This window comes from Mugil cephalus, chromosome 16 (assembly GCF_022458985.1).
Source record: "Mugil cephalus isolate CIBA_MC_2020 chromosome 16, CIBA_Mcephalus_1.1, whole genome shotgun sequence".
NCBI classification, from domain to species: Eukaryota; Metazoa; Chordata; class Actinopteri; order Mugiliformes; family Mugilidae; genus Mugil; species Mugil cephalus.
Genome location: NC_061785.1, coordinates 8,879,827 through 8,950,739, shown reverse-complemented (window position 1 = coordinate 8,950,739; position 70,913 = coordinate 8,879,827). Strand labels below are relative to the sequence as shown.

General features: G+C 39.7%; 5 protein-coding genes and 2 non-coding genes across 8 annotated transcripts in view; 6 read left to right on the top strand and 1 right to left on the bottom strand.

Annotated features, from left to right (window-relative positions):
- LOC125022071 (alpha-N-acetylgalactosaminide alpha-2,6-sialyltransferase 1-like) overlaps positions 1 to 2,494 on the top strand; it is an 8,998-nt gene extending 6,504 nt beyond the window's left edge. The window contains exons 8-9 of the mRNA XM_047608365.1: positions 137 to 236; positions 1,297 to 2,494. Coding sequence (XP_047464321.1) covers positions 137 to 236; positions 1,297 to 1,500 — 304 coding nt within the window. The 3' untranslated portion in view covers positions 1,501 to 2,494. The remainder of the gene's footprint in view (positions 1 to 136; positions 237 to 1,296) is intronic.
- Positions 2,495 to 11,540: 9,046 nt separating this feature from the next.
- On the top strand, positions 11,541 to 20,465 carry LOC125022113 (alpha-N-acetylgalactosaminide alpha-2,6-sialyltransferase 1-like). The gene is made up of 9 exons (XM_047608426.1): positions 11,541 to 11,697; positions 11,831 to 12,143; positions 12,330 to 12,492; positions 12,935 to 13,097; positions 17,302 to 17,440; positions 17,519 to 17,622; positions 17,861 to 17,944; positions 18,175 to 18,274; positions 19,319 to 20,465. The coding sequence occupies exons 1-9, from the start codon at positions 11,597 to 11,599 to the stop codon at positions 19,520 to 19,522; spliced, it is 1,371 nt and encodes a 456-aa protein (XP_047464382.1). The 5' UTR covers positions 11,541 to 11,596; the 3' UTR covers positions 19,523 to 20,465.
- Positions 20,466 to 24,158: 3,693 nt separating this feature from the next.
- On the top strand, positions 24,159 to 24,272 carry LOC125023066. Its single transcript, XR_007114528.1, has one exon. It is a non-coding gene; the product is annotated as a U5 spliceosomal RNA (small nuclear RNA).
- A 660-nt stretch (positions 24,273 to 24,932) lies between these two features.
- LOC125023064 lies at positions 24,933 to 25,046 on the top strand. Its single transcript, XR_007114525.1, has one exon. It is a non-coding gene; the product is annotated as a U5 spliceosomal RNA (small nuclear RNA).
- A 6,820-nt stretch (positions 25,047 to 31,866) lies between these two features.
- Positions 31,867 to 42,661, top strand: trim8b (tripartite motif containing 8b). The gene is made up of 5 exons (XM_047608756.1): positions 31,867 to 34,675; positions 39,701 to 39,796; positions 39,914 to 40,179; positions 40,278 to 40,393; positions 40,475 to 42,661. The coding sequence occupies exons 1-5, from the start codon at positions 34,070 to 34,072 to the stop codon at positions 41,173 to 41,175; spliced, it is 1,785 nt and encodes a 594-aa protein (XP_047464712.1). The 5' UTR covers positions 31,867 to 34,069; the 3' UTR covers positions 41,176 to 42,661.
- An 8,426-nt stretch (positions 42,662 to 51,087) lies between these two features.
- Positions 51,088 to 54,141, bottom strand: arl3b (ADP ribosylation factor like GTPase 3b). The gene is made up of 6 exons (XM_047609127.1): positions 54,025 to 54,141; positions 53,356 to 53,499; positions 53,111 to 53,227; positions 52,974 to 53,024; positions 51,979 to 52,164; positions 51,088 to 51,877 (listed from the first exon to the last, which is right to left on the bottom strand). The coding sequence occupies exons 1-6, from the start codon at positions 54,124 to 54,126 to the stop codon at positions 51,830 to 51,832; spliced, it is 648 nt and encodes a 215-aa protein (XP_047465083.1). The 5' UTR covers positions 54,127 to 54,141; the 3' UTR covers positions 51,088 to 51,829.
- Positions 53,595 to 68,716, top strand: sfxn2 (sideroflexin 2). 2 transcript variants are annotated; one of them, XM_047609125.1, is made up of 12 exons: positions 53,595 to 53,721; positions 58,361 to 58,599; positions 59,689 to 59,859; positions 59,974 to 60,072; positions 63,787 to 63,862; positions 64,022 to 64,107; positions 65,231 to 65,291; positions 65,377 to 65,443; positions 65,547 to 65,596; positions 65,683 to 65,732; positions 65,834 to 65,881; positions 68,075 to 68,716. In XM_047609125.1, the coding sequence occupies exons 2-12, from the start codon at positions 58,445 to 58,447 to the stop codon at positions 68,172 to 68,174; spliced, it is 963 nt and encodes a 320-aa protein (XP_047465081.1). In that variant the 5' UTR covers positions 53,595 to 53,721; positions 58,361 to 58,444; the 3' UTR covers positions 68,175 to 68,716. The 2 variants fall into 2 exon arrangements, with proteins under 2 accessions (XP_047465081.1, XP_047465080.1); XM_047609124.1 differs by lacking the exon at positions 53,595 to 53,721 and adding an exon at positions 54,378 to 54,838.
- The last annotated feature ends 2,197 nt before the right edge of the window (positions 68,717 to 70,913 follow it).

Genomic DNA, 70,913 nt, shown 5'->3' with positions numbered 1-70,913 from the left:
AGTCAAAATTAATTGGCTTTAAAGTCATTTTTCTGGTATAATATAATATGAGAGACGATAGACGTCTATCGTTTCAAATGACATCATCTGACTTTTGGACGTCCATGCTCATTTGCTGTGTTTTCATTCCTAACAGGTTCCTGTTGTCTCCTAATCTTAATGCTTCATTCTGGCCGATAGTCAGACCAACCAATGGGGCTTTCACTCTTTTGCTGGCTCTGCACACCTGTGACATAGTAAGTCCATATTACAAGCTATGAGTAAATCTGAGCTAACACAACATCACCCACTAGTCCTTGTGGTTTGTTTTTTTCCTTTCACAGTTTCCAGTGACGACAAAGTGGGGAAGTCACAACCAGCTTGATCACTTAGTGTTTGTTGAAGTGCACCTGTGACATTTTTAATCCTGTAACTACTATGGGATTAATGTTGTGAAGCTACAAAAAATGCTTTTAAAGTTTGACATGCTATCAAAACAACTTCTGCAAGACTGAAACTACATTTTTTAGAGGCTGGTTTAAATGGATTAGTCACAGATCATTATACTTACTTTACTTACAGTTAAGCTATGATTTGCTAAATGTAGTCCTATCTATTGTGCAGCCAAAGTACTTTGTTCCCATGATGTTTATATACAGGATTTGATAGGATTTGGCTCCACATTTAGGTGTTTGTGCCGCTCAGTGTTTACTTTCTCATCTTATCATAGTTCATGAGGTAGATTTGCAAAGAAGGCGGCTGTCTGGTGATGTGTTCACCACCCCTTCACAGCCCAATGAAGGTGTGGTAGAAAATGTGACTTTGCAAGACCACCAGGGGGGAACACTAAAGTAGAATATTAAAGTAGAATGCTAAAGTAGAAGTTGTACTAAAGTGGAATGCTTCACTTATTTGCTAGCTGTAGTAGCCGTAAAGCTTCGATCGTGAGATTGTAACATAGATGTTTACTTTGAGGTTGGGCCAAACTCATGTCAAGTAGGACTCCTGTGGTTTTTACCTGCCTGCAGTTTCTATGCTGATCATGGGAGATAAAAGGAAACCAAAGTTAGAGTCGTCATGGCAATGCTGTTTACAGTCAACCACAGATCTTGTTCTGCTGGTCCCAACAATCAAAATAAAATCCAAAGTGTCGAGGGCTTTGATGGCTGTGCAACCTGCTGCTTTCAAAATGTTGAAATGTAATCCACATTTTACAAGGAAAAACCACCCGCGCATTGAACTCATTATTACAATGAAAAGAAGTCTAAACCTTCACCTGTCCTCCATGTTTTCTTTGTCTCTGTCCGTCCTCCTCAGGTGAGTGCATACGGGTTCATGACGGAAGACTACAGCAAATACTCCAACTACTACTTTGAGAAGCAGATTAGAACCAAGGTCATTTTCTACAGCAACCACGACTATATTCTGGAGAAGAATTTGTGGAAAAGTCTTCACGACAGGAAAATACTTAAGCTATATCAGAAATCTGAATCAGGGCCAGAAAAGCTGAAGCAACGTTAATACATCAAGAATGGCAGCAATGGAATCCAGAAGTTAGGTCGTGTTTTCTTTGTTAATATATGTTCAGACAAAGCGAGGCTGTCATATCACATTTGTCACATGTGATATAACAGCCTTGTCATATCACATGTGACAAATGTGACACAATGTGACAAATTGTGTGGTTAAAGGGGTTGTGTTTTGTTTAGTTTTTGCCTGTTTGTGGTTATTCTTAACAGACCTGTTCTAGCAGGAAGTTGAAGTAGCTTCCAAAGCAAAAGCAAATTAGGAAAAATATCATCAGCAATTTAACAAAAAAAAAGTAAATGAAAATAGCATTAAAAATAAATAGGCAAAGCATTAGACATCTATTCCACAGAACCAGTTTGTATGACAAGTTATGAAGTGAAAATATAATAATAGATGTGAGGAAGTGGGAAATGCATGGCACTTTCTGAGTTTACACCTGGATGTATATCATTGTGTTGCACTTTCTGAGAGAAGTGCTGCTTAGTGAATTTTATTTTTTTTCCTTTTTTCCTTGCTGATCCTTGGTTTCCTTGTTCCTTTGTTTACTGTTGTTTGTGCCCCAGGCATTGATGTACGTATGTTATCCAAAGTATTGGTGCCTGTCTTTAGGTCAGATGAGTGTGGAGGTGGAGGTGGAGGTGGTGGAGGGGATGTATTCTAATCAGTTGAATAGAACTGTCTATATCTTTCCTTTTTATGGAAGCGGTTTTTCACTTTTTAAGTGTTATACACTTATGCACTAATCACCATTCGCATGAGTCTGCTCTTGAGAAATAAGGTGCATTGTGGTGTAGAGGGGGGAGATTATTATTTATTACAAATTACTTATTTTTTTCTAGTTTCTGATTGATGAGTTGGTGGGCTTTTATTTTTGAAGTAATATCATGGTTGTATGGCTATATGCATGGTTGTTGTAAGACTGGTAATATTTGCGTACAAAGACTTTGAAGGAATTTAATAAAGATGTTTTTGCAGAACATTTTGACATTTTTGACACAGTGACTTTTTGGATATAAAACATCAACACACGACAACAGTTTGCAAAAGTTTTATCCTGTTTGATAATTGTGGAAAGCCATGTCACGTTATGAGTGCAATGTGTTGAAGACCATTTGCTTTCTCAGACAATTAAACTCTGATTAAAAGGTTGCGCAGAATTTCAAGAAAGTACCTGAAGGCATCCAAAAGGTGTTTTTTTTTTTTGGTGAGAAAACTCATCCAAGTAGCTTCAGTTCTAAGAGACTGGTTTGAAGTTGAGCGTTAAAAAGAAAACTCTGTGGGTATAGTCCGCCAGACACTTGCTTGACTTGTTTCTGTTGGAACCAGAAACTGGTGCCAATAAAGGCATTCTGACGATATTCGATTCAATTCAATTCACCCATTGGGGATCAATAAAGTAGTATTATTATTATTAGTAGTATATAGTAGTATAGTATTATCTATAAAAAACAGGATGTGGCATCATATCAGACGGGTGTGATGATAGTTGGACCTAAATGCTGCTCCTTTGCTTTCCAGGATGGACGACTCATCGGCTGTAGATATCTTCCATCTCTGCTGCACCTCTGTTTAATATCTTATTTCTTCATTTCATTTTGAGTTTGAGTTTTCATCTTGATAATATTTAATTAGGGGCTACGGAGCTTCACCCGAGGCCCCAAGGCCCCTATTGTTATCCCACATGTTTCTTCTTCATCTTATTTTTTATTTTTTTTCGTTTCCTCCCCGTTTTCGTCCCTTAAATCTTTCGAGTTATATATCAAAACGTGTGGCTTGATCGGGATCAGTGTGCTATTATTTTTTTCTTTCTACAGTGTGACATTATTGTGAGAATATTCTACAATATTTACCCATCATCACAGTAAAATAGTCCATCCTTAGTCAATCTACTGCATTAATTCCACTCTCAACCAGTAGAAAATGCTGGACATCTGATTATGTGTGGGGGGAAATAAATAAATAAAAAATACCGTGATATAGATATTTGGTCATACCAGTCCTAGTCAGAGGCTCCAGTCTCGAGGTGTGAATGAAAGAAATTAAGACTGTATTCTAAATTGATGGGAGATTTTACAGTCTCCTCCAAAAGTATTGGAACAGTGAGGCAAATTCCCTTGTTTCTGTTGTTCACTCAAGACATTTGGGTTTAAGATCAGTAAGTTAGAGTATGAGACAAGAGTTCAGAATGTCAGCTTTTATTTCCTGGTATTTACAGGTGTGTTAAACAACTCGGGACACACCACCCTTAGTTTGAACCCACCCATTTTTCAAGTGAGCAAAACTATAGCAAAATGTGACTGACAGGCGTTTCTTGTTGACCAGGTGTTGCCTTTAAGGTTAATTGTTCAAACATTAAATAGCTCTGGATGACTAGTCTACTTTATGGCCTGAGTTGAAACCTGTAAAGTATGGAGGAGATAAATAAGAGGATAAACCAACGTGAAGACCAGAGGGCTGTCTATAGGAGAAAAGCAAGTCATTTTCAAGCTGAGAAAAGAAGGAAAATCAATCAGAGCCATTGGACAAACATTGGGCATAGCAAGAACAACAATTTGTAACGTCCTGAATAAGAAAGAAACCACTGGTGAACTGAGCAACAGACGTCGAAGGTCAGCCAAGAAAAACAACGGTAGCTGATGACAGAAATATTGCAAGAGCCGTGAAGAAAATCCCCAAAACATCAGAAAGCGACATCACCAACAACCTGATGATGGTATCACAATCCACTGTTCGAAGAAGACTCCGAGAGCAGAGATACTGAGGCCATAGCAAAAGATGCAAACCACTCATCAGTAGTAAGAATCAGAAGGCCAGATAGAAATTTGCAAAGAAGTACAGAGATGAGCCACAAAAGTTCTGGAACACAATCTTATGGACTGATGAGACCATGACTGATCTCTACCAAAGTGGTGGAAAGGCCAAAGTGTGGAGAAAGAAAGGAACTGCTCATGATCCGGAGCATACAGGCTCATCTGTGAAGCACGGTGGAGGTAGTGTCATGGCTTGGGCGTGCATGGACGCTTCTGGAACAGGCTCATTAATATTTATTGATGATGTCACTGATGATGGTAACAGCAGAATGAATTCTGAAGCCAGTTTACGGAGAAATGCAGCCAAACTAAACGGGAGGAATTTTATCATACGGCGATATGGCGATTAGTTACCGTTTAAAAGGTAACTAATCATTTCTATCATAAAATAGAAAGATGTGCACTGTTTTATTTTATTGCTCTATCAATTAAAGAGTCATCATTATTTAACTTTACCTTTGTCTAAAAACTAACACATTTTCAAACAGGTATTTTCTTTAAAAAAAAGAAAGAAAAAAAACACGTACACATGACAACAAACTGTTTACAGTCAACCACAGATCTTGTTCTGCTGGTCCCAACAATCAAAATGAAATCCACAGTGTCGAGGGCTTCGATGGCTGTGCAACCTGCTGCTTTCAATATGTTGAAATGTAATCGAAATGTAATCCACATTTTACAAGGAAAAACCACCTGCACATTGAACTCATTATTACAATGAAAAGAAGTCTAAACCTTCACCTGTCCTCCATGTTTTCTTTGTCTCTGTCCGTCCTCCTCAGGTGAGTGCATACGGGTTCATGACGGAAGACTACAGAAAATACTCCAACTACTACTATGAGAAGTACATTAGAACCAAGGTCATTTTCTACAGCAACCACAACTATATTCTGGAGAAGAATTTGTGGAAAAGTCTTCACGACAGGAAAATACTTAAGCTATATCAGAAATCTGAATCAGAGACAGAAAAGCTGAAGCAACGTTAATACATCAAGAATGGCAGCAATGGAATCTAGAAGTTAGGTCGTGTTTTCTTTGTTAACATATGTTAAGACACATGTGACAAATTCTGTGGTCATAGGGGTTGTGTTTTGTTTTGTTTTTGCCTGTTTGTGGTTTTTCTTAACAAACCTGTTCTAGCAGGAAGTTGAAGTAGCTTCCAAAGAAAAAGCAAATTAGAAAAGACATCATCAGCAATTTAACAAAAAATTAAAAAATAAATGAAATGAATAGACTAAGCACTAGACATCTTAGCCCCAGAACCAGTTTGTATGGCAAGTTGTGAAGTGAAAATATAATAATAGATGAGAGGAAGTGGGAAATGCATGATAATAGTATCAGTGGATTGTTAACCTGTTGGAGCTGGATGACTGATAATGCTGACTGTGTGAAGGTAAGAAATATTTCTGAGATCAGAACTGAGATCAGGACGTTTTATATCTTTTGAGGTCATGTTCTCTCCATTATTTTATGCCAGATCTCCGTTAAACAGTGGTGTGGTGTAGGATGTCTCTGTGAATGAGAGGAGAGAGGTGTGTTAATGAGGGAGACTCTGGTGATGACGTTTATACAGTTAATACAGATGTTTACATCAGATCGCTGATCTGTGCCTGAGAGCTCCCATGGCATCATGTCGCTGTTCCTATTAGAAAACACGGCCTTTTAACTTTTATTAATAAGGTTTTGAGCATTACATCGTTAGTCCCCATTCTTATGACTCCTCCATATGACCAGCTTGAGCTTATGCCCTATATGAGAGAGACAATTGATCATATGAGATTCTTATTGTTTTTATTGTTTGTGTCATGATTTTAATCTTGTTTCTCATTCTCCATGTTCATGTTTTATACATTCTCATGTCCATGTACAGCAATTTTACCAACCATGTTGCTTTTGAAGTGCTTTATAAATAACCCTCCTATTATCCTCAAACATTACTAACACATTTTACCCTCAAGAAAATTATTTACATAAACTTGTTGACCAAGTTTTTGTGTCAGGCACTTTGTTTATTTGTTGACTACATAAATAGCCCCTTGCTACCAGTGAGTTGACCTTATCTCTACTGTGTTTTTTTGAATGATGAACATTGATTTGGGTCAATTTGACCCCAAGGATAATAGGAGGGATAAAGACTGATTGACTGACAAATGAAATAGTGAAAGGAAAGACAGTGGGGAAATTTAAATGCAAATATGGAAAGAAAATGCTCCTTTCATTTGAGCTAAATTATTTTTAGAATGTTATAGATGTGAAAATAAACTTGCAAACAAATTTCATAGTGCTGTTCATTTTTTAGTTAGTGACATTTTTTATTATTATTGTCATTATTATTCCAGTTTCATAGCACATGTTGTCCCCACACAGTAAAAGGCAAAACATGATGAACCAAGAAAACTATATTTCATTGTCATGTTGTACGTTTTTAAAAGAAAAATGTAATGATTAAATTAAACCGTGTTGTATCTGTGTGGATATATAGTATTTCAGTGCATTCACGTAATTAATAGACTTACCTGGATTCTGATCTGAGATCGACCGATCCTGAAGCTAATAGCACCACCTGCTGCCTCTTTAGAGCTGTGACACCATCACATTTCATCAGGGACTGGACTTAAATACAGGTTGGAGGCGCTTGGACTATACAGAGGAATATTTCTGAGGGAAATATTGTACTTTTTGCACAATTTTAGATACTAGTTAAGTTACAGAATATAAGTTTAATTTAACGTTTTTTCATGCTTAACATAATTATTTTTTAACGCTATGATCAGGGGTTTAAGCCCCTTTGTCTAAGTGGCCCATTGTCACAAAAACACTTCTATCATATTTTCATTAACGTAACTGAAGTAAAACAAATGTATTAATGTATGTTTTCAGCTCACCTTTTCCACTTTTTTCTTCCATTGATCGTTGTAAAATTTTGCTGGAGCATTGATTAATTTGAATTAATTAAGTCACAATCTGCATAATGGCTACATTTAGTTTGTTATATTATACAATAATACTTCTTTTCTTTAATGATAAGCTGTTCATAAAGACATATTAATGAAATATGAAGAGTAAACTAAAAAACACACACAAAAAATGAAGTGTGTGATTATTCAAGGACCCAAAACCCCTGAATCACCTGCCACATTTGTAATAAAAGCAGGTTAGACTAATTACTGGTGGATTTTACTACTAACATTAATAATTAGTATATTAAAGGTCCGGCTCCTAACTTGAAATCTTAATAATCTTGTTTCTTCATTTCATCTTGATAATACTGAATATCAGAATTTAGAAAAATCCTGTGATATAGAGTTTTGTTCATACCACGCAGCTCTAGTCAAACACTCTGGTCTCAAGGTGTGAATGTTTGAAACATCTTGGGGACAGAAGTTAAGACTGTATTTTAAATAAATGGGAAAAGTGATGAATTTTCCGTTAATAAAAATGCCCGACATTGTTTGTAGTTTTCACTTACAACTTGACGACGTCTTGCATGTAGACTTTCTCAAGAACGGCACGGCGCAGTCTTCTCTGCCGTAATTACCTTCAGTCGGTTTCTTCTCCTCAAAATCATGTGATTTATAAAAAGTACAACCGCTGAGAGCTCTCAGGAAAAAAGGAAAGCTCGAAAAAGGAAACAGCTTTCCGTTGAAAGACGCGTTTTCAGTTTGTACGCAGCGCGAGGCACGTTTTTGAAGTTAAGCGTCGAAAATATGAAGCATTTTTTAAAACACACACACACACACACACACACACACACACACATACTAATTTCATGAACATCACACATATTTATTTTCAAAATCATCACCGCCGCCGCAGTCTGACACGTAGTAATGACGTGACAGCAGTGACGTCATTAACTGCGCGTCAAACCGCAGATGTGTATACACGTCCAACGACGATACGTGTAGTGTTCAAAAACTGTTGCTTGGTGGGTTTTACGACGACAGTAATGGTGGACTGTTGTTTCTCTTGACTTAGGTGATTGGTTCTTGCCATAATATGAATTCCAACAGTTGTCAAATAGGGCTGTCAGCTGTGCACCAACCTGAATTTTGCACAACACAACTGATGGTCCCATTAAGAAGACAAGAAATTACACAACGAGACACACCTGTGAAGTGAGAACCACTTCAGGTGACTACATCATGAAGTTCATTGAGAGACGGCCAAGGGTTTGCAGCGATATCAACAAAGAAGAACATTATTTTCTTTGATACATTTTTCCATATATCTTGCTTCGTATATTTAAATGTCTTAAGTATGTATTTTTACAGTGTACAGTGTATTTGCCCTCACAGTCTGAGGACTCACTTCTGCTCGGCCACAAGGAGGAGTCAGTGTAACACAACAACAGAACCTGCGCACAACACAGTTGGCTCCACAGCTGCTGATCCATACAGGAACAGAAAGAGTGAAGAGAACACAGGTGAACAGTTTTTGTTTGAAGGATTTATTTCTGTTCATGTACTTTTTTTTTTTAAACCTTTTTAACAACATAAACATTGCATGTTGTTCATCATCTTGACCTTTTAGTCACGACATCTTCATCATGTAAATAACGTAAAGGTTCAGACATGTCAAACCAGCGATAAAGAACTGCTGTCAGAGATGAACCATCAGGACAGGAGAAAACAAACAACTAAGCCCCTATATCACATATATAATAAATGTGTACACAATATAAAAGGTAACTAATCATATCGAGGGTTTGGAGCCAGAAGGGCGTAAGTGGCATTTTGGGCGAATATGAGTTCTATACATCAAAATAAAGGTCTTGATGAGCTCTATCCAATGGTGCCAAAAAGACCTATCTGAGATCAAATTGCATTGAATAAACCAACAAAAAAATATAGACCTAACACAAAAGTGTCAGTAATGTTTGGAGCCAGAAGGGCGTAAGTCCTGGCTCTGAAAAATGTAGGGTGTAGGACGTAGGACATGTTCATTCAGAGCCAGAAGGGCGTAAGTGTAGTTGGTGCCCTTAAACTGCATTCAAAATAGCTGACACAATTGCAGACATGGAACTGTCTGAGGCAGAAAAGATTTTCAGGATTTGTATTTCATCATAAGTGTGATCATGATAAGACATAATCATGCCTTGAAAGCCTTCCCTTGTTAGCCTAGACTAACATGGCTAACATTAATCCCGTTGTTTTGGTCTGATCTTGCAATGGGAGTATTCCTCACACGTACAGTCCCCTCTAAAGGTATTGGAACAGCAAGGCAAGGCCTTTGCAAAAGGCAAAAGCAAAGCAAGGCCCTTGCTTTTGGTTTTCACTGAAGACAATTTGGGTTCAAGATCAAAAGAAGAGTAGGAGACGAGTTCAGAATGTCAGCTTTTTATCAGCCTGTTCCAGGTTTCAACCCAGGCCAAAAAATAGACTAGTCATGCAGAGTTATTTAATGTTTGAACAGTCAACCTGACAAGAAACACCTGTCAGTCACATGTTCCGTTACTTTTGCTCACCTAAAACTGCTGTGGTGTAATACAAATGGTGATAAAAGCCGACATACTGAACTTTTCTCTCACACTCATATTTTGATCTTAAACCCAAATGTCTTCAGTGAACAACAAGGGAATTTGCCTGTTCCAATACTTTTGGGGGGAACCGTACGCACAGTTCTACAATGCTCTGACAGTGAGTGGAACTAAACAGACTAGTGAACAGAAAAGCAAATAAGACGTGACATTATTCTTTGGATGAGGTCAATGAATAGAAAAGTGAAATGAGTAAAAAGTATATAGTATAGTATTGTACTATATAACTCATGATTTACCAATCAGAAGTGTGTTTAGCAAGTTCATTGACTTTTATTGCTGTCTGTACCGTTCAGCAGATGTCCAGAATAAAAAATTGAAATTAGAAAAAAAAGAATGTTAAAGTTAAAAGAAAATTAATTACTTATTCAAGTGTTAATTATTCAATTAATTCCCCTTTTTACCAATTATTGTCTGCATTGTTCAGCAGATACGCCCAATATACCCATAGAAGACTTGAAATGTTTGGTGCCAAAAAGGCGTATTTGACGTTTTTGCCATATTTTTTGGATTTTAAAATGTTTTAGAACATGTTCATTGTATTAATATGCTATCAGTTTATTCCTTAAATACTCATTCATATAAGAAAGTTTGTGGTTGCAATGTTGTGGTTTAAGGTTAAAAAATACAGTTGATTGAAGTGTGGTCAAAATCTTGTTTTGTCTCTCCTGTAAAATTTGTCAAATGCCACTTACGCCCCTCTGGCTCCAAACCCTCAATATCTGTCATAAAATTGATTTTTATTTATATTGCCCTATCAGCTAAAAAGTAAAATTATTTAACTTCAACTTTGTCTGAAAGCTGACATGTTCCAAACCAGGTATTAAAAAAAAAACATACACATGACAACAAATCATGAGCACAATGTCAGGACAGGTAAACAAAGACGCTGTTTGGAGGCCTGTGAGGAAGGGGACATGACAACCATAACGCCCCCTAAGACTTATGAAGGTCCTACGGTGCAATGATCCACAGGTGGCAGTAGATAAACAGCAAGAAGAGCTACAACCCGTCTACAGTTTGATGATCATGTTACAGTGAAAAATATGTGAATTTAAACATTAAGAATGAATAAAGATGGAAAACAAGTCCCCCAGCACACGTTTATGATTTTTATCTTTTTACTATTTAAAAAAAAAAAAGTCAATACAGATTTTTTTGTTGTTTTTGTCTTTTTTTTTTTTGTTCTTTTTGGTGAAAGAACTCATTTACACAATCTGAGACTTCACTCTCCCACATACAGAGGGACTTCCCCAAATACTCACATGAACTTGTTGCCAGTATTCAACACAGATGTACAGCAACCGCTCTCAGTGTTGCATAAATACGTCGTCCTTTTTCTCCTGTCCCATCCCCCTACGGTACACACCAAGTTAAAGATTAATAGAAATATTCAAATTAGATACAAACATGGCATCAAAGGTACAAAGGAGAGCTGTTTTTTTTTTTGTTTTGTTCTTGAATCAAAAAGAGTTTCATTTATTACATTTTTATAAATAAAAACATCAACGTTCTAGTAATTAAATCTGTATAAAACCCACATGATAACTTCTGTGGTTGCTGTGTAATAACTCAGATACCTGTAAAACTAGGTGTGTGAGATTGACGTCTTTCTTCATGTCATATAACCCTGCCCACTTATGTTATCAAATGGATCGAGATGGATCAGAGAGAAAGACACTCCTGTCCAAATACTTGACTCTGGTTCATTCAACTAAAAAGGCTCCACTTCTCAGCGATGGCAGTCCCAGTCACCAGGACATTTTCTCTGTTAATTGTGATATCACTTGGCATTATTCTTTTTATTCTATCATGGGAAGGTTCAGAAACAAACTTCAGGTAAGTTGTGTTTTTGTATTTTGCCCAGAAATAGCACAGAGAAAGGAACATTTATATTTTTTGCATATAAATTATGAAACTACTTTCTTTTCATACATTTATAAAATGTCTTTTATGTTACGCTTTTTTTCAGCTGGACAAGTTTGTCAGGGAAAGTCACACATGTGAAGGGAAACAGGTCACCTGAAAATATCATTACGCTCTCTGGACAAAAAGGGAACTCGACTCCACGTCCTGCCGTGTTAACCACAACATCCCATGTGAAAAAAGCTGCTTCAACCAAAGGAAACCCAGTGACAACTCCAAAGAAACAACAAATGAAAACTTCTACAAATGCACCTGCAGCTGAGACACCAATGCCCGTCCTCTACAAGAAATCCTTCAAGAAGCTTCCAAAGTGGGATTTTGAGGATGTTTATAACCAGGATGGCCGTCCTGGACAGAGAGTAAGCTGAGACAAGATAGAACTGAATCTGTTTAAATGCATTAATGTAAAGAAGAATCAGCAGCTTTAGCGTCACTGCATGCATTTATTGTTTCTCTAATTGTTTGTCCACCTTTTTCTTTTTTTCCTTCTTTATCATCTGTCAAGGTTTATCTTATTTCATAATTTAAGACTTTATCATTTTTAGACCTGTCCCCAGTCTCTGCGAAACTCAAAGGATGAGAGCTTCAAGAAGGCTTTTCTTCCCAACATACGTTTGTTTCTGCACAAAGACAACATCAACATGAGCGAATGGAACCGACTTTCACATTTTAACAATCCTTTTGGTTTTATGGAGTACAAGTACGACGGTAGGTATTTATGTGTGCCTGTGACAAAGGAGTATTATGAGCTGAAACTGATGATAAAGGACATATGTCCAGGTAAATAAAGCAGATCTCATCCCGGGATGGTAAATGCTTTGCTTGTCTCCCTTGTTTCCTCCTAGATGTGCACCAAGCCATTGTATTATGTCCAATAAATAAGGCTTTTGAAGTTTGTGTAATGTGCAGAGTGGAGCTCATACTAGAAAACACCATAAACTCTGTATTCTGGCTGTAACATTTTTCGTCTTGACGCTGTCTCAAGGAAGGAAACTTTTCCCGTTTGCCGACACTGATCTCTTCATAAGGACATATCTTAATTAATATTCTCTGCCAAGTTGAGATAAGCTGATTAAACAGATAACGCCCTGATATGTAACCCATTCTACTTTTATTTACTTTCTTCTATGTGTTTTCTTTTTCTTTTTAGATGTGATGCCTTCAGTGAAGCTGATTCCAAAGCCAACAGAGCCTCTGCTCCTTCCAAAACCAGGAGGTGATGGCTGTGTGCGCTGTGCCGTGGTGGGTACCGCAGGAATCCTCAATGGATCCAAAGTTGGCGCAGAGATCGACTCTCATGATTATGTTTTCCGGTAAGAAAGAGTGTGGGAAGAAAATCTGTTGAGAGAAACAGTCAGTATCTTGTGTCATGTAAAGTGTATCAGTTAATGTGGTCTACTTTAAATATGAGGACACAGCTACAGCATTAGTCACACCCTTATTGGTATGACCAATATTTAACCATGGTGGAGGTTTGATCCCAAAAATAACAGGAAGTATTGTCTTGGAAAAGAAAGATACTTAAAGAGATGATATAATGATGTATCAATGATTCATTAAACATGTCTACATGATAGTAGTGAGTGGTTTCCTGTTCAACCAGTAAATGTACAACTGGGAGTTGAAAGTGAGCTGGAATGGGTGGTTTTTCTGCCTAGTCTTGATTTGTAACCTAAGACGTGTGTGTGGTCTAAGTGTAGTCATTAAGTGGCTTCATGGTGTCCTGATGTAGGACTTTTCTACCATTGGTACTCATAGTCACAATGTCACATCCACTGGGATTTACCCTTTTATTCACACACAGGGTTCAGTGTCTTGTTTAACCCTTTAAAGGACAAGGAGCCATATTTGGTAACTTCAGTCGACATTTTAATGAGGTCAAGAAGCATTTGGGGCTTTTATCGAAGATCAAGGCACCACTCCACACAGAAGTGGCCTAATGTTGTCTAATGTGATAATGTGATGTATTTCAAAGAGAGCCCTATAACAGGTTAAGGACGCTTCGGCATGTGGTTCACGTACAGGGGACCGAATCGTTCCACCCACTGAGTCCCAGCCACCCGTAATGTTTGAGATGGTTGGTAGCTGCATCTTGAGTCTGGTTGCTTTCTTTGATTCGTTGTGGAAACTTAAGCCTTCCATCAGTAAACAGGCAGATTCTGGGAAGAAACACGGGCACTGGATGCATTCAGTATCTTTCCGAGAAAGGAAGAAGGTGAGAGATGGTGAAGGGCTTGAAGCCTGCTGCAGGTTCATCTGTACAGAGGAAGGGCACAGCTGTCACACATTCCCACAGAGCTATACTCAACGAGGGAATACAGAGGATTACTAGACTACTTTATTATTAGTACGTTTTTTTTTTTTTTGTTTTTTTTTTTTACACTAGTGTGACTGATCTGAGGGATCAAAGTACGAAACGAAATCTGGATCTATTATTTTCATGGTTTTGTGTGCGTGTTGGTGTTTTTAAATAAAATTTGGGCTGGAAACCATAAGCTGCATCGACTAATGACTTGAGTGATTCAGACACACCTCCCATGCAGGACTAATGTGTGCATTCATTCATTCATTCATTCATTCATTCATTCTCTCTGTTACTACTTGTCCTGTGGGTGGAGGGCTAGAGCCTGTCCCAGCTGTCATTGGACAGGTCACCAGTCTGTCCCAGGGCTAAGAGAGACACAGACAACCACACTCATACCTACAACCAGTTTAAAATCAGCAGTTAACCTAACCAACATGGCTTTGGATGGTGGGAGTGCCACGCAGACACAGGGAGAGCATGCAAACTCCATGCAAACCTTTGGATATTAGTTTGCATTAGTTGGAAATTAGTTAGTATTATTGAAAATTCCTTGCAAGTCTCATGAGCGTCCACACCTTTTTCTTTCAGAAGATCTTAAACAGCAGTTTATTTGTTGGCATGATTCATCAGTTTCAGCTGAAAAACTCAACATTTGTCATTGAATACACTTCTATTGTCATTACACAACCACCCTCTTGAACTGATTGACAGACCATTCATAGACTTGCCTCATCATCACTCATTAGCTAAGGTGTGTGCATACCAAAATTTGTCTAGCGTTGTGTTTGCCTACACCAGGAACCAAGTCCATGGTGTTTAAATAACTTTTTTTTATTTATTTATTTTTAGCTTCGTTGGGCAACACAGTGACTCATTGTACGGGTTGTATCTGTCACACACCTGCAGTATCTCACCCTCTTCCTCTGTCTTTACGACTCTGTGTCAAACAAAAGCAAAATTCTCCAGAACAAATTTCTCTTGTGATAAAGTTTGAATCAAGAAATTTTCCTGTAGGATGTTTTATAGCAGACTTTAAAATTCAGTGACACGTTTAATAGTTGAGCAATTCACCTTCTCTTTGTCAATTTGATAAGAAAGGGATAGGTTTCCGTTTCAACATCATACTCACGCCTGATTATTATGCCTACCCCTCTGTAAAAACCAGCTCAAAGTCCTCGCATAAATGCTGATGTGTAGAACAAGTTTTATTGTCTCTGGATCTACTGTGGTTGAAAAGGGTTTTACGGAAACCCCATGCATTTTTCAAAATATTACATTAAGAATCACTCAGTGATCCAGCAAGGATGGCTGCGCTGTTTTATTAAAAGACACATTTTTCCATTGCCGTGCTTCATGGCCATATAAAGCCAGTACATTTGAAAGTTCTTCAGAGACAAAAACAGCTAAAACAAGGAACCTAACACAGGAAACATGCCTGAAGATACAGACTCTCAGCCATGAAGGGTACAGCTACTGCCAGATCACCAGGAAGTGCGAATGTAGTCCTTCAGCAGTTGGATCCACTCTGCAGAAACACAGATGAACCAACAGTTTGGAAGACAAACCAAGATTTGGTCGCCCAAGAGTTTCTTCAGAACTTGGCTGCAGGAGCACGGTATCCAGGTCTTAGAGTGACCAGGTCAACCCCCGGACATGAGTCTCTCTTTTGACCTCCCACCCAATAGGAGGGGTTTTACCTCATTCATTTAGAAAATTTTAGAGATGTTAAGATACTCTACTGTGCCCCGGATCATGTCGCTGTTTATTTGCATACAGATTGGGAAACTGGGATCGCCTCTGGAGACGCAGCGATCAACGTGGATGAATCAACGTGCTGATCACTTGAACATATCGGCTAGTATGATAATAAAATGGGCATCATATTACATGCTGCTCTTCAATGGCATAATGACAATATGTTTCTACTACTACCAAAAACTTACATCTGCTCCACAAAGATTACGCCACCACTACCAGTCTGCCAAAGTCCACCCATGAAATGATAATATATTGATACTGGAGACGGTTATTTGTCTCTGCCTGGAGGGTGAAACTGAACATTCTTTGACTTGTTTATAATTATAACTCGTCAGGTCCTATGACTCACAACACCAGCAAAACTTGATCAAAGATTATCTACCACATATGAACAATGAATGACTTGAATGATTGTGCTTTGTATCCATTCCTCATGTTGTTACACAAGTCAGTACTTTATGTTTGTGCAATGTCAAAAGTACATACTTGCTCACTGATGTGGATGAGAAGGTGAGTCCGGACTTTTGGCTGGTAGTGTGTGTCTGGTATGTGTTTTGTCCTTACAGAGATGGAACAGTTCACTTCTAGGCCTTGTTACCACATCTTGTGCAAGTTTTTTTTTTCTTTTTTCTTTAAAAGAGCACCTGTTATCTTTCCAAAAGTAGAGTTGACAGTTGGAGGAAAAACAGTCACAGATTTAACATTAATGGGTGTGTGTTATTCCTGTTCCTTGCGGTGGGTATGAGTTCATTTTATTTAGCATCTTAACGTTGCGAGATACGTCGCAGTCTTCTGTTTTATCAAAAAGTACACATACATTTTGCTGGAGTTTACTGATAAGATGGCCACTGAACTCTGACCTTTTGATTGACACCTCATTGAAACAATTCAGAGCTACTTTGTCCTGTCAACAGCCTTCAAAAGCCAATGAATCAGCCTTGTTTTAACGCCGTTTTCATGAAAAAAATTCATTTTTCAAACAAAAAAAAACTATTCAAAAAAATGTGTACTTTGTTCACACTATCAGTTACTCTAATAGTAAATTTGGTTATAAAATATAATTCCTCTGAGTGTCATCTTTCTGAGGAGCCCAAAATTATGACGCGTTGTACAAAAGTGTACAAAAGTTATGGCCCTTTTATTCAAAGCGTGTTACAGTTTGTTAACGGTTATGGGCCATTTTTGTAGCAAAAGTATTTGCAAATGTGTATTTCGATCCACAAATGTGTAAAAACAATTCACAAACGTGTAACCAAATCCACCATTAAAATCGTAGCAGTGATTAAAAGCACAACGCAGGCGATGCATATTATAAACATAAAACAATGTGTGTTTAAATTGTGGAAATTTAAAAAAATATAAATGAAATCAAATTGCGGGCGTTAACAATTTACATCACATCTGGTGTGTAGATCTACTGTTATGCTTGACAATCCTCTGTTTTTCGTCTGCAGGATGAATGGGGCCTTGACAAAGGGTTTTGAGGAAGACGTAGGAAACAGAACAGATGTGTACGTTCACACGGCCCACTCCATCACCACATCGCGATACTTGTTGAAGAAGTACGGCTACACGGGTGCCCCTCATGATGAGGTAATGAAACTTAAATGAAGATGGAGTGATGTTGTTTATGCTCAAAACAAAGATCATGTCTGTCTTGCTCTTTGACAGGGGATAAAGTACGTCATGATTCCTGAAGGATTGAGAGACTACCAGTGGCTGGAGGGTCTTCTGAAAGGAGAAAGTGTCCGTGCCGGCCCGTACCACAAATCACAGTAAATATCACACTGGTGTCCTGTGGTCTTTAGTTGGTGTTGAATATATATTATATCCGTAGAATTTAAAAACAGAATTACAACATCAGACTCTGTCGTTCAACAGACTTTCAGTTCAAACTCTGCCGAGCTCTTACACAATGTGCAACCTGCAACGTGTTTCCAGTCCTGCTTCAGCATTGTACAAACATAAATGAACATCTTTTTATCAAATTGCTTTCATATATTATCGCTCCAGGCCAAGAACATACTACTCAGGGCAGTACAACGAGAGCCGCTTCTACGTTCTGCACCAAGACTTCCTCCGATACGTACGAAACAGGTCAGCCTCCTCCCAAACACCATCCAAACTGTCTGTGGGAAACAGTATGCTCTTATCACTTCAACTATAATGGTGACAGATGAGTCAAGTGCCAAGTCAAAATTAATTGGCTTTAAAGTCATTTTTCTGGAATAATATAATATGAGAGACGATAGACGTCTATCGTTTCAAATGACATCATCTGACTTTTGGACGTCCATGGTCATTTGCTGTGTTTTCATTCCCACCAGGTTCCTGTTGTCTCCTAATCTTAATGCTTCATTCTGGCCGATAGTCAGACCAACCAATGGGGCTTTCACTCTTTTGCTGGCTCTGCACACCTGTGACATAGTAAGTCCATATTACAAGTTATGAGTAAATCCGAGCTAACACAGCGTCACCCACTAGTCCTTGTGGTTTGGTTTTTTCCTTTCAACAATGATAAAGTGTGGAAGTCACAACCAGCTTGATCACTTAGTGTTTGTTGAAGTGCACCTGTGACATTTTTAATCCTGTAACTACTATGGGATTAATGTCATGAAGCTACAAAAAATGTCTTTAAAATTTGACATGTTATCAAAACAACTTCTGCAAGACTGAAACTACATTTTTTAGAGGCTGGTTTAAATGGATTAGTCACAGATCATTATGATACTTACTTCACTTACAGTTTTGCTATGATTTGCTAAATGTAGTCCTATCTATTGTGCAGCCAAAGTACTTTGTTCCCATGATGTTTATATACAGGATTTGACAGGATTTGCCTCCACATTTAGGTTTTTGTGCCGCTCAGTGTTTACTTTCTCATCTTATAATAGTTAATGGGGTAGATTTGCAAAGAAGGCGGCTGTCTGGTGATGTGTTCACCACCCCTTCACAGCCCAATGAAGGTGTGGTAGAAAATGTGACACCACCAGAAGGGAACAATAAAGTGGAATGCTAAAGTAGAAGTTGTACTAAAGTGGAATGCTTCACTTATTTGCTAGCTGTAGTAGCCGTAAGGCTTCAGTCGTGAGGGTGTAACATAGATGTTTACTTTGAGGTTGGGCCAAACTCATGTCAAGTAGGACTCCTGTGGTTTTTACCTGCCTGCAGTTTCTATGCTGATCATGGGAGATAAAAGGAAACCAAAGTTGCAGTCGTCATGGCAATGCTGTTTACAGTTAACCACAGATCTTGTTCTGCTGGTCCCAACAATCAAAATGAAATCCACAGTGTCGAGAGCTTTGATGGCTGTGCAACCTGCTGCTTTCAATATGTTGAAATATAATCAAAATGTAATCCACATTTTACAAGGAAAAACCACCTGCTCATTGAACTCATTATTACAATGAAAAGAAGTCTAAACCTTCACCTGTCCTCCATGTTTTCTTTGTCTCTGTCCGTCCTCCTCAGGTGAGTGCATACGGGTTCATGACGGAAGACTACAGCAAATACTCCAACTACTACTATGAGAAGCAGATTAGAACCAGGGTCATTTTCTACAGCAACCACGACTATATTCTGGAGAAGAATTTGTGGAAAAGTCTTCACGACAGGAAAATACTTAAGCTATATCAGAAATCTGAATCAGGGACAGAAAAGCTGAAGCAACGTTAATACATCAAGAATGGCAGCAATGGAATCCAGAAGTTAGGTCGTGTTTTCTGTGTCAATATATGTTCAGACAAAGCGAGGCTGTCACATCACATTTGTCACATGTGACACAATGTGACAAATTGTGTGGTTAAAGGGGTTGTGTTTTGTTTAGTTTTTGCCTGTTTGTGGTTATTCTTAACAGACCTGTTCTAGCAGGAAGTTAAAGTAGCTTCCAAAGCAAAAGCAAATTAGGAAAAATATCATCAGCAATTTAACAAAAAAAAGTAAATGAAAATAGCATTAAAAATAAATAGGCAAAGCATTAGACATCTATTCCACAGAACCAGTTTGTATGACAAGTTATGAAGTGAAAATATAATAATAGATGTGAGGAAATGGGAAATGCACTTTCTGAGTTTACACCTGGATGTATATCATTGTGTTGCACTTTCTGAGAGAAGTGCTGCTTAGTGAATTTTATTTGTTGGTCTTTTTTCCTCGTTGATCCTTGGTTTCCTTGTTCCTTTGTTTACTGTTGTTTGTGCCCCAGGCATTGATGTACGTATGTTATCCAAAGTATTGGTGCCTGTCTTTAGGTCAGATGAGTGTGGAGGTGGAGGTGGAGGTGGTGGAGGGGATGTATTCTATTCAGTTGAATAGAACTGTCTATATCTTTCCTTTTTATGGAAGCGGTTTTTCACTTTTTAAGTGTTATACACTTATGCACTAATCACTATTCACATGAGTCTGCTCTTGAGAAATAAGGTGTGGTGTAGAGGGGGGAGATTATTATTTATTACAAATTACTTATTTTTTTCTGGTTTCTGATTGATGAGTTGGTGGGCTTTTATTTTTGAAGTAATATCATGGTTGTATGGCTATATGCATGGTTGTTGTAAGACTGGTAATATTTGCGTACAAAGACTTTGAAGGAATTTAATAAAGATGTTTTTTGACACAGTGACTTTCTGGATATAAAACGTCGACACACCTGTTTGATAATTGTGGAAAGCCCTGTCATGTTATAAGTGCAATGTGTTGAAGTGTGGCCAACACCATTTGCTTTCTCAGATAATTAAACTCTGATTAAAAGGTTGCGCAGAATTTCAAGAAAGTACCTGAAGGCATCCAAAAGGTGTTTTTTTTTTTGGTGAGAAAACTCATCCAAGTAGCTTCAGTTCTAAGAGACTGGTTTGAGGTTGAGCGTCAAAAAGAAAACTCTGTGGGTATAGTCCGCCAGACACTTGCTTGACCTGTTTCTGTTGGAACCAGAAACTGGTGCCAATAAAAGCATTGTGACGATATTCGATTCAATTCAATTTTACATCACCCATTGGGGATCAATAAAGTATTATTATTAGTAGTAGTATATAGTAGTATAGTATTATCTATAAAAAACAGGACGTTGCATCATATCAGACGGGTGTGATGATAGTCGGACCTAAATGCTGCTCCTTTCCTTTCCAGGATGGATGACTCATCGGCTGTAGATATCTTCCATATCTGCTGCAACTCTGTTTAAATTCCTTAGTTTGGACCATGTTTCCCTGAGTTTGTGGCCCACATGATCGGTTGCCTTCGATGTTTTCATGTTTTTACCCGTTCGTGACATTTATTTCCCCATTTCTGCACGATTGAAGGGAACCACTGCTACTGCTCTCGGAACCACGACGTGGTCCTTCACACATATAAACTTCACAGCTTGTGATTGTTGAAGTTCAGTCCTCATCATCTCATATGTAGGAAATTAAGCAACTGCCAACGACACTTTAGCAACATTGTTCTGAACGTGTCTTTCACAACAGAATGATGCAAAGTTCCTGGAAATGCAGGCTGATAAAATCATTCTGCGAAAGACAACACACGGGTCATCGGCTGTCGTCCATCGAGGATCTTCCGCGTACATACTTTGTCCAGCTTAGGTAGTCTCAGGGAATTGTGTCACAATTTTGATTAATCACTAGTTGTATTATAAAACAGACCCTTTTAACTTAGGAATTCAATGTTCCAGCAGTGACTGTGAAGTGCAAAACCACATACAGTTTGTTTTTACTTTATGATCACAAAAAAAAAAGAAAATATTATTTCTTTAACGGCCTTTCAAACAGTAATTCAGACTACCCTCAGCAGATTGATTGGTTTCAAGGAAACTCAGAAGACTTTTCTAAAAGCATGGGAGTCCTATTCACTTCAAACCAGGCAACAACACTGAGGCAAAAACTTCCCTTACCGCAAATGCAGAACACCTGCACAAGTACAGAGAAATGTCGTTTAGAAAAAATGCAGGGAAGAAGAAAGCAAAACAACCCATCAAGGTGTGACACAACAGGAATGATAGTTCACCAGAAATTGTGCCAACGTTCTGCCAAAACCTGTGAAAGACATTCCTTGAAAGGCAACATAGCATCAAGACAGATGGTCTGAAAGCCATCTCTGTCAAAATGGAAAAGCGTTTTTTCTGGACAGGGGAGGTGGTGTAAGATATAATCTGACATGAATTTACAGCACAGTCGGACTATACTGTATGTCCCTAAGATGTTTCACCCCCGTTCATATATGGCTTGTAGAGAACCATTCATCGGCAAACGAAGACAATTTTCTCCAGCTACAGGTGAGTGTGCGGATGTTAACAGACCAGAGTTTCGGTGAGCAGCACTGAGTGCGTTTACATGCTCTTTTCATTTGAACCAAATTATTTTTTAGAACATTATAGATATAAATATTTATTAATAGATGAAGAAAGAAAGCTTGCAAACGAATGTCATTGTCCCCACACAGTACAAGGCACAATTGTCATTGTCGTGTTGTACATTTTTTAAATAAAAATATAATCATCAACTGGCTGAGATCGACCAATCTTGAAGGTAATAGCTCCACCTGCTGCTTCTTGAGAGCCATTACATTTCATCAGGAACTGGACTTAAGTAAAGTTGGAGGCACTTGGACGATACAGAGCAACTTTTCTGAGAGCCGTTGTTACAAAAACTGAAATAAATCAAATCTACATTTTTGTATCATTTTTTTCTAATCCAGATAATACATCTGTTCATAAAGACATAATGTAATATGAAGAGTAACACAACAAAAAATATATATAAGTTTACATCATTTTTAAATTTCGTATATTAATAATTTGCATGTTAAATGTCCAGCTTCTAACTTTTAATCAATGTTTTGCATGTTAACTTAGATTTTCTATTGTTTACCTTTTTATATTGGTGAAATCATATCTTATCTCTTGCCCCATCTGCTGTACTATTAAAGCTATTACTCCCTGTGTTATTTTACACAGTATTTAATTAGTTAATATTAATAAATACATGTTTATTTTGAAAATGCCAGAGGGGGAAATTATGTCGCTGTTCTGCATCAAATCCCAATCTACTATTGATACAGTCTATGGTTCACAATGTGAACAAGATAAGTCATTAAAGTATAAATAAATACAGCAGTATTTCCAATGACAGGTTTGATTGTTCGCAGTTATTTTAGATTCACGTTATAAATTTCCCATGTTTCTTCATGTCATCTTGATGATATTTAATTACCATTATTATTTTACCTCTTGGCTGTAAATGTCTAAACCAGCAGGCAGTGCTACCACAGGGCCACGCAAACCTGTTTTACTACTAGTGTGAGATTATTCTACAATATTTACTCATCAGCACTGTAAAATAGTTCATCCTTAGTCAATCTACAGAATTTCAAAAAATACCGTGATATAGATTTTTGGTCATACAACACAGCCCTAGTCAGAGGTCCCGGTCTAAAGACAGACAGAAATTATGATTGTATTGTAAATTGATGGGAGATTTTATCCCAGTCCACCTCCTGTACTTAGATTTTTTTTTTTCCAATCTCATATAGCTGTCTCCCATTGTTCCTCTTTCAAACCACTTGTCTTCTTTAGCTGAGATGTGGACATCGTCTTTCTGAAAGGAGTGTCCTTTGTAGGTGTAAGTGGATCCCTGAATCATTTCCCGATGACCTGGCTGTTTGGGTTCCCAAAATACAAGTCTGTACATTCCTCTCTGCACTGAACAGCGCAAACCGCACTACTCTGTTTCTGCCTGGGTGTTTTGTCTTTGTTTCACTTTGTCCCCAGGCAACATTTTCCTTGACACAAACAACCAATATGACGATTTTACACAAATATTCAGAAGTTAGTCGGTACGAATGTCAGGATTTGTAGTTTCCCTTGGATACTGAAGAAACCCTTGGTGTACGCGTGTGACTGAAAGAGAGACAGCTAAAGAGGGGTGGGCGGGGTTACACGAAACTTAATATACGTCCACTATTTAAAAGTGAATCTTTAAGACAGGAATTCAAATGAAACACGTTAAAATGGGGCTTTTAAACAACACGAAGACGCCACACGAAAAACGTCGACAAACGATAAAAGTTCTAGTTTTGAACAACCCGGAAAACAACAATATCCCAGCATGCATTGCGCCGTTTAAATAAAGCCTCAACAAAGCCGAATAATCATCGTATTCGCTTTTACACTCAACCTACATGGTGTATTTCTGTTAATACGTTCACTCTCTCATCGCTGTGTTTGGTTTATTTGTTTGCTGTGGTTTTTATTTCTGTGAACCGTCAGTGAAAGAGGTATCGTCGTGAATGGGGTCTGAGGCGCTTTCTGATGAAGTTCAGTACACTCTTGTTTCTCTTCAGATCGTATAAATCTTTCGCCTTTTACTAAAGATTTCCGTGGAGAGGAACAACAAGAGTTTTTCCCAATTTTTTGATGCCCTGCGAAAGCGGGGCTTCCTTACAATGTTCAAAATAAACTTTGGTATATTAAATAATATGCAGTGTTACACGTATTGCAATCTGTCACCTGTGACGTAGCTACAAACTGTAAAACTGTCGTTTTGTATCATAGCTTTACTAAGAACACAAGACACCAGATTTGGATATATGTTTCAAACACACACAGAAAACAACTAAAACAATAAAACCATCAAAATAAGTTATTTGTTTACTACTATAAAAATGAAAACCCTTATTTCTGACGCTTCTGTGGTAGTTTAGTTACTTTCCGCTGCGTTTCTACATCATCTCGAATGACTGACGTATCAACAGTATCGATATTTTCCTTTCAGAATCAGGTTTAGATCTGGTATCTTGGGTATCGATATTTAAAGGAAAGATTTTTTTTTTTTTTTTTTTAAAGACCGGAAATACACACGATATCCCATCATGCATTGCGCCACCGCGTGGAAGGTTAATTATCTAAATAATAACGAGTTTTATGTGGAATACATTCCCAGTTATCTGTCTTTGAGTTTTTGAGCATTAATGGTGGATTGTTTACACGTCATATGCAATTTGTTGATTACATGTTTAAAACAATTTAAAACGAACCATCACTTAAGGAGATGTTGTCGAGAAAGTGGTGGTTCAGTGTGCGGTGTCGGTCGATAGTACACTCTTGTTTCTCTTCAGATCGTATAAATCTTTCGCCTTTTACTAAAGATTTCCGTGGAGAGGAACAACAAGAGTTTTTCTCAATTTTTTGATGCCCTGCGAAAGCGGGGCTTCCTGAGCTTGTGAAAAGAAAATTGATATAATATGGAATATAATTTAGAGTCGTCTGTGTTTTCTTTAAGTATTGCGTACGTGTTTCTGCTTTAATTGAATAGCTCATAGCCAGGGTTTTACAATTCTCTTAAGGGCGCTGGATGTTGTGGGTCTGTTCCTGTTGTTATTATTATTACTGACGTTGTAATCATCTTTTGGAGGTTTGAATAAAAAGTATTCAGCAAGTTAGTGGTTTAAGTACCACTGCATTACTGCACTTTATTCATCTATACCAATGATCTATACTTATCTTTTTTTTCACTTTGTGTGCTGTGTAATTATTACTGTTTTTACTATGTTACTTTTTTTTTACAACTGACTTCAAGTATAAAAATGCATTTCACTGTGCGTTGTACGATGTATACGTATGTATTATGTATAACTGTGTATGTGACAAATAAAATCTATTTTATCTTTTAAAAAGTGCATTCACATGCTGCTGCATTTTCTTTTTCCAGTCCACAGTCACCCCCCTTGTGTGGCCTTTGCCTGTTCGTGTGTCACTCAGTGGGGCAGCAAAGAAGGAGCTTGTGTATGCATCATGTAAAACGTTCATGTTAAAGACACGGTCAATAGATTTGGTTCGTTCTTGAACATCACATCTCCACCAGTTCCCCCTCATAGTCTTTTTGGCTTGTGTGCTTAATATTTCATGTGTGGCTAATAAACATTTACTGAGTGTCAACCCTTTTTTTAATACTCAGAATAAAGAAGGGGGGAAACTTTGTAGAAATGTGAATTTAGAACAATGTCGAAATAGACACGGGATCCCATAATGCATTGTGCCTCAGCGTGGAAGGTTAATTCAATAAAATATGAACAATAAAATATGTTTATTGCTCAACTATTTACACACTATGTGCATATGTGCAATTTGTTGTATGTGTGTTGTTAGATTTTTAAAATGCTCATTTATGGGGCTTCCTGAACTTTTCATAAAATTAAAAAAAAAAAAAGTTTCACAAAAGGTTATCTTGGATCTTACCACAGTGGGAAGTATTAATATCTAAACTTACGTGTTTTTTGGTCAGTCTGCAGAGACTTTGACACTACTCTCTGGTATTTGGCTTTGGGCCACACTAGAAAAAATATAATAAACACCTCTAACATTATAGTTATTAATTTATTAATAAAAGAAAAATAATTTACCAGAGTAATGAACTAGAGTAATGAATCTCGATTGTCACAGTTGTGCCAACGTAAATCATTGTCGTTCATTTATCATTCATTTGGACCTCCATTAGCATCGACTAAGGCCGCTGCTATTCTTCCTGGAATCCACAACCAACACAATTATCTTTGCGCTGCAGTACACAATTACCTAAAACACACCGTGCAACACAAACAACAACTAAAAAAAACACCTCACAACAGTCTACAAAACAAGAACAACATTCATATAGTACAGGAGCTAGTTCCAGTTAGCAGCAACAGCAGAATGTAGCTGTTAGCATAATTCATAGATGGTCAGTAATATATCTACAGACATTAGAAGTGATTCCAGTATCTTACATTTACAAGAACATCATTTGGATCTCATAAAACCATTCAGACTTTCATTAATTGTACACAGTAGCCTTAACTAAACATCAGCAGACATCGAGAACTGTTTTGCTAATGAATGAAATTGTACTTACAACATTAAAAAACACTAGAAGCTGAAGTGAATAATTTTGTTTCAGTGCAATGTTCTGCTGGGAAATCTTTGGTTCTGACATTCATGTGGAGGTTACTTTTATATGTTAGACCAGACCAGGCACCCTTACCCCATAGCCCCGTGACCCACTGCCTGCCAACAGCAACAATGCCCTGCAGGACAATCTGTCAGCGAATTAGGAACAGCAAAAATAACAACAAAATAGCCCAACATGTTGTCCAGTCCTGGTGCGTGGTGACCCAAAGACTCCAACTACCAATGTCTCGGTCCCACACACCAAAGGACACCCTCAGAAAGCCCCGTGTCCATTTCCTGATGAGTCACAACCGTCCTGGAAGCACAAGATGAAACCTACACAACATTAGGCCGCATGGTTTTAATGCTGTAGCTGTATTTAGATCCTTTCATAATCCAATATCTCACACATTTAGAAGAGCTCAAAGTCGACCTCTGCGTTGTACTCCACTGAAAAGCAGTCAAGAATATCTACTGAGCTCTAAATACGAAGCTATAAATATTTGAGATCAAACCTCTTTTTGTTAAATAAAAAAAAAAAAGTGAACGCAATCCGAGCTTTGAGGCAGGCACAGCTCCTGGTTTACATTTTCATATTTAGAACAAAATGGAAAGATTTCATCGCTTTAAATGTGAGCGACTGTCGCGGTGCCAAAGGGATGAGGTTACATTAGATCAGGCAGGACGGAGGAGAAATCCCTTCAGTGCAGCTGCTTCACCGTCGATCATAAAAACCTAATAATGATGTTATCCAATAGGGGTGGTGGTCGTGGGTATTACCACAACGATGCCAAGGATATGTCCTTTATTCCTGATATGATGTTCCCAGCTGCCGACTACAGAGATAAGTGTGTATGTCCAGGTCAGTGGATGAAAGACTGTAATTCTGGCCTTTTTATTACTGCAAACAAATCAAACGAGGGGTTTAGCTATTTGGAAACGTCATCTTAGGCTCCATAAAGTTATAACATGCATTTTTTTTTTTTTTTTACCAGCGTCCACGAGTTTAAATAAAATGTTTAATCGAGCCACGACAAGCATATAAGACTCAGATCATGAACCCGGTGTGTCTAATCTTATTTTCTGGTCATTTACATGCTCTTACAATGTTTCTTTTATCCACATTGCTGTGTGTTTATCTCTCTTTTAAACTGTAAAAAATCTACATAAGAGAACCAGCCTAATATAGAAACATTATTATGCAGGGCTACGGTGTTTTCCAGACATTAAAACTCCCCCAAAACCCCCAAAATGTATTAAAAGACATTACATTACATTGCTTTGAGTGGAAGTGAGGAACCTCAAAATATTTTATTTCTCACTCTACTCCGAGCATTTGACAGACAGAGCTGCTTTTTACTGCAAAGACGAACATCTTAAAGACAGCAAAGCTTTGTATACAGGATATGATACTGTGGTATAATTTAAAAGTGATTCAATAAAAATGTTTTTTAACTGAGATATTTATTAAAAAAATAAATAAATAAAAATGAGGATGTGTATACACCCTAAATAAACAGTTATGTATATAGGGAGTTAGAGGGGTTTCCCAGGGGTTTGTACATCTACATGTAGATGTACAATACAGTTGTTGATTTTGAAAATGGCAACCTGTACTTCTTATCTGTCTCAGATCAGAGTGGAGTTTTATGCAAAAGTTTGACTTGAAATAATTAGTCAGACATATGCAGGGGTGAAAAGCACTCTTACAATCAGGCTCATGTAGGGCTGAGCGGTAGGACCGAAAATAATGTATATCACGGTATATTTCATCTTTTTTTTTTTTTCATGCATAATCACGTGTTTACCACAACTTTTTCTACTGGTTGAGAGTAGAAGTAATGCAGTAGATTGACTGAGGATGGACTATTTTACTGTGATGATGAGTAAATATTGTAGAATACCACACTAGTGGTAAAACAGGTTTGCATGGCACTGTGTTAGTACTGCCTGCTGATGTGGAAATGAGGGGACATTTACACTTTAAGAGTTTAAGAGAAAAAAAATTAAATGTTATCTAAATGAAATGAAGAAACAGGGACATTTCAGTTTCATTTCTTTTGTTTATTCAGATTTATTTAAACTGCTATGTCTGTAATGTGAATAGCAGCGCGACAGGATACCGTCATTTTTTCCCCTCATTCATAAAAAGATAAATTAGGAACATTTTCGGGGACTCACCCTAAAAAACTCTCTTTCTATCACTTCATTTTTTGGTCCTTTCCATCTTCACATCATAACGGGGGAAAATACCAGTATTCAGTATGAACTGAACCGCCCAGCCTCACCTTTTTTTTTATAAATACTTCCATTGTATACATACTACATACAGTTTACATTTCAGGGTTACACACACACACACATATATATATTGCACTTAATGCATCGCTGTCAATCATACATCCCAAATACAGACCTACTGCGTGCATCCAATTGTTAGACTGCATATTTTGAAAAAAGAGGGATATTCTTTGCCGTTGTGCTTGAAAAATGGTGGCTTTGACAAACTGATTCCCTACTAATTACTGCTGCAGTAGTAATTAGTAATTAGCTACACATTTTGTGTCTTTTTGAGACTACTTCTTAGTAGTTTGAGTTTTTTGTTTTCTGAAAGCACTGATGAGTCTGTTAAAACAGGCTGAAGTTACTGAAGTGAAGAGTACCGGCTTGTCATTAAGAGGTGACGGTGGATCGTGAAGCCAGACCAGTTGAGAACCACTGATGTAGAGCACTGAAAAAATATAGTGTACCTGCAATTGATGTAACTGTGTGTATTGAAGGTGATGTTTCTTTAACTATTTAATCAGTATTATGCGTTTCTTAGCCAACTCACCAAATTTCCCCAACCAGCCTCCACTGCTGCTACTACTACTACTAGTACTTTTCTTTTGAGTACATTTTGCATGACATTCAGGATGCAGGGCATTTTCCAAAGCAGATTTATCAACTTCCATTACTCCAGTGTCCTCCTTTAGTGTTTGTTGCAATATCAGAGAACTGTAGTAAAAAAAAGATTTTTCCTTCAACAGTGACATAGAGAAACACACACACATGCAGTTTTTTTTTTTTTTTTCACCCCCGGAGGAGCCTGATCAGAGTCCAGGCCATTAACAAACGCAGTAAGCCCTTTAAGTGTGATTCCCGGCCCTTCCTCCCCGGTTCATCCCTCAGCTCCTCCCGGTTAAAACGTGACACACATCAGTTGTGTGACAGGTCACGTGACGGCCGTAGCGTTGATCCGGAAGGAGGGTGGGCTGGAGGGAGGAAGGGGGAGGAAAGGGGGAGGCGGGAGGGGGCGGCTGATGTTGCCGAGAAGCTGCGTGAAAGCAGCCGCAGAGAGCCCGGATGAGACCGGAAGCTCTGAGAGGAAGCTTCAAAATAAAACTCAGCAACATATCGTCTTTTTTTTTTTTTTTTTCACTCTAAATCTAAAAGCGATAGGCTTTTTTAATTATAAATTCATAAATATAAACCGGGATTCTCCCACTAAACAAACGGCAAACTCGGAAAAGATATTTTTTTTATCAACATTATTGAAAATAAATAATTATTCTATATCTGTATTAGACTTGCCCTGCACCAACTAAACCAAGTGCAACACCAGATGTGTATATACCGTGTATCTGTGTGTGACTAACATGTTAGCTATATGCGGATGATATGTCACAGAGGGGTGTTCTTGTTTCAAATGCAGTTTTAAATATTTATGTTTGTATTTATCAGACTATGCCGTCTAAAATCCTATAAAAAGTGTATTATTGTAATGTTCTGCTGTTATTATTTTTTTTTAAATCTCTTCTAAAATTGACTTTTACTCCCTCGCCTTTAATTTACCTTAATTTTTGTCTGTCACTGGCTAAAAAGCTTCGTTGTTCTTTTATTCTGTTTTCTTTGCTTGTTTTGTTTGTCTGTTTTTTTGAAGTGATTTTGTGTTTGTGTTTTTATGCCTTTTATCTTAATCTTAAACCTATTTTATGTCCCAATGTAAAGCACTTTGGCTTCCCCTGTGGTTTTTAAATGTGCTATATAAATAAAGTTGATTGATTGATTATGTGATAACTTCTATTTCCCTTCTTTTAGATACACAATTTAAAAATGGTTCAGACTTAAAACATTGGCCGTGCCATAAGCAGTATTAAACCAAGCAGGAAATCGCTATGAGTTAAAACTTTATGTTAGCTCTCTGGTAGCTAACAAGATTTTGCACTGAAACTCTATTGATAGTTATAAGACAGCTTGGCCTGTCTTTCTATCTATCTTCTGTTCCTATCAGTTAAAGTTATTTGGCAGTAAAACTATATATATCTATAAGTTAAAGCTGTCTATTAGCTCGCTGTTAGCTACTGGGTATGCTTTAGACATAGAGATAGATGGACTTTAATGATCCACAAGGGAAATTACTTTGTCACAGTAACTTAGTTACACATAAAAGAACGACTCTTAAGAACCACAAGATTAAAATAAAATAAAATAAAATAAACCCTGCCTGTAGCTATAAGGTAGCTTGGTCCATCTTTCCATCTAAATTTCTGTGCTAAATTAAAATTACATTTGGATTCTTTGAGCTCGCTAGATTTATATATTTACATATTTATTGCTAGCTAGCAACATAAAATGAATGAAATGAAAACGCCCCCGATTTTAGCGTTTTATAAATGAGGAGGGGGAAAAAAAATATGCGCGCAGACTACAACAACAGTTATTACGGTAGCGCTGGTAGTTAGCGTGTTGCGCACAGATTATAACTATTACGGTAGCCGGTCCTGACATAGCACTATGTTTAAATATGACTCAATATGTCAAAATATAGCTCTTCATTTGATCCTAATAACATCTAATTACTTTTTTCTTTATCTCCGAGTTGACTTTACTATATATCTAAATCAATATATACACTACACACTGGCGATCTATTTAGGCAGGTAGGTTTACATATCCAGCTCACTATTTAATTGTATATATTTATATATGTGTGTGTGTGTGTGTTTTTCCCCACGGAATCTCTACTGCTATAATTATCTACCCACACACATATATATTTTTTTTGTTTGTTTAATTTTTTTTGTTTTGTTTTGTTTTTTTGTTTTGTTTTGAAAGCCCGGCCGGAAGTCGTTTGTCGCGTCGTCCGTCTTGACTGTGGTGTGGTCCAGCTCGCCTGCATTCCTCCTGTCTCTAAAGCCTGGCCGATAGAGACAGAGAAAGAAAGAGGGGGGGAGAGAGAGAGAGAAAACACACATTATTATTCACAACCGTGTTGGATTTTTATGAACCACATCGGACTCACCGGGCCTCGAAATACACCCTCGTCCCAGCTTCTCTCTCGGACCTACAATACCGACAAAAAAAAAAAAAAGGCGTGTTTTTTCCTTTCCGTAAAGACGGGACTTTGCGTTGATGTGTCTGTGTAGGTCAGCTATCGAAGAGCAGCTTTGGTGAAACAGCCTTTTCCACGGCGGATATCTACCCTTTTTCTTTTCCCTTTTTTTAAAAAAAGAAAGAATTTAAAAAAAAAAATGAGGATTTGCAAGATGGCTGATGACAGCTAGTCCTAACAAGGACAGAAAACGCGACGTCCCCTTTAAGACCAGGAGGGTATATTTTGTATTTTATACCAGTTAATATATATATATATATATATATATATAAATAAACATGGCTGCTTTTATAAAATAATGAGCACAGCTTATATCAGGAGCGAAGGTCGTTGCGGTGCAAAACAAACAAACAGGAGTTTACATGTAGCTCAGCTATGTTAGAAAATGGTGAGGTGACGTCTGAGGTAATTTATTTAATCGAGATAAGGAAGTAGATAAATATGCTGTTGGCTAAAGGCTGAGGAGATGAACACGGTGGAGACCAAAGTTTAAATAAAAAAAATAAATAAATAAATTAAAAAAAAAGAGAGAGAGAGAGGCCGCAGCTCGTAGTAGTAATAATAAATAATAATAATAGTAATAATAATCTTGAAGTGAGGGGGTATTTGATAGATGAGGGGGGAAAGCAAACGACTCTGCAACAGCAGCCAACATTCCTGCGGATCCTAAAGCCTCTTCTTTGTTTTGTGCGCAGGGAGCTGGACTCGACTATTAAAAACGATTAACTATGCAGTAAACAGCCTCGAAAACGATGGCCCGGGTATTATTTTCTGTTTTAATGAGATTATAAAGGGTATTTGTTGTCGACAGAAAAGTGGCGGAGGAGAGGAAGAGAGGGGGTTAAAAAAAAAAAAAAGGAGAAGGAGGAGGAGAAGAAGAAGAAGAAGAAACGCCGAGGCCTTGTGTACAGATATGCGAGCTGGTGCCACATAGCAGGTTATTCTTCAAATTAGAAATGTCGTTTTCTTTTAACGTGATAGGTGCCCGCGTTGTTACATCATGACCAGTAAAAAAAAACTGCGTTTCTCGCCCGTCTCCGGCTTTTACGTGTGATTAAATCGCTGCTTGGTGGGGTTTAGTTATTTATGATTCAGCGGACAAAAGCACTGCGCTGTGATTATTGAGCGAATCAAGCGTCCTTGGCTCCTTGGTTATAAAAACAGATTCAGGTTTAAATTAGAAGAAGAAGGAGGAAAAAAAAAAAAAAAGCTTGTGTGTTGTGTGTATGTGTGTGTGAAGAGTAATCAGGGTGTGGACTCCCAGCAGTCCTTTCTCATGCCTTTCATGCTTCGTTTGTTGGTCTGAATTGGTCAATCATAATCCGGCGTTTAAGTGAAGGCAGCTCTCAAGGTAAGGGGGCCTGGGCAGGCAGCAGAGAGGGATCAAGTGTCTTTTTCTTTTTTTTTTCATGTGCTGCACAGAGATTGATTCACCTCCTGGTCACATTGGTAGATATTTTAATTCTGTGTGCCTTGTTTGCGTTTACCTGTAGCAGACAGGCTTTTCTGTTTTTCTTTTTTTTCTTTCTCTTTGCTTCCTGCAGGCCTGTAAACACACACAGAAACCGTGGAGGCAGGCTCGGTGTGTGATTTAGAGGAAAGGAAAGCACCGTTTACTGTAATCTGCATAACGTCAGCCCCCTGGTGCATGTGGTGAAATCACCCAAGGTGTTGTCATCCTCGCCCTATAGCGCTCTCCGGTCAGCTTTCTGGAACTTGCCTCCATGCTGCTGCAGCTATAAGCAATACTCGTCATCCGCCGGGGGTGAGACGCGCTCGCTGACGGATCTTTTCGGGGACGAGTCCGTTTTTATCTTTTTCTCAAGACCCGTTTTCGCGAGTGTCAGGTTTCCTGTGAGAGGCGCGCGGAGGCCTAGAGGTCCGGGAGAAGTGCTGTGTTGTGGGGTGGGAGGGGGGGGGGGGGGACAGTTAGTGTATGCCTGCCTGCACCATGATGGCCTCTGACATGGCTGAGACGTGGAGGAACTGTTTCGAAGAGGAGCTCATCTGCCCCATCTGCCTGCACGTGTTCTCAGACCCCATCCAGCTGCCCTGCAAGCACAACTTCTGCCGGGGCTGCATCAGCGAGGCCTGGGCCAAAGACTCCGCGCTGGCCCGCTGCCCCGAGTGCAATCACGCTTACACGCAGAAGCCCAGCCTGGAGAAGAACCACAAACTGTCCAACATAGTGGAGAAGTACAACGCCCTGAGCGTGGAGAAGGCCACCACGCCGGCGCTGCAGTGCATCCTGTGCCGCCGGGGCCCGCCGCTGCCCGCGACGAAGGTCTGCCTGCGCTGCAACGCCCCGTGCTGCCAGTCCCACGTCCAGACGCACCTGCAGCAGCCGTGCTCGGCCCTGGGGCACCTGCTGGTGGAGGCGGAGGCGGTGAAGGCCTGGACCTGCCCGCAGCACGACGAGTACAGGCTGTACCACTGCGAGGCCGAGCAGACGGCGGTGTGCCAGTACTGCTGCTTCGCCCGGTGCCACCCCAGCCACGGCCACGCGGTCAGTGACGTGGAGCTGCGACGCAACGACATAAGAGTAAGACGCCGGCAGAAACACAACACACACACAAACACACACACTCATCCGTTCACCTCTTGTTTCTGCTCAGCTCACTCTCATGTGACACAAACCGTGAGAATTCATTCCGGCCTCTCGCGTGCGGATGCGAAACATCAGTCGAGCAATCGATTAGCGAAAGTCCGCACAAAACACAAACACGCAGACAAAACAGGACATTCAGAGGATGACACAGCGAACATTTTTCTTTCGCTTTTTTTTTTTTTTTTTTTTGAGCCATTAATGAAGAAAGTAATCATTAGCCACAGCCTTAATTGCGATTCACTGGGGGATCGATACGTGTCGGCTAGCTGCGTTTTATAACGGCGTCACACACAGACCAAAGGGCATTTTCATCCATTTTGTAGCCGCGGGAGCAAACACCAAACGGGACAAAGGACGTGTTTTAAAGGCCCGAAGTGGAGATTTCTGGGTGAGAAGCTGCTCTGATGTGTCGTCGGACTGAAAATCCGTAAGGGTCCCTCTCAAAGAAACCGTTGCGTTTCCAGTCAATCTCGCGCATTTCTCAGTTTGTGATCCATTCCAGCCTCCGTTCTCATCTGTTGGAATGACAAACAATGCAGTCGAGGGTGGAACAATGAGGGGCCCTCAGAGGGCCTTATCTCCCCAGCACAGGTGCATCCGAGCTCAGGGATCGCCAGTTGTGGAGGAGGGGGGCTGGAGTGGAGTGAAGGGGAAGGGGGATTAAAGTGATTCGTCACTTGATTTTTTTTTTTTTTTTCCCCTTTCCCCAGTCCACTCAGGGTTCTTCATTAACCTCTTCTCTTCCTGGGGTTATAGAGCTCACTGTCTCCAGTTCAGCAAAAAAAAAAAAAAAAAAAAAAAAGGTCAGCGGACTGGTTTTTCCTCCCCCCCTGTGTGTGTATGTGATCAGGCAGTTCAGTCAGAGGAAGAACCATGAGGCACTTACTGACTCATACAGTCCACCCAACACCCATGTTTAGGTGTCGGTTATGCTATGACTCAGCTTTATGTATAGTTAATCAGTCACCTGGGGGCACATGAACAGGTGGGACTGGGCGGGATTAAAAACCGGGATCTCCAGAATCATTCGCATTTCCAGCTGTTGGCGAGATCAACGTTTATTATTTGATTTGACGAGTAAGATGCAGACGAGGCTTTAATGGCGTAAAATACGTACAAAAGGTTCGCGTTGGGCGTCAGACGAGCTCAGTACAGATGTTTATTATCTGCACGTACGCGCAAGAGAAACACCAACGATGCGTTTGACGTCATTCAGAAACAGTATCGCTATTACACGGCTGCAGTCTGAGCAGCATTTCCTTTATTGATCAATTAATTCCAAACGTTTTCTCTGACTAACCGTCCCGAAACTACACGAAGAAGCAGTTTGCGAATCAAACGCGGCGAAGAAAAGCGTCAGCCGTTCACGTTTGGCTGCTAAAAAGAACTGTGATAAATTAATATTCCTGCCAATTAATGTTCCCTAGCAACTGTAATTAAAGATGTAATGACAAGTTACCTTAAACCTTTTGCTGTGAAGTAAAACATATTCACGTCTTGATTAATGGCATAAAAAAATATTGATTCATTCATCAAAAAAAAATAAATACATTTGTGGTTTTTAGTTTCGGGGTTTTAAAAGAAGAACAATAAGAACTTCACAGTTTACTGAAGCTCATTGTGATGACGGATTAGTTCATTGACGAGCAATTTCCGCTCACGGTGACATTATAATATGTGTGTTTTGTAGCAGAGGTCGTCCACCAGACCTTAAAATACGTTCACCAGACCTGGACACGGACACTGGACTCTGTTAGCTCATTGCTAATATATCATATGTGATAATGTGTAAATGTGTAAATGTCAGACATTGCAGCAGAAAAACGCAAAAATGGTTTAAGTGTGTTTTCGTAATTAAGTCACATTTTATTTTTTTTTTAAAAAGGATCCATTTTAAATATTTCTGCTCATAAATCCATTCATTTCACTTCCCCGAACAGATTCGAGGCCGTTGTATAATTCGATCACCAGCTAAGATGTGTGGTCTCATCTGTGTGGCTCACCAATGTGGTTTTAAGGCACGCGGAGTGGACCCCCCACTTCCCTTTTTTCACACATACACACCACCCTACAACCTACACCCCCCCTCAATTCTTCACCTCCGTCAGCCCCCCCCAAACCAGATTCTCCTCCCTCGCAGCATCCGCCCGCCACCTCTGGCGAGGGCCGACCTTCCCTCTGGCCCCCGCTGTGGTGGCTCTGATGGAAAAGATGTTGTTGTGAAATGACAGCTAAAGAGCCCCCTCCCCTCTTTACGCCACCCCCCACCCCCCACCCCACCCCAAAGGTATCCCATGCATTTAGCCCCCCCACCCCCAGCGCCCTCCTCCCCACTCTGGATTCTGCTTGGAGCCTAACTCAATCAGTCAGCACAACCAGGTCACCGTCCTGGATCTAACCATGCCAACTGTGTGTGTGTGTGTGTATGAATAAGTGTGTGTGTGTGATATCTAGGGCAGTGATTCCCAGCCATGTGCTGCTGAGGCCTAGGAGTATGAGCAGGTTTTCATTCCTATCGCGCTCCACGAGCAGCTGATCACCAACGATAAAGTCGGTGGCCGTCGGACGTCGACGCATGACGACGACGACGATGGTTTTACACCAGTTTGCCTGAGAATAACGACTGATTATTGACCTTTGTAAAGGGAATCTGGTCCATTGTTAGTGGCTGTTGGATGGTTGTTCAGACATTCACGATCTCCCAAAGGAGGAATCTTTATGACTTTTTTTAACATGGATTTTCACGTAGATCTTTCACACAGTGTAGATTAAATAGTGATCCCCTACCTACTATATGTGTTCTATGCTAAACTAGTGCCATTTATAAATATACATTATTATCATTCTGCATTCAGTTTTAAGCTATTCAAATATTACACAGGTTCAAATATTTCTTTTTAGTTCAATCTAAGCCTCTTGTACCCTTTAGGCCCCGCCCCCTATCGCTACTGTGCCAATCACAACGCTGCATTTTACACACTGACTGCCAGTTTATCAACATTTGTCTTATTTTTAAAGTTGAACTGACTCAGTTATTTTGTTTATCTGTCAATTATATATATGTATATAATTATTTTCTTGACAGTTTTAACTTTAAGCATAGCTAAAAACATACTAAAATTAAAAAAATATAAAAAAAAGTCCAATCAGCCAAATATTTTACGACCCCCCCTGCAGTACCTCTGCAGAGACCTGTGCTTCAGATGCAACTGGATAGTCCTCAGAACAATCTGACCCATTTTTGCTGTAAGGAAAACAAACTGAGCGGCGCTCAGATGACGTGGACTGATGCGATTGTGTCGCCGTTTCTCTTCTGTCCGTCGCCGATAAAGGGACAAGTCCAGAGAGACGCCGACGATTGACAAAGCTATGTGCGTATTACTTACACGGGACAGTTTGTAATTGACGTTGTGTTGTGTGCGAGAAGAAGTGGCAGCTTCTGCCTGCAGCGAAGGCACAAACACAAAACAGGTTTAAAAACGTGTTTAGCGTGAGCTCGCGTGTGCAAGTAGTGACTAGTTGGTGTCGCGGTGGCATTTCTGGACAAACTTCAACCGAGAAGTTTAAAATCTCGAAGCTACTCTTAAGTTGACCCTCAATAATAAGTGATGACGCAGTCTGTGCAGACGAAGGCTCATAGTATTGCAACAAAGAAATGTCAAGAAACAAAGAGCTTTGTGCTTATTTTAAGACTTTTTTTGTCAAGGAAAAAAGCTTAACGCATCGTCAGATTTTTTTTTTCTTAATACAAGATGATTTGATTGAACATAAGAATATTTTGTTTCTTTCTAGTTATGCTGTTTTTGCAGCATTACTAGGCGTGTGTCAGACGTTTGGTTGGATTTTATCCAGATTGTTATTGTTGAATGTACGAGTCAGTTATTAAAAATGAATTTGCTGGTATTTTGCGAATTTTATGGCGGCGTTTAGCATTTTGTTTTCCCGCAGAATCGACTCTGGACTGTGAGGTTTAGCTTCAGATTAGCGTTGGCGGGTCCAGCAGTATTTTATTGACAATTTCAGTTCATTAATCGGAAATCTAGCTAACATACCACACTGCTAGCTTTGTGAAACGTTACGTCTGCGCGGCGTAGCTGTTCTCGCTTTTTTTTTTGTTAGCATGTTAGCATACTAGCATTTAGCACAAATCAGCATTTTGCCCCCGTGAAGCCTCACAGATGTGCTAGCACGGCCGTAAACATTATTTTTCTCTCTTTTATCATCTGCGCCTCGTTGTCATTAAGTGGTGCGCGAGGATTATACACATTTCACATTAAATATTAACAACGTGAAGGATTACCGAATCTGTGTCAATGACATTCCTGCTCAATCAAAGGATTGTTGATCTCATATGGAGCTTTTTTTATTACGCCTTTTTTTTTTTTTTTTTTTTTTTTCCTCTTCACCCTCCCTCCCTCTTCACTTTGGCCACAAGCTGAGCCGGATGAACGTCTCAGTGCTGCAGCCCGAGCTTTTCGCCCGCTGTTGTTCACATGCCATCATGGTCCCAGAAATAACAAGCGCTGTTGCCAAAACATTGCCATAGCTGACGGAGCCGTCTCTGCTGCTTTGTCTTTAAAAAAAAAAAGAAAAGAAAAAAGAGCAGCCCAGGTTAAAGGAGAGGAGGTTCACTGAAGGGAGAGCTGTTTCTGCTTCGTATGCCCATTTATCTATCTCAGCTTGCTTCCACCCCACTCCCCTCCCCTCCCCACACAGCCACCCCCCCCAACATTAGTCCTCGCTCACTAATGCAAACACAAAATAGCTGTTGGTTGCTATGACAGCATCCCCCTCCATGCCTCCTCCCCCGCAGGGTTTGTGTGTTGGATGGAGACTAAATTAGCCGGCTCCCAGATTCTAATATCTCCGGCACGGGGAGGGGATGCTAGCGGCCGGCTAACCGAGGTCACGGCTTCCCAGAGGCTAAAACCTCCTCTCTTTTCTTCCCCCCCCTCGCAGCAAAACCTGTTAAGGCAGCAGGAGCGCGTGGAGGAGCGAGTGCAGGAGATCGAGGAGCAGCTCTGCAAACTGGACTCTGACAAGTGTGTGGTCGAGGTATGTGTTTTGCACCTTTCTCTGTGGGCAGCCGCACACACACACACTCGGTTATATAATGCATGGAAAACTCTGGAGTGGATTAATGTTTGTGTGTCTGTGTTTATTTCTCCGCAGGACAGGGTGTGTGAGCTGAAGGAGGAGGTGCGCCTGCAGTACCAGCGGATGCACCAGCTCCTGGAGGAGGATCTCGGCCGGACGCTGGAGGCTCTGGACCGGGCCCAGGCCCGTTTCTGCCAGGAGAACGCCGCCCAGGTTTTGGTTCTGGGGGAGCAGCGCCACGAGGCCCAGAAGCTGCTGAGCTCCATCCACACGGCCTTCGGTAAAGCGGAGGAACTGAGCTTCATGAAAAACACCAAGCCGGTTAAGATCCTCACAGACAGGTGAGTCGCGCCTCCGGGTTTGTAAATTACGCAGGTGAAGCTTTCGGGAGCAGATGTCTGATCTTGACTTTTTCCACGTCTCTTGGCGCTTGTTGCAGGTCTCAGGCATGTGTGGGCAGCAGCCTCCCTCCTTACAAAGTTGGGAATCTGAACTCTAAACTGTTCCTTTCCGAGATATCGAAACGGGAGAAGAGCTTGAAAAGAACGCTTGAAGGTACGAACCGAAATCGGCGCACGCCTGTCACCGATGTGTTTCCGTTTTAAACTAACCGCTTGCCGCCTTGTCTCCTCTCAGTTCCCCTCACGCCTCCCTCGACCTTCCTGCAGTCCGTCCCCGCGTACCCCAGCGGCCAGAGCTCCGGCTCTGGAGCGGAGAAACGGAAACATTCCACTGCCTTCCCAGAGGGAAACGGGAGCGCTGGAAAAAACGCCGCTCCGGGTTTCAAAGACTCGTCCTCCTCTTCCTCATCTTCCTCCTCGTCGTTAGCCAAGCAGCCCTACCTGGGCTCCGGCTCCGGGTCCGGAGAGGGCCAGTCCACCAATCAGCAGCCGCTCGGCCCGTGCGGCCCGCCTCACATCAGCGAGGGCGGCGGGACGGGAAGCGGCAGCGGCTCGCTGGCCAACCACCACTCGGGCTCCGTGTTCGGCTCGTCGCACTTTCCGCCGGGGGGCAGCGGCTCGTCGCACTCCTCCCAGCAGGCCGTGCTCCCGCAGTACGGCGGCCGCAAGATCCTGGTGTGCACGATGGATAACTGCTACTGCTCCGGGGTGCCCTCCGTGTCGGGCCACCGCAGCCACCCTCCGTACCCGCGCTCCGGCTCCTTCCCTTGGGTCAGCGCCCAAGACTACCCCCCTCCCCCCGGCCTGGCTTCCGGAGGCCCGTCCATGCAGGGCTTGGCAGTGAGGGACTGGATAGACGCCTCACAGACACACAGACATGCAGATTTCTACGGGCTGTACGGGCAGCCGTCGACAAAGCACTACGTCACCAGTTAACATAGACACACACACACACACACTTGGATATAGAGACAGGCATCCGAATAGCACACCTTTTACTGTCGTATTAACCGGAAAAAAAAAAAAAAACTCAACGCTATACTATACACACATTAAAATAAATGTTTATATCCTCACACACACACACACACACATGCACACACACTTCTAGAACGTGTACACACATTCGGGGGCAGGGTTGATCTCTTTGTTTTTTACTTTTCTTCCTTTATTTTCGCTCAGTGTTTCATGTAGTGTATTATACGTTTAAAAGGCATACTGCTGCTCACTCTGGCACAACTCGGCATTTCACACACGGGTGTCGAGATGCATCTTTTTATTTATAGAGTAGAAGACGACGGATTGGTAGACAACGAACTCTTACTAGACAAACCTTCTTCCCGCCGAGGCTAAAGGGAAATGAGTTAATACCAGTGCAGTGTTGAGCTCTCCAGTTTTAAGCTCACGTCTCTCTGATATAATCACTCTCCAGTTATACTGAGGTCGATTGCCTTATGTTATTAGAGTCATACTTTTCTCCACGTAGCCGACTTTGTTTGATAGGATCCTTTTTAAAGAGGGGCCGAGTCCCCCCCCCCTCCCCTTCGTGTCGTTAATTTCTACCGCCATGGCACTTCTTCCTTTCTTTGCTGAGTTCAGGGATGGATCGTACAGCTTGAACACAAAACGCTCTTCCATGGAACACCCACAATGCACTTGTGGACGCCTTGCTATGCCTGGACTACAGATGCCGACCCACAGAGGGACAATGGAGCCGCAGGGTCTGAAGGGCCATTTAACCCTCTGTTTTTGTTTTGTTTTGTTTTTTTTTAATTTGGCCCTTACTCCTGGCACTCCCTTCCTGCTGAAGGACAAAAAAAAAAAAAAAATCCTGTTCTTACAAAGACTGTTTCCATTTAGTGACGAGTTTGTGTTATTTGGTTACATCTACAGGTTTGTCTAAAGAGACTCCTTGATTGTAGAGAAAGAGGCAAAGACGGGGACAGACCAAACCAAACCAATCACGCATCTGGACGATCTGATGATGCTGTAATTGTACTTCCTGCAGGGCAAAGATGTCACTTCCTCTCAATAAGCACACAAGCTCTTGGCTTCCTGTTTGCAGCTGAAAGCATGCAAGGAAGAGTTTTTTTTTGTTTGTTTTTTGTTTTTTTAAAAAGCACTCAAAAGAAGAACAATGGAGAAATAAAACTGATTTAAAAACGAGTGTCTGAAAGAAACGACAGGCGGGAGGGAAGTTTTTTTTTTTTTTCGTGGACTTTTTCTAAAAGACTGAAATAGCGAGATGTAAGCAATGGTTCGTCATCCTAAAAAGGAGCCGTGACTACGGCCGACGTAAAGAGGAAACAAAACAAACAAAAAAAACATGAAAGTATCTTTTTTTGTAAATATTTTGTGAAATGGAAAAATTACAGACGTGATTTGGAGGAAGGTTCCAAATAAACGAACAACTTTAAACCGGTCTCTGCTGTCAACTCTGTATCTCCCGTCATCTCACGTCTGTTCTGAGCATAATGGGAGTGACTTTCTATATTTTTGTTAATGCAAATAAATCCCATAAAATACCCAAAACCAACAGCGTGCTAGTAGTTAAATACTCTCCTGATCGTTTGTTCCCATCAAAGATGTAAAACGCCATAAAGTGCTCTAGTATGTCGACTTATTTATTTTTAATAATTCGATATTTCCTTAGCTTGCAGCTTCACTTTTAAGATAAATCGCTATTTTTAATAACAGATTAATACACATTAGGTGTCCTACTGACCATTTGCAGTGAAAGAAGAGTGGTTAAAGTTACCTGTTGTAGGTAAACGCATTGCTTACGTGTTTTTAATAGTTTCTACCTTTGGTCCAGACTGAAATATTTCGACGACTGTGGTTCTGTATTTTTTGCAGACATCCATTTCTCCATCAGGATGAATTGCAGATCACTTAACATTCATGCACTCCTTTGATTTATTTATAGTCAAATACCTGCACATTCATCAGCTTCACCTAGCCTGTAATTAGCGATTGTTAGCATGCTAACACACACAATGTGAAAACCAAATAACACCAGACCGTACTAGTGTCTACTAGTGACTTGTCCAGTGTATTCCTCAAGAAAATGTCCCTTTTTTTTACTAATATTCAAGTTTTCAGTCATATCATGGGCCAGTTTTTGCATCATTTAGTTGCGAGGCCAAATTATGGAGCGGAGACTGAGGGAGGTGTCACATTAATGTTGAATTTGAGGCCAGATTATTTCTTTGACACTATTGAACGTGTCTATGTCAGGTTTATAGGGAATTACATGAGCACTTCCCATTTAATTTAAATGTCCGCTTTTGTCAGGGGGACGTATTTGTGTTGTGAAACATGTGCATCTAGTTTCTTCCCTGTTTCATCTGTGAATTATTCACTTCAGTTGCTTTGAATTCAATCAGTTGTTTTTTTCTGTGAATGTGAATAATCAGTACCTCTCAAACATATATATAAAAAAACTCCTTTTTTTTGGATATTTTATGGGATTTTCTCACAATAAACAGAACCTCAGCATTTGTTTTTTTTCCAGTTCACACAGTCATCCGTTTACTCTTCATACGACCTTAAAAAAAGTAAAGGCGACATCCTCCTCCCACTGTCGTCTCACTCACAATCTCTTCTTAAATGTGCCAGTAATCGACCTGGTTGAACATTTCTGTATATTCAGCCTGTTAGAGCTCGTATGTATGTATTTTGAGGGATATATTTATAGAGGGCGAGCCAATTTAAACCAAACCATAAGTGTTTCTGTGTCCTCTCGGTATGAACAGGCCTCATGAGTCTGTGGGGGTGGAGGCCTGCAGAGAGAAAACAGGATGGAGAGCGAAGTCTTGAGATGACTAGTCAATCAGAAACGACGTCTGTGTGTGTGTGCGCGTGTGTGTGTGTGTGTGTGTGTGTGTGTGTGTGTGTGTGTCTCAGCCTGGTTAAGCTGTTGCATTACTGCTTTCCCCGACCCAGCACTTTGAGCCTCAATCCCATTCGTAGCAGGGATGATTCACGTGTGTGTGTCTGTGTGAGGAACAAGAAGCCACAGAGTGGATATAAGGTACAGGGTTGCGGCTGAATCTTGATATATTATTCACTTTCTAGCCAACATTAGAGGGCTGATATCATTTCAGTTAGCTTAGCTTTGCTTGAGGAGTATAAACAGAGGGAAACTGCTAGCCTAGCTAAGCCTGTAAAACCCTTTATGGGGCAAGGAACCGTATTTGTGTCCCTGTGCCTCTTAGTGAGGTTTAGAAACGTGGTTTTCATGTAGTCATCCTCAGGTCTAATGTGGTCTGCAAGAAACACCTCTGCATGAACGCTGAGCATAACTGGTTTATTACATAGCATGAAGAAGAACTGGCCTAATGTTGTGATAATGTTGACAAGTACCCAAATCAGCACCTACGTTCTAATAGTCTAAAATACATGTTTACATTTAAGGGCTAGGAACCATATATGGTAAATTAATTAATCTTGATTTTCTACATGAAAATTAAACAAAAAAAAATTAAGGGTTAATACATATTAAAAGCTAGAGTCATTAGATATTAGCTTACCTTAGCACTAGGACTGCAAAAAGCTAGCCTGGTCAGACTAATTAGCTGTATTTATTAATCCAACCAAAACAACTCTGGCTCTTCATACTTCGTGGGGTTCCTTGTCTTGAACCAGTTGTCAGGCAACTCATGGACAAGAACACAAAAAAAACAAACAAAAAAAAAAACATAAAAATGACACAATTATGAAATCATATGTGAGCATAATGTCTAGAAAGGTGTTAACAGCCTAACAGATAATAAATAAAAACTTAAGTTTGAAACAAGATGGTAATTAATTAGTGACAACTACCTAATTTAAAAATAACAAATTGTAAAATTTAAACTATGTTAGCAGGCTTTTGGTATGTAGGAGTAATGAAACTATAGATATAGGAAGTTATCGCAAACAACCAGTTAGCATTTAGCAATCTATCCTCATTTAAGAACAACACCAAATTGTCAATTTTAAAATGTAAATAGCAAAGTTGTCTAAGTTACCTCAAACAACCAGTTAGCTTAGCACAAAGACAGGTAATAGTCAGCTTGGGTGACGCTGTCGGCTGGTTTTGTTGCTTTGTACCCATCTGGCCTAGACCAGAGTGACCAGACGTCCTCTTTTTCCCAGACATGTCCTCTTTTTGAGACCTCAAAATTTGTCAAACTCAAACTATGAAATAATTTCAAACTCAAATCTGGTCACCCTGGCCTCTAGCCTAGACATTTCCCCTTGCTTGGACGTGTGCTAAGCTAACCAGTGGCTTGCTAATAACCCCAGCAAGAAATATACCTCATCTGTTATGCCCATTAAATAGACGTGGCATAATGTGAACTAATGTCAGGCAGTGATTGAGGTAGTTTTTTTTATTCTAAACCACAATCTTTACACTTTACATTTTACATGTTCATGAACTAGCTTTGGGCACAGCTAAGCTACCTGTTTCCCTTTCTTGGTTTTGTGCTAAGCTAGGCTAAGTACTAATCCCATCCCATTTTTGTTCACATCAGATGAGCCAGATATAACATGTTACCATCACAATATTTAGTTTTTCCGTTTAAACATTAAACAAACAAAATGAGATGTTTCCTGATTCCCTTTGGCTATAGCTAGGTTAGCTGCTCTCCTTTACTTAAATGTCTGATAAATTGCTTGTGGTAGCTTCACCTAAACAACTCTCTATTCTTATCTTTTATGCTCGGTTTATGCAGAAAGCTAGCCTAGCTGTTTTCCTTTGCTAAAGCTTAGAGCTAAACTAAGACGAAGGATTACTGGAAGTAGCTTTAATTTTTAGTCTTGTTAACCAACTCTTGGTTACTATATTAAAAAACACAATCCTTTAAACCTTCAGGCGGGAATATATATATATACCAAATAGTTTTTAATTAACTTAAAGCACAATCTTTGCCAGCATCTGCTGGCAAAGATTGTGTGTTACACCTGAAAGCTACTAAATGGTAAAGCTGTTTTGTCATCAACTGCTTCTCACTTTGGTTTTACAAGACCTGCATTCATTCACATGCCACTTTGAGTTTCTAAATGCCATTTCTGTTGCTCTAACAACGGTCAGTGGTTAGCCGTACACGTAAAAACAAACATTTTAATCATAATGCTTCTTGCTCCGCCCTCGTCCTCCTCCCACCTCTTTCCTCTGTCGAGCTGAGGCAGAGGTCTGATCTGCTTTTTTTTTTTTCTCACGTCAGCAAACCTCAGCAGAGACACAGGCAGCCAAGAGCTGTGGGGTCGGAGGTGCAGCATAAATTACTGCTCTGCTTTTCTATCCCTGACACACACACACACACACACACTCTCTAACAAACACTCCCCCCTTTCCTCTCCTGATGCACGCATTTTTCTCACACTTGTGCACACAGCTGCCGAACAGCTGCTTGATCCACGAGGATAGAAAGCTGCAGTGATCCGGTCGCCTACGTCTCTGATATGACACACACACACACACATGCACTGTCTGGCTCCTCGAAATTACCCCGCTCACACACAGACACACACACACACATACACACACTGACGCACTTTGAGGAGAAACTTTTATTCACCGATAAAACAACCACAGAACTTTTTGTTCTCTCGTTTACAGGTTTCAACAGACACATAAAAGGCAGACGAGACGCTAAAAAGACGACCGTAAAACTGACTCTTTGATACCAAAGGTCGCCACACGATTTATTTCTTTACTTACACTCAAAGCTATAACCACTTATAGGAACAGAGTGACGTTTCTGGAAACACATGTATGCATTACTGATTTTAAAACAACATTTGGACATTTTCTGTGGCAGACTGCCCATTCGTTCAGCAACTGAAAATCCAGGAAGTAGCATTTCACCACAAAAATGTTCATGAATGTTCTTGAGTCCAATTTTACTCTCCAGTTTTTGTAAGTAAAGCGATATGCTATTGTGGTTTTATTGGTAGAAATTATAAAAATCATATATGAAGCTACCACAGCATACTGTGTAGAAAAAGGTGTCAACATCTAGCCTAGCTCCGTATAAAGTTAATACAGTAGCTTGGTAATGAATAAAAATTCAAGTTTGAAACAAGTTGGCAATTAATTGGTGACAACTACCTCATAAAAAAATTGTAAAATTCAAACTATGCTAGCAAGCTTTTGCTATGTAAGAGATATGAAACTATAGATACAGGAAGTTATCACAAACAACCAGTTAGCTTAGCTTTGGGCAATTTGTTAGTGACAACTATCCTTATTTAAAAAACAACATCAAATTGTAAATTTTAAAATGTAAATAGCAAAGTTGTCAGGAGTTATGAACTTGTGTATAAAGTTACCACAAACAGACAATTAGCTTAGCACAAAGACTGGAAATAGTTAGCTTGGCTAAAGTTAAAATAACCCTTTGTCAGTCTATTGGAGTCAACTATCCTCATTTACAAACAACATCAAATTGTCAGTTTTAAAATGTAAATAGTAGCATTGTCAGGAGTTATATATAAAGTTACCACAAACAGCCAGTTAGCTTAGCTTAGTATTAGGACTAGAAACAGGTGGAAACAGCTAGTTTGTCTCCGTTTAAAGTTTCCCACTAACATTTCCCACTCGATTTATGTACAAAAACTGAGGTTAAAATCATCCACATTGCATTTTATGGATGGTCAGTGATCCTTGTGTAAAAAGAGGCAAATTATTAGTTTTAAACTCTTAACCTTGAGAACCTGGTTAGCTTGGCGTTAAGACAGGATATTGAGGCAGCAACTAGCATGGCTCGTTGCACAACAAAGCAATAAAATTAGTCTTTACTGGCAACTCTACAGCTTGTTCCCTTTCATTTTTTTTTCTTAAGTAATTTGTTGTGCCAGTTAAAACATACTTCAGTACACAATTCAACAAGTGTTGAATTGTTTTTAAACCCAGGAAAAGCTAGCTTTCCCCCTGTGTTTTCAGCTAAGGTGAGCTAAGCTAAGCATGACAAGTAAGATTTCAGCAGCAGTGGTATCGACCTCCTCATGTGCGCATGAAATTAAATAATCACATTTTCCCAGACAGTTTCTGCGAACACCTTCGTGTTTCTAAATGTGAGTGTCACGGCGTCTCATAATTTCCACAGTGCATTGTCAGAGCTGAACGTAACGCGGAGTTAAGGGCCAGAAATGAGGAGCAACACTTGTACATTCAGTCTGTGTGAGAGGAGAGGACGGGCGCGAACAATGAGAATCTTTGTGAGACGAGAAGAAGAGGCTGTTTGCGAGCCTCCAAGGCCTTTTGAATCAGTCGCATACAGTGTTACGCAGTAAGTAAAACACATAGCACACTGTTCCTACAGCAGGAACACACTGTTAGCCGTGCAACACCTCCAAATGCCTTCTTCTGGGCAATTATGTATGATCTGAATGCGGCACAGTGTTCAGTAATAAGCCTGTACGTGGTGAAGCTTTAAAATGAAATTACCCAGGGTGGAAAGTAATCAGATATAAATGGTACAAAATACAAAGATAATTTAACAGGAATTGGACAAGCAGAAAACTTAATTATAGTGGACGAGTAAATGTACATGACCACATTCCATCTCTGGGCGGAGGAGGAAGACGTACAGATGTTCTCAACCCTCACAGCTCTCTATCATAACATGTGAAACTGCAGCTCTTGCAGGGTGGATGAGGCTCCTGTTTATTTGGAGACATAGCCTACGTACACACGAGGCACTCAGCCCTGCAGGTGGATACAGCACCACCTGCCTGAGACTTGTCAGAACAAACAGAATTTCAGATCTCAGCCCCCCCCCCGTGCTCTATAACTCACAAAATATATGACACTTTGTGCTGCAGAATTTTTTTTGTAACACAGGAAGTTATTGATCTTTTCCAGACGGCGCTGGAGTAAACCAGAGAGTACTTGGAGGCAGGAATAACACAGGGCTGTATTTTTCAATTGCGAAATGCACAAGGGTTTGACGTTTAGTCAACATTTTCAGATGCGCGGATCAGCAGGTCCAGGACGCTTCTCCTTAATAATCAAAAACAGATTCGGTTTAATGTGCTGTAAAGCTAGTTACAGACCTGTAATAAGAATATAATGCCCTCTATTGTCATTAAACACGGTACAACGAGACTTCTCTTTTTCAGTAAATACAACAGGATTTACAGGCTAAAGTTAAAATACTGATACTAGAAAGTACTGAAAATATACAATGTAAAAAATGATGAAATATATATTGTTTTTTATAGTAGCTGTGGTAAAGTATAAACATGTATTGCACAAAGTTTGTCGAATCGACAAACTAGTGGCACATTTATACTTTATAGGTTGTAATTGTTCCTGGGATATTGTTTGCAGTCAAGTTGATGCAATAGTCACAACAGACAATATTTCTTTAATTTGGTGAGAAATTAGCTGACGTGATACTCACTGATCAGCCATAACATTAAGACAAGAAAAGGGAATGACACCGGGTATCTCGTTGTCGTGGCATCATTTGGTTCTCAAAGCCGAAGCCGGAAAAACAGTTAAGGTGACTTAACTATTAGAGTTTATTTCGAACATGTTAAAATAACAAAGTAAAGAAGCATCTATATAACAAAGCGCGGAAACAGCAAGTTTTCTGCTGGCCATATAGGTGTTTTTTTTTTTTTATTTCGTTTTTTGGGAGTAGGATGAAGCCAGTGACTTTTCTAGTCCTTATCTTCAAACTCAAAATCAGTTCTTCATCAACTACAAAAGGAAACACGATAAATAATAAATGTACCTGACAAAAACAACATAGAAAAAATTTAAATTGTTAAATGACTTGGTTCTGTGGGGTGCTCCCTGTCTTTTTTTTTATTATTTTTACATTGCAGTACAGTACATAACACATAAGTGCAACAACAGACCAGACAACTGCAAAAAAAACGAAAGATTATCTGTTGTTCCCAGTCTTACGTGGTCAGTATTGATCAAAACTGGTCCAAGGAAGGAAAAGGGGTGAAAGTTAATTCGATCACAGTAATACTGTAGCTCAAATAGCTGGAAATGTTGGCTCAGATAGAAAGGTGTGTTAGAGTTTGTTTTGTTTGGGGCTGTGTAGCCTCTGTGTCGACCCCTGTCCACTGATGAAAACACCTACAATAGACACGTGAGCATTAGAACCAGATCATGGACTAATGGTCTTAGGAATCATGTTTTCTTTTTCTACATAAGTGATGCACATCTGGGGAATATATGGCACCAGGATTCAAGGGAGACGCCACCTTGGTGTTGCCGTGGGGAACACCGGGACCCGGTTCTCCCAGAAGACGGTTTCACCGCAACAACATCATCAATGTTATTCACTTCAGCTGTCGGTGGCTTTAATGTTGTGGCTGATCTGTGCACTCCCACAATAGCATCATACAGCTAGACCCACCCTGGTTGTGTATCCAGCTCTCTCTAATCCACCCTCTGGCTGCTGTCTCCCACAGAGCCCTCTCCACACAGGCTCAGATGCTGTCATGAACAGCCGACTCCGCCTGTTTGTGTGTGAAGAGCCCGAAAAACATTTGTATCTGAATGTGAGTACGCAGCAACGACAAGAAACTTTTTTTTTTTTTTTTTTAATTCACATACAGTATCTTCAATTCTGGACAGATTACATTCAAGAATATCAAAAGGAAAAATGCCGAAAGACTCAGTTCCCCTCTCTAACCCAAAGAGCACACAGAAATGCATCGGGACGTACAGTACATATACCTCTGTTAAAAATCTGCCAGCATATATTAGATATGCAAATATTATAGACTACAAAGTACAGCCTGGTAACAGATACTCTATAACATGTGCATAACTGAACATACGAACACAGGGCCGACCTATTTACAATTGATCCAAAAAAAAAAAAAAAAAAAGTGGTTCCTTTTAACCTTTCAATTTCATATTTGTTTTATACATATTAACATGTACAGTATTAATCTTTTAGCGGGGAGAGCTGGTACCGATTCTCCTTGAAATCACGCACAACACATGAGCTGTTGTTTGAAAGCACTCTACGCTCTACTTCACCATAAATAAGTCAGTTACAAAAATATACCTCACTTCAAACAGAGCCATAGCAGGAAAAGCGCTTACAGCCGTCGTGGAATGATTAAAAAAAAAAAAAAATGGAGGAGGAGAAGGGGGAAGAGGTGGGAGGTAGGAGTAGTGGAGGAGGAGGAGGAGGAGGTTTGGTTTCCAGGACAGCGTGTGAAAGAGATTAAAGAGGATGCTGGAATTCCAGTGAAAGAAGTTTTAATGGGAATGTTTGAGGTTGTGACAGGCTGTGGACGGTGGCTGCAACTGGCTGGGACAGTGAGTGTAGAGGGGGTCGATTTTTCCTGGCGTGGGTTCCCTTTGAAGGCAAACGCCCCTCCTCTTTCGTGGGGGCCGACATGGGAAGATGTGCCGAGTTTAGTAGACATCAGCGACACGGGAATGCAAGGGGTTAAAAACTCCAAGTCCACGTTGGATTAGTAGTGTGTGTACATTCACAGGTACAATATATCCCATCGTACTAAGGCTCAGGAGGGTGCGATGTGTGTCAGTGTACGTGTGTGTGTGTGTTTGCTGCTGCTGCGACTGCTCCTCCCGAGTAGTAGAAGACTAGAAGCGAAGCTATTTTTTCTTGGAGTTGACGCTCTTGCAGACCCAGTTCATTCCCTCCTGAGGTGGAGTTAAGAGGAAAAAAAAAAAAAAAGTAGAACGGTAAGAAGGAGAGAACAAAGTCGCACAAAAAAAGGAGACGGAGGAGAATTTCCGCTCACCTGAATGCCCTCGCCGGTGAGGGCAGAGCAGGACTGGATCTGCCACATGCGATCCCGGATGGTGTGCAGATTGAGGCCCTCCGCGATCTCGGAAGCCGGGGCGGCCGTCAGCAGGTCCTGTTTGTTTGCGAAGATCAGCACAGGAACGCCGCTCAGCTTCTCCTCGTCCAACAGCTCGGCCAGCTCCTGCAACAAACACACACACACACACACATCCGCTGATTATACAGAGAGACACAAAAAGGTCGTGACGGAAAGAGAAAAGATCCACGTCAACTAAATTCCTGCTAGATTTGACGCATGACTTCCATGAGACTTGATTTAACTCAAGCTTGAAAGCAAAAACATTCAAATTTACTGCTTTTATATAATAAGAGAGTTTTACGCTTTGAAAAACAATCAGCATTGACTTAAATTCCATTTTCAGGACCTTTACCCATGAACTAAGAACTTGATGTAGCATGTTGGAGTCGGTGCAGACTCTAAATGTATTTATAGGAACAACATTTTACCCACACAAAAAATCCCTACTGGAGGATTTTATACTTTTCATAAGCACAAGAACATTTGGAACGTATTTGCAAATCACACAATAAATCACAATAAACAGAAAAATATTCACATGTCATCCATTTCTTTTAAAGGGCTCATTCATTTAGACGTGAGGCTTGGATTGGAATAACTAGTGGATCATCAGAATATAAATCTACAATTATCAATCATGTCATTTTAAGATGTTCAACAAAACATCAGAAAATAACATATAGAGGTTCTTAAATGTGTATATTTTACTTGTTGTCTTGGTTTTATGTGACAATAAACTGTATGTTTTGGAATTTGTGACTCGTAGACAGACAAACACAAGTATCCAAACATCTAGCTTAGGGTTTTCTGAAATGTTGTAGACAAAATAAAATGATAAATGAAATAAAAAAAAACTGTGCAGATCACAAGACAATGAACTAATCATTACAATAAAGCCACATTCTACATACCTGCCCCGTTTCCTCAAACCTCTTTCTGTCGGCGCTGTCAATCACATAAATCTGAAACAAAATGTTGTCAGTGTTAACATGTGTGTAAAACTCTATCCAGGGTCTTTGCTCCGTTTGGTGCATCTAGCTTAACTCACCAGCACATCAGTGTTTTCAAAGTAGTTTCTCCAGTATGGCCTAATCTTCCTCTGGCCTCCAATGTCCCAAACGTTCAGTTTAAATCCCTGAGACTGGACGCTCTTAATGTTGAATCCCTGAAAGAAGCACAAAGCATCAAGCTGGTGCAATCCCCGGGCCAAAACTTTGAAGCATCTTACATAAAGCAGTGACACCCATGTGTTACCCTGACAGGTGGTGTGTGTGTGTGAGCCAGTCGTCTCACCTGTGTGGGGGTGATGTGGCTGATGTCCTCGGACGCCAGCTGTTTGAGCAGGGTGGTCTTCCCTCCGTTGTCCAGACCCAGCAGCAGTATCCTAACCTCCTGGTCTGGTGTGCTCTTTAGCTTACGCAGAATAGACAGCAATCCCTGCAACAAGCAGTGAAAACATCCACGTGATGTCACTTTACCAGAAGTGGGGGAGCACTGTTGCAGTTAGCCACCACTGGAGCAATAGCATCTCCCCCTTCATGCAGCCGGGCACCCCACCAACTCAGGCCGCACAAGTGCATCTCCAGTCCTTGATTTTTGATGAAAAGCAAACCCTCTCCTAACTTGTACCGGCACAAGGAGGCGACAACAACACTTGCAGTGAGTAGCTGGCCACATCATCTTATTTATTTGCTCGCTTCGTGGCTAGTTGTTGCCATGCAGGACTAGTAAACATAACAAGAGCTAAACATAGCTAACTTGCTAAGCTAATCTCCCCTGATAACTGAACGAAGCATCAAGGCAGCTTTAGCAGCTCAGCGGTTTTTCTCGCCGTTTTGCGGACAGCGGAGTTTACGTGATTGGTAATAAATAAAAGCGGGCGATAATTATTGACACAGTTTTTTCACCCGCGAAGCCCGATGTTTAAGTTAACGGCTAATTATTGCGGTAAATTAAACTCACCATCTTGTTGCCTTCTCTCCTGGAGACGCCGCCGAGGGTTACTAAGGGGGATGACGTCAGACGCACAGCTACGCACAAAACTCTGCCTCGTGATGCGTTCATGCAATAACAGAAGAATAGGAAAGAGAGTAACGAACAACACACTGTTATGTTGTTGCGTTTATTTTTATGTGAGGGACGACTAATTGTATTTGCCAATTAGTGTTTATAATAGATTTTATTATAGTAAAACTCAGGATTTTATTTACATTTCTACACTTAGAAAAATTAAAGATGTCATCAGAGGCCACTGTGAACGAATCCCCCCACTTAAATTATGATAATATTCAAATAAACGATTGACATTGAAAGCCGCACGAGCTGCAAGTATGGAGGACGAATCTGTTAGCTCTCTGCTAAATGTTTAACGCATAGAGCACGAATACTCCCAAATGGTCCATTTTGCAAACTATCACTTGCCACACATGTTACACTGACTTACTGCACAATCGCTAGTTTGTTAAATTTTAGCCCGAAACCGAGAACAAACCATTCATGTTGCGATAGAGCTAATTAAGTAGCTAGTTAGTTCGCAGCAGCTGTAAAGTAAAATTTTACTCAGGTCCAGGAAACATACAGAACACATCAACACGTTTATGTATTTTAGGTCTGTTTGTTGAGTGAGGTTTGGTTTGGGCTGGTTTTAAGACGGGGATCTGCCCCGACCTGTGATTGGAGGACGGTTTGCCACGTGCACATTTCTTTACAATGCCACACGAGCACGTTTGATTACCTGACAGGTTGCTCCGTGGAGCGAGTGGAGCGTCAATCTCAGGTACGTCTTCTGTTTTACTCGGTGCAGATTAATTTACAGCCGGTATGCGAGAGGCTTTGCCCGTGATCTCTCTCGCCGTTTCCATTTGTTTTGCAGAAATCAAATTCAGCCGGTAACTCGAGCATTGAGTTGCATCACTCCCAGAGCTGACATGTTTTCACTTTATGTGGTTAAACCTAACGCCGGGACTCTTCTTTAGACTCACAAACATCTGGGTTATAAACCGAATGCATGTAACTGAACACACTTCCTGCGTGCACGATCTTAAAAGTGTCGAGACCCTCGTGTGTGGATATATCCAGATGTTGCTGTGGCCTGCAGATCCAGTTTGTCAAGCCTGCAGCTAGTTAGTGCTGCAAAGTGCCATTACTTGAGAAATCTTAAGGTACACCAGCGAAAACCCAAACAGATCGTTGCTAAGTCTTAACTTGGTGAATGTTATGATGCTCAGATTACGCTGAAACACTGTGAGAGAAAAGTGGTAATTCAATCATGTGATCATTTTGGAGCGCGTAGTTTGTGGAGCTCTTTAACTGGATCAAATGTAACTTTCTTTTTGTTACTTATTCTAATCCACTGACTAAAATGGCCTTGTCATGACAACAGAAACATATGTGGTACAGCACAATGCAGTTAAACAGCGCCACAAACCAGAGCCTGCAAAACGAAAACACAGTTTCTTCTTCCAAATTAGTTATTTTAAATAAATACTGAACGCTATAACCTTCATGGGGCTAAGATTTAGAGCAAGAGTGTTTTATTAGAATGCATTCGTTTTCTCTCCTGTACCCAATGAACTGAGCGAACCTATTGATGTAAATGTGAATGCATTCTAGTATTCTGCTGTATTGAGTCGAACATTTTATTGTTGTCCATACTAATGCGCATCTTAAATTCCTGCACAAAACCAATTACTGCATGAAATAAACACATAAAATAATGTTATGTGCATTTCATCAAGCAACAGTATAGAAACGACGAGTCAATACATTGATCAGTTGCCAGAAAATGAATAAAAACAGTACAATTTCCATGACTACACCGACATTAATGTGAATATTTGCCACATTTTCTTTAATTTATTGTCATAATTTTAATATTTTTCTCATATTTTGTTTTGTTTGTACTATGGGTTTAACACCCGATCAACATATCAATCCACTGTGAAAATAATTAGCTGCAGTCCTGAACAGAATAGTTAAAGTACACATTAATACGTCAGTAATAATCATACTTGTTTTTGGTATGTAACACTTTTAATATTATTTCTTTGACATCATTTGCAGTGAGTAAAGGATCTAGTCTCTCATTGGTGTCAGAGTATAGCTGGTTCATCCTATAAGACTGCAGGTTTTTAATTATTTTTCATTTTACATTCGGATCCATTAATCTTCCCATTGATTTGTGTATGAATCGACCGGTTGTTTTCTCTAATACCCTGTGACCTCCATTGTAGACGCCATTATTTTCCCTGGCTCTGGCTGAACTAATTAATAAATTAGGCGAGAGCAAATGAACTGACAGCTAATCTGATAATGGGGAGCAGTTTTTAAACTGAATGCGAGTTATGAATAAACTCAATGTCTTTGGGTTTTTACTGTTGGTCAGACAGAACAACGTTGTTTAAGTGAGGTGAGGTGAGTTGTTGTTTTCAGGTGTTGATAGTGACAGTAATAGTTACAAAATGCAACACAACTTTAAAACATATGAGCCACAAACCGAACATACTGACGTGTAGTAAATCTGGATCATTTGGGTCCCTCCTCAGTCTGGGGTTGTCTTAATAAACTCCCCTATGCAGCCTTAATTTACTGGTCATGTTAGTCACTTCATATTTGGACTGAAAGAAAGATTTATATTAAAGTGTTATATTTTGTCCAATAGTCCAAAAGTTAATTAAATTATATTTACTATTTGTATACAGCATATTAGGTGGAAAGTAACCAAGATGCAAGTTTAAGCAGTTTTTAAAAACTATCTTTGCTTTGAGAAATTTGTGACTATTTTAAGCAACTTTCAGCTCGATAGTTACTAATCAACTATTAATTGAAAAGAAGTCACATCCAGCAGATTATTAGCACTTGTGCTTCAAAAATAATAGAAAACCATTTATTTATTATCGATAAAGATGAAGATTAATTTACTGTTAATAATTTTCCTTTTGATTTCAGCTTTTTATAATGTGAGCACTGGCCACTTTTCTCAGTTTAAAGTCAACATGAACTGAACGTTTTTGGATTTCTGATCAAACTAAACGATCGGTTCTGAAGCTTGCGGCTTTATTCTGTTCCCAAGCTTCAGTTATGAATCCAGTTCTTTCTCTTTTGATTATTTATTCTTATTGGCGTCTGGGGCCATGTTGTCTTCTGGCTCATGTTCAGCGATCCCACCGGGTCTTGCCGGCCTTTAACCCACTTTCTAAACAAACAGCTTCAGAAACAATCCAGTTCCAGCCAGGTGGAGCCTTCAGATATGGCTGGTGCCGCGCTCTCCTCATGTGTGCTGTGTATTATTTCACCTAAAACTCATCATAAATACTTGGTAGTGTAATAATATCGGCTGTGCAGTGGGACTTTTGGGCGGGCCGAGCTGCAGTCAGCAGGTTTTGACGCACGTTGCTGCAGCTGCAAAAACTCCAAATGACTACCTGTGGATCCATTTACCAGGGGGTGGTCAATGATTTCTAGTGGAGATTTGGGGCTTGAGAGTTCAGGGCGGAACAAGAGTTTGTGTTTGTTCAGGGATGTGTTTGGTTTCTAACAGTCTGGGTGGTGAAAGAGTTGGAGCGCTGCAGGGTATTCACAGTGAAGATGATTGTTTTTACACCAAGATTTAAGGTGCTCGCCAACGTTTGATGGCTCCTTTACACCTGAAGAGAGACTGGATAAAACCACCACAGTTAATTATTCTTGGAAATTGGAGTTTTACTTGTTCCACAACATTAAATGTTATTATTGTACTTGTAGTTTACTTTAGTCTGTTATTTTTCAAATAACGATTTTACAGACAAGATTTATTAAATATGACACATGATTACACAATAGTATTGTAGTAACTTATGTACTTCTTATGTGTTAATGCATTGGTAATTACTAAAATATATATAATAAAACAGGGACATTTAAATGCTTTAAGTGCATTTTTCTGGACATTTCATGAATTTAAATTAAACTGATTGTGAATGCAAGGCTTTTATATACTATGAAGTGTAGTTTGACAAACAGTTTCCTGTTTTTATAGTGATTGACAAACTTTAACCAATCATTTCAGCTCTAATATTTATTGTATCAGTCTGCTGTTGATTGTATTTCATGATAAAATCCAGACTATACCCATGTGTCTCTGGCCCACTGAGCTAAAAACCTGCTAACGTTACATCAGCTCGGAGCAGGACCAGAGACGTGTGTGTAGTTCCCTCATTAACCAGTTTATTATTTCAGCCTATTGTTTGTTTCTGTTCATTTCGTCTTCATTTTTTAAAAGAGCTGTTTAATGCCTCCATTTTTTTCTTTTCTTCTCCAGGGGTTCGACTGCAGCGAACGGCCGAGGAACCTGCTGCAGATTCTTTTTAATGCATCGGCTTGAGGCCGTTCTTCAACAAACACGATGGCTTTGAGCTCGTTCGACATCGATGCGCCGCGATGGGATCAGACCACGTTCATGGGCCGACTGAAACACTTCTTCAACATCACAGACTGTCGCACGGCGCTGCTGCCTGACTCGCGCCTGGATGAAGCCAAGGCTTTGGTGGACAGCTGCAGGTAAGGACGTGAAGACGGCGTCGGGCCTCCGCCTCGGGCACATTTTTTTTTAACCTTTCAGACGTCAATCTTTCAGCAGAAATAGTATGAACATATTCGAAATTACTCTTGTTGACACAGTTGGCATTTGTCCATAAACGTGTAAAACAGTTTACCCCAACACTTAAGGTAACACTTTAACTACAACTGGTTTGTGAGAAATCAAAGTCGAACTTCCTGCTTGTTGTAGTGATACCTGCGTTACCATGGCTACTGTTAACCTCTTTCCTGTTATTCAGTCCTATTAAAAGCCACATCAGATTTTTTGTATTATTATTATTCTTATGGACATTTTTATTGCAGTAGGTTAAATTTTATAAATATTATCTTAAAATATTAAATATTAAAGTACTCAAATTATGTGTTTTTGTCACTACTAAAAATAAATTGTTAAATATATAAAAATTAAATATTAATTTAATATTATTATGTTTAAAGGCTATAGTGCTAAAGTAGGTTTGACTATTTAAAAAAATAAATAAATAAAAAGCATGAACTGTATACAGATCCTCTTTAACGTCCCCCATAAATTTCCCGAAGGTCAGTTTTGAAGCTCAGTGCAGTGGCTCCGGCAGTCGCCATCTTGGAAGTAAGTCCTTCACTCCACTGAAATACGAGCTAATTCAGAAATAGCCAAAGAGTTGGAGTGTGAGTGGAGCTGGGTAGAGGCTGAAAGCAACCTGCTATGATTATGCGCAATTTAAGTCTTGATGTCATTTAAATTAGTGAATTGTTTAACATTTCCTCTCTGTACAGTTGCCATGAATTGCTTAATTAGCTATAAATGACAAAACTTTATTTGTACCTGGCTGTAAACATGTTTATTTCTGCTGTAAAGTTGAGGATTTAGGTGCTCAAGTGGTCATTTGGCTTCGATTTCCATCCCTTAGACGTTGGCAATTGTTGAAAATTGGAATTGAGTGTAATATCTGTGACAGAAGCATGGAAATGTAAAGCAGTTTTAAGGTGGATGTTTGGTGAAAGTGATCTTTCTTTAGGTTTGTTAGTCCTGCTTCAGTGTTTCTCTCTCTTTTCTTTTCTTTTCTGCAGGGCAGGGTCCATCCCTCCTGGAACTACAGAGGAGCAGCTCCACTACGCTAAGAAGCTCTACGACTCTGCCTTTCACCCAGACACAGGAGACCGAATGAACCTCATTGGCCGAATGTCGTTCCAGGTCCCCGGGGGCATGGCCATCACCGGCTTCATGCTGCAGTTCTACAGGTAGCAAAAAAAAAACAAACAAAAAAAACAAACAAGACGAGCTGCATTTTACCACGTCTTGCTGTTTGACAGAGGAAGCTTCAGAGGAGTTTCGTTAACTGTGCGTGTTTCTAGGACGGTTCCTGCTGTGGTGTTCTGGCAGTGGGTGAATCAGTCCTTCAACGCTCTGGTCAACTACACCAACCGTAACGCTGCCTCCCCCATCACCACCAAGTAAGATCCAACATGTACATTCATCCCTTTCAGGTGAATAGATTTGATTTATTCATGTGCCACCCCACAGTAGATAAAAAATAGCATCATAATGTTGAAAAAACTGATGTCTCGTTTAACCTCCTGAGACCCGAGCTTTAGTTTGGCGTGGATATTTAATTTCTCCGTAAGACGAATAAAAACTAAACATCATCTATGAACAAGATGTAGTTTTTGAAAAAAAAAAAAAAAGTCCTCATATGTGGACACAGGGCTTAATTTGCTGTATAATACAATAAAGTCATCAGCGTGTAACAAATTATGAAACTATTTATTTCAAATCCTGAACATTGCTGAATTACTAACAATGAAGTCCCAACGTCCTCAATCGAGTACTTGCTAATTACTGATACTCTACCTTGTTCCTATCGGTAGAATTTGTTAAAAATTTTTGTTACTTCCCATATCAAACTAGAAAATTTAATGAGCTGGATGAGGTTTTGTACTTATGTCCACTTGTGTCCTGTGATCAGCTGCTGAATGAGTGTGTTGACCTTTTGCCACCACAAGGTGGCAGATTAAAGCGTCCACTTCAGGGAACAGCAGGTTGAAATGAATACAACTAGAATAAGCTGCTGCAAACAGAAAGCTGAAACGTCCCCATATGAGGACGCAGGGTCTCAGGACGTTAATATTAAGTATGAAATAACTACATATGAATTGACTTGATTTTGTCCACATTGTGCATCTTGAGGAAATGTTCCAGTCAGACTTAGACTTAGACATGATCCATGAGGGGGAATAAATTCAGTTACAGTAGCTTAGTTGTGCATAAAAGAAATACTTTTAAAAAACACTAAATATAATAAAAAAATGAGATTAGATTACAATAAAATAAAAAATAACTATTATGTAGTAAAATAAAATAGAAGAATAGAAGTGTAATCACAATCAATGTCTTTTACACATTTAAAATTCCCTGTACAACTTGAATAATCCGTGCTGCTCTACTACCGTTATTCATGCTGCTTGTTGCCGTTTTATTTTTATGTAGATTTTTTCTACCCTGTTTAGCTTATTTTATTTATCTTGTTTAGACACTGTTACCAGTATCATGTACTATTTACTTGTGCCTGTATTATAGTTACTCAGTATCTATGTATTATAGTTACCATGGGTAACAACCCAGGATCTTGAGTGCAAAATTTCATTCCAACTCATGCTTCTGTGTGGTTAAAATAAAAACATTGAATCCTTGAAATATGCAGAATTAGCATTATGAACAAATTTATAAAAAGGTGGTAAGTTTCCAAGAACCCAATGAAAATGACAGAAAGTAAATATTTTTTTTATCTGATTCCTCATCAATACGTCTTGTTTTCATTTGGACCTCTACTGTATTAGTTGGTAAAAGGTCGGTACAGAAGGTGTTGATGTAAATGGAGTAAGGTCAGACATGTCGGCACATTTCCAACATGCTGCGCAAAAGAAAATACATAATCAAATAAAAAGAGAGTAGAGTAAAAATTAAAAAACAAACAGTCAGATTGACTGTTGTAGGTGGAGGGAGCTTAGAGTCGAGCTGGAATCTGTAGAGGCCGGTTGAGATGGTGCAGGTATCTGGTGACGATGTCCCTTGGGTCCCTACCCTTGGAGGTAGGTTTGGACAGTTGGTAGGAGACACAAAGGGTTTAAATATCTCATTAAGAACTAAAAAAAAAAGCCTGTTTCCCCTGTGACTTAGAATAAGCTGATGAAAACAGATGGATGATCAGTGAATGACCTGTGCAGCTTCATGTTAGTTCATAGATCTCTGTTGCGGCTCCTGTGAGATCTCCAGGTAGTCATGAAGGGGCATCAGCTAGCTTCACACCAAGCAGGAAATACTTGTAATTACAACACGGCTCTCTTGAATACTCGACGGTGATTGGTCAATATTCAGCGGTGATTATTTCTCGATGGGCCACGTATTTACACAGGCACTAGGGGGAGATATTTAACGCTGCGCATTGTCCACAAATGCTTCAGCATGTTGGTGTTGTTGCCGCCCTTGTTTGAAATTGCGGTGCTGCATAAGTTGCACGTTGCCTTGTTACAGTCCCTTCTGGTGAATTGAAGCCACTTTGGACCGTTTCAGTCTCTCTTTCCTGTCGTCATGTGACGTGAATGACGTGCTTTAACGTAAAGACTCTTCGTCTTTTGTTTTATGGCGTTTAGCAAACATCTTTTAGGTGCATTATCGCCACCATCTGGACTGGGATGTAAAGATTCGGCACGAAAAGAATCGATAAGCATGAATGCGAATGATATCGATGAATTGAACCATTTACAATCGATCCAAAAGGTGCTGAGTAAAGGCAACTGGACTTTTCTTGAAGACATCATGGAAATTAGTGGCGCCAGTTCTATGGTGAAGCAAGTTTCTGATTTGATTTACCCACGGAGTTTTTCCACTTTAAAACCTCAACTTCCCACTAGTCTCTCAGAAAGGAGAAGCTACTCGGATGAGTTGCGAAAACGTCTTCAAGAAATTCTACATGCCCAGTTGCCTTTATTCATCACCATCATGACCTGAGTCAGTGGAAGTCTTCACAGACGGATGGAATCGATGCCAAATCAGAACCGGCCCGTGAAGTCGGATCTCCAGCTCGGAAAGTTGGATTAATCTCAGCAGCCCGACATAGAATTAATTCCATCAGCAACCTCTGTTAACAGTAGTTATTTATGGCAATATGTTGTTGTTATTGTACACAAATGGTCCAATAAAGCATATTTTGCATACGACATCAGGTTTTGGTGGGTGTTTGGCAATCCAGACAAATAACAGTTTCATCATCAGAGTTCATTGTTGTTTATCCATAATTTCAAATAAGAGTTCTCCAAAGGGTTTTTAGTACCAACCATTGGCCCACAGGCTATTACAGGCGCTAGTTAAAGCCCAAATTACACAAAAATAACTTAATTGAGTTTAAATCATTTGCTGACAGCTCGGTCAAAAATCCAATCTGAAACAACAGCAACATTTACTCTTTTAATAACTAGGAAAATGGGAGTATTTTCCAAATATTACATTTAGACAAAAAAAATGGATACAGGGCTGAAGAATGACGTGTTCCCAACAAAGATGAGGAAAAGAAAACGTGTAAGAGAAGCAAAAAGCACAAACAACTGGACAGATTAACCAAACTGAGGTGGACAGACATGAAAATAATAATAATAATAAAAAAAAAAAAAACACTAAGAAGAACGCAGCAGTTTAGAGACTGGTTAGAAGAAAATGGCAACAGATTTTGGCAGCTACAATGTTCAGAGCCTAAATTCATTTTAAGCATCGGTTCAGAAACATACTGTGTCACCAGTTACACATCTCTCCAGTCAGGGATGTCCCGTCACTTTCCCAAGGTTTGACGTCCACTCTCTCTCTGTCATTAGGGCGCCGCCGCTCACGGTCTCCTGGAGACCAACAGGACACACCTCATAACATCCTAGCAACAGACAGGCTGATTTTTACACAAATAAAGGATGAATCATTATTTTGTGTCACATTTTTGAGTAATTTACAAAAGCCATCCGTGTTCGTGGTTGCCAGACAACTTCAGGCTTTATCTCTTTTCTCTGGATTACACACGTAGCTTAGAAAAAAACAAGAAGGATGTAGCCAGAATTTTTTTGACGGAGCTAATGAAGCTAACTGTGAGCTAATGTGATCCGGTGTTTAAATGTTGCGTCTCTCAGGCAGATCGGAGTCGCCTACTTCACAGCCACCAGCACGGCTTTAGCAACGGCAGTCGGACTCAACCTCTACACAAAGGTACAAACGCACATCTGGCCAGACCCACGATGGACAATCTGAAATGATCACTGTTTCGTCCAAAAACCTAACCACTAGCTACATCTTCCAGTTTTCTTCAGGGGATGGGGTAGCTTGTTACGAGGATGTTTTATGACTTTGGTTTTTCTCCATCTGCAGAAAGCTCCTCCTCTCGTGGCTCGCTGGGTCCCTTTCGCGGCCGTGGCAGCAGCCAACTGTGTTAACATTCCCATGATGAGGCAGCAGTGAGTCCTTATCGGTGTTGCTCTTAAAATGCATCACGTATAAGGAGGTGTACGGTGCATCTAAGGTTTTCTGCTGAATCACAGTGACACAGTAAATCTATAATTGCAATGCTCCTCTGTCTGGTGCATTCAAGAAAGCAATTTATTTCCAAGCTACAGCTCGTGCAAAATGCAGCAGCACAAAAGCCGGGCTGAGAGCTCACATCTCTCCACTTTTAAAATCACTACATTGGTTACCTGTCAGTCAAAGAATAGATTTTAAAATGACTGTTTTGAAAGCTTTAAATGGCCTTACTCCACCTTTATCTGTCTGACACGATCAAATTATATTAGGACCAGTCTACCTGAGGGTCTTAGCAGCTCTAAATCTGTTTTACCTTCAAATGAAATCTTAAGATGCACCTTTTTACCGTAGATTTAAATGCATTTTTATGTACTTTATGTACTGTGATATGTTTTTATTGGGATTTTTATTATTATTCATGCTTTTATTTTGTTATTTTATTAGGCTTTTTACTCATGCTTTTATTTTGCTTGTTTTTTTATTAGGCTTTTTATTATTCATGCTTTTATTTTGTTATTTTTTTAGGATTTTTATTATTCATGCTTTTATTTTGTTATTTTATTAGGTTTTTTATTATTCATGCTTTTATTTTGCTTGTTTTTTTATTAGCCATTTTTATTATGTATGCTTTTATTTTGCTTGTTTATTTTATTAGGCATTTTTTAAATTATTTTGTTATTTTATTAGGCTTTTTATTCATGCTTTTAATTTGCTTGTGTTTATTAGCCATTTTATAGACATGTTTTAAATCTTCTTTTTATCTTTAGCAAATGTCTTGATTGTCTTCTCTGTGCAGCACTTTGTGTTGCATTTAGTGCATGAATTGTGCTGCATAAATAGACTTTATTTATTATCTTTAGAGAACCTGTCTTCACACAGGGCAACTTCCCCATTTTAGTTTTGATTTGGGAATTAAAAGTTCACCCTGAAGCTCCAGTTATCTCACGAGGAAGCCAAAATATACGACTGCCACAACCTTTTTCCTTCAGACTCATTTATTATTATTATTATTATTTTCCTTTTGTTTACCTTTATTTTTTTGGTTTGTTTCTCTTTAAGGGAGATCCTGAACGGCATCGCTGTCACCGATGAAAACGGCAACAAACTGGGCCACTCTAAGGTCGGCAATGTGCACACACGCACTTTGAATTTTTGCTTTTTATTTTTCCTTTTCATTAATCATAATTTATCTTCATACCTTGCAGAAAGCTGCGGTAAAAGGCATCACTCAGGTGGTGATTTCTCGGATCACTATGGCCGCTCCAGGAATGAGTATGTAAAGAAGTAATGAGGAAAAGTTTCAGTCTATATATACATATATATATATATATATATGTATTAAATCTGTTGTAATGTTCTTCTCTCCTTCTTTTAGTCGTCCTTCCCATCATCATGCAAAGGCTGGAGAAATACAAGTTCATGCAGGTCAGACGTTTGTCTTGATTAGCGCTCTGCTCAGGTCACATGAATGCGTGCCTCAAGTCCTCAAGTGTTTTTCTGTCTGTTCGCAGAGAATCACGTTTCTCCACGGACCAATTCAAGTGATGATGGTGGGAGGCTTGTAAGTACAAAGGGGTTGCGGGATACCGGGAGATTTAATATCCTCACGAGCATTTCATCGGTGACCGTTGTTTTTTTTTCTCCTTCTTCTTCTTTTTAAAGTTTGATCTTCATGGTTCCCGCCGCCTGCTCCCTGTTCCCCCAGAGATGGTAATGAGACGGTTTCTGAGCTTTCGCCTCCTGACACACGACGTTTTAGAGACCTGACGGTTTATTCAGGCCTCAGGCTGAATTCGTTTTTTCATGCATACACAAGTTTAAGCTGCGCAAGGTTTAGAACGAACTACACAGAAATAAGATGAAACACCTGAATAACAGAAAACAGAGGAAGAAGAATACACCAGTCAGCCACAACATTATGACCACTGACAGGAGAAGTAAATAACATCAACCATCTTTTAACTGTTCAGTGTTCTGCTGGGAAACTTTTGGACCTGGCATTCATCTGTAGTCGTGTACCACCCACCTAAACCAGACCACTGTCCCCACCCCATATTAAGGTTGCAGCCTGACACAGACACACACACAAAAGCATGAAGAACTGAACAAGGTGTTGACCAGGCCTCCAAAGTCACTATCTAGTATCTGTGAGATGACCCCCCCCAAACAACATCCTGTTACCAGGCACTGCAGGTCACCCTCAGAAGGCCCATGTCCATTCTCTGGACCTACACAACATTAGGAAGGTGGTCATAATGTTATGCCTGATCAGCGTAAGGAAATAACATGAACAAAAACCCCAAAACGGCAGATTAAATAGCTTTACACACAAAACTAAATGATAATTTTTAGTCGATTTAACCTGCTGTGTATACAAAGGTTGATAATTAAGGCGCTTATAAAGAGACAAAGTCAGATCCCTTATGGTGGACGCTGTGAAACTATGGTTGATAAAGATTTTTGGATTTTTTTTTTTCTTAAAATGTGCCATGACTCACGCATATAATATTTGTCAATTTAAAAGGAGGCTGCTTCTTTGGACTTTTAAGAGTGAACTCACGTAGATTTGGAAACTGGTTCTCTGTAACCACTAGAGGCTAACACCGAAACTGTTCAGCTTTAGCAGAAATACACACGTTTACAGGCTAACTTTTAAACAACTTTTAAAATTTTCATGCAACTCACATGTTTAAATCTTAAGCTGGTTGCTGGGTGTCGGGTCAAACAATCTCGTATTTAAATCAGCCGCAGAGTCGTCTACAGTTTAACGAACGAACTGGTCTTTAAAATTTGACAAACATCATGAATGCACAACGTCTCCGTTTCTGCTGGTTAGCAGCTGCCTCCTTTTATGGCCCTCCATCAGATCAGTAGCCTGTAAATCACTGTTGTCTGGCAACAGACGTAAAAATAAAATGTCAGTGAGTAAACTGAAATGTGGAGAGCAGGACTGAAGAGGCTGGTGGACAGATGTTTTTTTTTTTTGTGAAGAACAAGGAGACGACAAGGTTGAGCAAATTTCTATTAGGGAGTTTGTTGATTAGGAGGGGATTTGTTTTTAAGAGAAAACATGAAATTAGGTTAAAGATATACTGGAGTTAGATTTGTAAAACTGAAACATGTTTAAAAATCATTTTTACATATATATATATATATATTAAGAAAATTACCACACATTTTGTGGTTTTGTCCATATTATGTAACATAACAGGATGCAGGAAATGAATGAATAATATAGACATGGGAGGGGGTCAGATTATATAAGTGCTGACATGGTTTTAAGACGCATTTCATTGCAATTGTAGTCATCCTTAATCATTTGTAGTAGTACCAGGAAAGCCTCTATTTCAAAAGAGTGAAATTACTTTATGGCCATAAATGAAGTCCATCTGTCCTTTCCATATTTGCAGAAGTGTTTTGCCACTAATCAAAGTTAACACAAATGAGGAAGTTAATAAAATGTGTACCAGTGTTCGTTTCAGTCACACTTTGTTGTATTAAAACCAAAACTGGGAGAACCTCTTTACTGATCATTCATCTTTTTGAAATTCAACATCATGAAATGTCAAAACAAAAATGTCTAAACTGTCAGATAAAGCTTGGATTGGAGGAAATTACTTGTGTATTTGTGGCCATCACTCAAACTTAACCGGACATTAATCATCACTAATTTAATGTCTTGAGGTTAAATTCCAATTATGGACAAGAACCTACATTAATATGGTCATTAAAAACATCTAACGTGCATTGGATCCATCTGGAAATACGATTTAAAACTGTTTAAAGAAAGAACTATTTTAATAATGATTGAATTTAATATTGGAAATAGTGAGTCTGATCTACGAGTTCTGCATATTCAGTCGAACTAATCCCTTTTCCTCGTGTCTCTTCTGTGTGTTCCAGCTCTATGTCCGTGACGAAGCTGGAGCCCGAGCTGAGAGACTCCATCGTGTCTCAGTACGGAGACAAAGTACAACGAGTCTACTTCAACAAAGGCCTCTGAGACCAGGGCGCCACATTAGTGTTTTCTATTCGACACACAACACGAAGACGAAGACACGTGTGTGTTTACGTGAAGTGTCGTAACTTTCTAAGTATTAGTGTCATTTTTTCGGTGTTCATCTTTGAGGGAACTGTCTGTGGAACTTCTGATCAATTATGTCACTTCTTCTTTTTAAAGTAGCTTCACCCTTTATTCCTGTCGAGGAACCAAAATGATCTCACCTCAGGAACAGCACGTCGTCTTACATCTCACTAGTCGGTTTTCTTTGTGTCCATCTCTGCCACGCTTCATCACGGCCCGTGCCTTTTTTTTTTTTATGATGGACTTCTTACTTTTTATTTCTTTTCTTTTTTTCAGCTGACACAGGCTGAAGTATGAAACTTAAACAAAATGCCTCTATGCATGAGTCGTTGGGTGCAGTGGAGGCTGCTGCCCCCTTCTGCCAGAAAGGAGAAAGATTAGTGTTACAGTTTATCCTGGATGATTTCACTGCGTAACCTCTGACCTCGCTATGAGCTGGAATAAAGAAATCGAAAACAATACGGGTTTGATCCTGTTTGTGTTGAAATCTCTGAATGAAAATTCAAGTGGAAAATTAGTCAGAATTTAAAAAGTGAAGGAAAACTGCACACTTGGCGCCTTTCACCGGCAGACTTATGTGACTCATGACGAAGTCAGCCGAGCATGACGTCTCGACAGTATCTGTGCCGCAATATTAAACTATACACTCTTTGTGCGTTTTTTTTTTCATTGTCAATACCAAGTGTCATGGAAAAATCCGGAAATTGCTTTTTACTGTAACAGTAAATCAGTCACTGGTGAGTTTCCGCTATCGTTTGAATTTACATAGCAATGTTTTATATTTTTTTGGCAGCGACCTTAGATTTAGTCGTAGTCTTTTGGTTGAAAATGCTTATTAGTTTTAGTCACATTTTAGTCAATTCTATGTGGTGTGACAAATGTTTTAGTCAGTTTTAGTCAAAAAAACAAAGTATTAGTCTTTTAATAAATTAATTTGAGTCAGTCAGTATTGGAAATTGGAATCAAGGTGGACAGGTTGTATCAAGCGTTCATTCATAAAACAACAGTTAACCTTAACCTCTTAACGCCCAGACAGATAGCTCTAGCCTGGCCTCCTGGATCGCTACATACTCATATGGGGACATTAAGCTTTAGGTTTTTATTGGAGCTTATTCTGCTTCATTTAAACACTTTAGTCTGCCATCCAGTAATAGCAAAACGCCATAAACACTACTAGAACAGGAGTCTTCAACATTTTTCAGGCCAAGGACGAGCTACAACGTCGCTAATTAGCAACAACTCATTTGGGGAAGTTGGGACTAAATTGTTCACAACTTTGGTTTTGCTCAGCCATGTAGAGGTATTAAAATAAACTGTTTTATATTTTGTCACACATCGGTGACTTTATTATAATATAAATAATGAAATAATCCCAGTGTCCACATATGAGGACATTATTTTTTGTTTTTTCAAAAGCTGCTACTCCCTGTTGAAAGATGATGCTAAGTTTTTATACATTTTGGGTCCTACTGATCCCAAATACCTTGGAGAAATTAAAAAACTATACCAAACAGAAGCTTGGGACTCAGGAGGCCAGACTTGCAATGCTGCCATGCTGTATTTCATTGCTGCTGGGCAGAAATCTTTAATCTCTATATTTAAACTTGTGTTTTTTTTCATAAATTGATGCCCTTTTGTCACAGTCACAAACAATCTTGCTTTTGCAATTGTGGAGGGCAATGAACACAGACGTTCCCACAATATAAGCAGCGGCTGAGGAACACACATGCTGAACATGACCTTGTCTCCCAGATCAAACCAGTGTAAACATGGCTGAACATGCTGCTAACGTTACAGAAGCTAAGTGTGCTGTTCTTTTAGACACATGGTATATGACATATAACAACACACTTGCTGACCGGACAAAGATCCCTGCATGTTCTGCACATAACAGAAAGACGCACATAAGCTAATGAATTGACGTTAGCACAACCAAGCTAACTTTAGCCTGAAGTTAGCAGCCCATATGCGTCAGGAGTTATGTGGAAAACTTATTTATCACCAGCCAATTTCCAAGTAACATGTTATGATATCAGTGAATTAACAAACTCAATTGCGTGTGTGTGTGTGTGACTAGTGACCAGCCACACCAGTGGGCATGACCAAACAAAGACAGGATGCAGACAACACTTTTGATGCACAATAGGTCATGCATTTTGAACGTCTGACAGACCACCCGCTAACATTTACGTCCAGTCTCGTCTTGTCAACAAAAACACACACGTCTCATCATGTTTTAGTCATCAAAGAGTCATGTTTGGCTTGTCTCGTTGTCGTCATGCATAAAGGGGCGACAATGAAATCATTTTGTCATCATCACTGTTGACGAGAACAACCCTTTCACATAGGCAGGGGTTTTATACAGTGTTTTTAGTAAAATATAATTAACTATGCGATTGGTTAATTCACACCTGAGCCCTTTTGTTGCTTTTATAAATCACGATCAATTGCAAGTGAAGTCAGTATTTTAGTAGTTGCACCTTTGAGTGCAATTACGTCACCAAATGTGCGTACACATCTGGGCACTGCAGATTTACTTCATTCTTCTTCATTGCAAAAGTGCTCATGCTCAATGGGGTTCAGTGAAGTTCAATGGGAGGATCGGGCATGAATGGTTCATTTCAAGTCCAGCCACAGATTCTCTATTGTTCTGAGATC

Bases quoted from the DNA above. Each gene is read 5' to 3' on its own strand.
- LOC125022113 (XM_047608426.1), top strand. From the start codon at position 11,597: ATGGCAGTCCCAGTCACCAGGACATTTTCTCTGTTAATTGTGATATCA. The intron at 13,098-17,301 runs GTAAGAAAGAGT...TTTCGTCTGCAG, and splicing joins TCTCATGATTATGTTTTCCG to GATGAATGGGGCCTTGACAA. The intron at 17,623-17,860 runs GTAAATATCACA...TTATCGCTCCAG, and splicing joins GGCCCGTACCACAAATCACA to GCCAAGAACATACTACTCAG.
- sfxn2 (XM_047609125.1), top strand. From the start codon at position 58,445: ATGGCTTTGAGCTCGTTCGACATCGATGCGCCGCGATGGGATCAGACC. The intron at 63,863-64,021 runs GTACAAACGCAC...CTCCATCTGCAG, and splicing joins GACTCAACCTCTACACAAAG to AAAGCTCCTCCTCTCGTGGC. The intron at 65,882-68,074 runs GTAATGAGACGG...TGTGTGTTCCAG, and splicing joins TCCCTGTTCCCCCAGAGATG to CTCTATGTCCGTGACGAAGC.
- arl3b (XM_047609127.1), bottom strand. From the start codon at position 54,126: ATGAACGCATCACGAGGCAGAGTTTTGTGCGTAGCTGTGCGTCTGACG. The intron at 53,025-53,110 runs GTGAGTTAAGCT...ATTTTGTTTCAG, and splicing joins TTGAAAACACTGATGTGCTG to ATTTATGTGATTGACAGCGC. The intron at 52,165-52,973 runs GTATGTAGAATG...TGTTTGTTGCAG, and splicing joins GGTTTGAGGAAACGGGGCAG to GAGCTGGCCGAGCTGTTGGA.
- trim8b (XM_047608756.1), top strand. From the start codon at position 34,070: ATGCCTGCCTGCACCATGATGGCCTCTGACATGGCTGAGACGTGGAGG. The intron at 39,797-39,913 runs GTATGTGTTTTG...ATTTCTCCGCAG, and splicing joins CTGACAAGTGTGTGGTCGAG to GACAGGGTGTGTGAGCTGAA. The intron at 40,394-40,474 runs GTACGAACCGAA...GTCTCCTCTCAG, and splicing joins CTTGAAAAGAACGCTTGAAG to TTCCCCTCACGCCTCCCTCG.